This window comes from Mustela erminea, chromosome 12 (genome assembly GCF_009829155.1).
Source record: "Mustela erminea isolate mMusErm1 chromosome 12, mMusErm1.Pri, whole genome shotgun sequence".
In the NCBI taxonomy this organism is placed as follows: Eukaryota; Metazoa; Chordata; class Mammalia; order Carnivora; family Mustelidae; genus Mustela; species Mustela erminea.
The window spans coordinates 7,105,163-7,173,173 of record NC_045625.1 but is presented as its reverse complement, the minus strand read 5'-3'; the positions used below and the strand labels follow the sequence as shown (position 1 = coordinate 7,173,173).

Here is a 68,011-nt window from a genome sequence, read left to right as displayed (position 1 = left end):
CTCTCACAGACAGTTGTCCAGAACTAGCCACGGGGCCCAAACCCACCCAGGGAGACCGGGACTGGGAGAGGAGGGGAAGCGCCTGGATATGGGGTGGGGACTGGCTGCCGTCTGAGCCCCACCTGCCTAGCTGCCAGTGCCCGGTCCGAGCTCCTCAGCGGCTGACCTGACCCGTGTCCGTGCCCATGCCCCGGCCCCCTCCAAGTGGCACACATTCACACACTCGTTCCGGATGCACGCCCTCCTTGCTGACCACGAGAGCCAGAGCGCTTTCCCATTTGGGGCCATTTCTTGCCATTTCCTATACCTTCACGTCATTGTGTCCACAGGTTTTCACAACCACCTGACACCAGACAGCTCCCATCATCCTCCTCACTTTGTAGAAGAGGAAACTGAGGCTCGGTGAGTGGAAGCAACTTGTCAATGTCACACAGTGCCCAAGCGGGAACAAGAGCCCAGGTCTGTCTGGCTCCAGACTCCGGCCTTCTAACCTGAGCCCCACACTGTGAGGCCTTCATGGGCTCTCCTCCCAGCCTGGGGGCCCTCTGAGGACAAGACTGTCGGATTCATCTCGATGACACCTTCCGTGCCTGCTCCTCACACGTACTTAGTATTTGCCTACCGAATGTGACCCTGATCCCAACCTCTAGATCCTGAGGGAGAGCTAGTGATCTAACTGGAGATGGGTACGGGACGGGGTCAGGTTTTCGGAGTCTCTCACATGTCTGAAGTCCTACGCAGCTATCCCCTCACTTTTCCCTTGCAGCTGCCTGGGCCACATCACCTTCCAGTGTAGGAGGAGCAAGAGAGTTAGCAGCCAGGCTCAGGGTGAGGGAGGGAGCCCCAGGAGGAGAGGCCCCCACTGCAGGATCCCCCCCCACCTCACCCCATTTCCTCCACACAGACAGCTGGCTTGTCATGTCTCTGTCCACACTGTGTCTCTCCATGCCAGGAGCTGGGAGCCACAGCCTCTGGGTCTCTGCCATGCAGTGTTCACCTGCCAGCAGAAGTCAGGGGTCTAAGAAATGACGCCAGTGCAGTTCGATCAAAGGCTGTTGTGGGTCACAGGAACACGCGAACAGCACCTAACCAGTTTGGGACACTGGGGAAATGTCACAGGGTCACAGGGTAGAGACACCCATGCATGTACTGGGAATCAGCCAGACAAGTACATGGGTGAGGATTCCAGGAGGAGAAATGACATTGACAGAGGCCCTTAGGCAGAGATCTCGGTGGACCCAGGACGGGTACTGGGCACTCAGTCTCCTTGGACAGGGATTAGAGACAATTTGCTGACTATTTACTTGGATTCTTTGTGCAGATGGGACCCTCCCCCAGACACAGTGTTAACCCAGCTCTGCATTTGGGGCTGATCCTTTTTTGCAGGGAGATGGGTACAGTTTTTGTTTTCTGTAACTCACATTTCATGATCTAACTCCTACAGTTTGAAAAAAATCCAATGAGACATTAGCTCCAATGAAGACGTTAAAAGAAGACACATAGGGGGTGCCTGATGGGCTCGCTCGGAAAAGGGTGCAACTCTTGATCTCGGGGTTCATGTGTTTGAGCCCCATGTGGAGCATGGAGATTACTTAAATAAAATGTTAAAAAAACAAAAATAAGGGACACCTCAGGAGCACCTGGGTGGCTCAGTGGGTTAAAGCCTCTGCCTTCAGCTTAGGTCATGATCCCGGGGTCCTGGGATCGAGCCCCACATCCGGCTCTCTGTTCAGTGGGGAGCCTGCTTCCCCCCCATGGCTGCCTCTCTGCCTACTTGTGATCTCTGCCTGTCAAATAAATAAATAAATCTTAAAAAAAAAAAAAAAGGGACACCTCACTGGCTCAGTCGGTTAAGGGTCTGACTCTTCGTCTCAGGTCATGATCTCAGGGTCTTTAGATGGAGTCCTGTGTCAGGCTCTGTGCAGGGCATGAAGCCTGCTTAAGATTTCTCTCTCTCTCAAAAAAATTAAAAATAAAAGAAGACACATAATTAAAAACAACAGGGAATGCCCCCAAATAATAATAACCCTGGGGCGCCTGGGTGGCTCAGTAGGCTAAAGCCTCTGCCTTTGGCTCGGGTCATGATCCCAGGGTCCTGGGATCGAGCCCCGCATTGGGCTCTCTGCTCAGCAGGGAGTCTGCTTCCTCCTCTCTCTCTCTGCCTGCCTCTCTGCCTGCTTGTGATCTCTGTCAAATAAATAAAATCTTTTAAAAATAATAATAATAACCCTTATTCAAGATGGGAGGATTCTGGGTGTTTTCTCTTTTCTCATGTTTTTCTCTAGAGCAGGCTGCTATCACAAGGGGTGGTTCCGGTGCCAGAACCCCTACACCTCCCACCCACTGACTCTCCATTCCCAGTCCAGCCAGTTAACCCTGACCTTTCTGGAATTAATCCTTTCTTTGCTTTGCTTTATTCCTTCCCTTTTTTCTTAACTCCGTACTAGTGATTTTGCTTGATTCTAAACTTATCCTCAACCCTAGTTCCTAATATTACTAGAGGTCATTTTTCCCTGGACCCTCACCTCTTTGCAAAATACAGAAAGCCCTGAGTCCCAAGACCTCTTGTGGCTATGTCCTTGTATTCTGGCGGTTATCCTGAGTTGCGTTTCTTCTGGAAGGCCTCGCATGGCACTGGGGCCGATCCCAGGTTCTCAAGCTGAGAATGAATGAATGAATACACCGCCCAGAACTCCTGAGACCAAGAAGGATGCTGGAAAGGAAAGCATCACCTGGATCCTTTCCTCTTTTGTGAGGTCAGGTCCGCCCGGTGTCATGGCAGGCGGAGGCCTCTAGGGGGCAGTATCTGCCCAGAGATGCGCCGAAGGCGGGGGACGCAAGCCCTAGGAAGGCCTTGCTGGGAAGGTCCCAGCCTGCGGAGCCACTGGCCGAGGACAACCAGATCGTCAACGCGCCCCACACAGAAGTGGGGTTCTCTCCGGCAGCAGCCCTCTCAGGAGTCTGGAGTGACCCCAACCCCTGCCACAGGCTGTAAGGAGCCCACTGGCTGTGAGATGCGGAGAGTAACAAGTGCTATTTCTCAGGGGGCGCCTCTGTGGCGGCAGCAGAGGGTACTTCTGTCACAGACCTCAATGGTTTGATCGCATCTAGTGTCATCCTGACTCAAAAGCATTTACGATCCAGCCCCTATGGCACGAACACAACACAACCTGCATTGTCGTCATCCCTGGGGACGGAAAGGGGTCATTTCTGGACAGCCCACCCTCAGGGAGGCAGTGTCACCAAACAGCACCCCACTTGAGCTCTGCTCAGAAGGGGACGCATCGGGGAAGGAGTGTGGGCAGGAAGGCCAGGAGCCCAGGGCCCCACTGTGGTGGAAGAAGGGTGCCTGCAGCCACCCCGACACCCGCCCCGGATGTCCTGGAGGCACTGTGATGAAAGTTCTGGGTCAGGTGGATGGGGACTGACAATAAGGTGAAAGGTGACAGCCACACAAACCAGTCACAAGCCGGAGGGCTCCCCAGAGAAGGGGTTGATGGTGGTAACAGCTACCCTTTACGAAACGCCGTTGGCCAGCCCGAGCGACAAGCGTGTCACCAGGTACAACCCATCCGCACCTCCCAACCACTGAGTGCATTAGGGTGGAGTCTCCCCATTTCCAAACAGCAGCTCAGGGGCGGAGTGACTCGCTCCAGGTCGCAGGGCAGATTAATAGCTGCACTGTCCGACCCCAGGGCCTGGCTCCACGGGGGGGACATCCTGCCTCCCCAGCAGAGGCCCAGCCTCCCAGGAGTCTCTCGCCCACCAAAACGAGTTGACAAAAGGAGTTAGAACCTGAACCCAGAACTCTCTGAGCCCTTAAGCTCAAGGTCTTAACCACAAATCTCCTGTGCTTCTTAGAATTTGTATCTGCCCAAGCCCTGACCTAGCAGCCAGGCCAGTGGCCAACAGTGAACAACCTTGGCCTTGACCCCTCTTTCCCAATTCGTCTGAGCAGGAGGCTTTGCTCCTTTCCCCGGAACCCTCTTATTCCTAACATCGGCACAGGACCGGACCCTCTCCCAACCTTTAGCTTCCTCAGCCTCTTGTGTTCATCCCGGAATCCCAAAGGATCTCAGCCAGAATGACCACCACAGCAGGTAACACCAGGAGAGCATTGCCAGACCCCAGGGCTAGAGTTCAGCGCGATAGCGCCTGTGTTTGCACGGATTCCTAAGAGGTACAAGCCTATTTCCGTTTCCCAGAAGAGGCAAATGAAACTCAGAGAGGGTAAGCCACTTTCCCAAGGTCACACATCTAAGAGCAGACTTAGAGGTTAAAGTTTCCAAAGATGTGCTCTTTAAAGTCCAGGTAATAATTTCCAAACCTCTTAATATCATAATTATCTGAAAGGGCTTTTTTAAAAATAAAGATTTGGGTGCCTGACTCCGCCCGAGGGATTCTGATTTTGTAGGCCTGGGGCAGGCCTGTATTTTTTTAACGAGCTCCCCAGGTGTTCTTGATATATGACCTCTCTGGTGAGTGAGCCTTGGCGGTTGGTGAAATGGCTTCTAACCGCCGGTAATAATGTCGGATCAAACGCTGCCTCCAAACCAGCTATATTCCAACCCATCTAGAGTCCTGGCCCAGAAGATCCAGCTCTAGCTCAGACTCCGGCGGGATCTGATCTGCCTTCTCCCCAGAGCCCTCTCACAGGTCCCCGTGTTTGTTGGCTCGGCCACTTGGCCAGAGGGACCTGCCGCCCCACCCTCCCCCTGGCTCCAGCGGACCTGCCTGGCTGGTTTGCCGGGACCAGCTCCGCCCATCTTGCCATCTTAGGGCTCCTCTTGCTTCTGACTTATCAGGGGCTCAGGAAGTACTTGCAGCGGTGGGCGGCGGGGACCGCGTGGAAGAGGGCTGGACCGGGAGTCCCTCTGACCGCAGGCTGCATTGCAGACCACAAGGGGCCTGGCAGGCACCCCCAGACAGCCCCCATCCCCCACCCCTGCTACCTACCGCCGCAGGTACCAGTCCCTCCCTGGCCACCCACCTGATGCTTGTCTCTCTCGGCCAACCTCCACCACCCCCACACAGGCACTTCTGTAGGGTGACTAATGTGGGCCCCTCCTGCTCGCCAGCCCGGCTCCATCGCCCCATCCTTCCTGCTAAGGTACTAGAAGGAGGGGGTGAGTTAGGGACTGACAAGATTCGCGGCAGAGATCCAGATGTGGATGATACGGAGTTGGAAAGAGTTCTTTGGTTTTGAAACCGTGGCCAAACAGAGGAAGTTCAGCAGGCCGTGCCGCGGACAGACAGTTGTGGGAGGATGGGTTAGCGAACTTGGCCGGGCCTATACTGGAGGTAAAATAAAACGTGTTGTGGCCACTTCCTGAGGGATCAGAGCTGTGAAGGCGGGTTTAATGATTCTAAAGATCCAGGCCATTGTGTCCGCTCATTATTATGATAATGCCTATGCGCGTCCTAGGCGAGGAGTGCTAGGTCCTTCTAAGGTGCAGTGGGACAGTTCCGGAGCCCGGCTTCTGGGGTGGTAAAGTGGTCAAGTCTGGGGAGGGCTGGGAAGGTAGGAATAAGAGACGGGGCACCTAGGAGAGGGAGTAAGGGGAGTGCACTGGGTGGGCCTATAAAGAGAAAATCCTTACCTTGAAAGCTGTGGTTATCTGGGCATTAATATCCAATACGCATATTCTCAGGCACCGCTCTAAACTCTGGGGATGCAATAGTAGGAAAACAAATATTCCAGGGCTTCTGAACCGACACGCTAAGGCTGGGAAAAGACAATAAAGCAAATAAAAGATAAATCATCCTTTGGATGGTGCCAAGTGCCAGCAAGAAGAATAAACAGGGAAAAGAGTTGGAACCTGAAGCCTATAAAATTTGGGTCTCCTTCCCCAAAGACATATTGAATGAATTCTAGTTTAGGTCCTGGGCCCAAAAGGGGGCCTATTCTGGAGCAGAATACTTTTTCTAAGTATTTTTTTTTTTAAGATTTTATTTGACAGAGAGACAGAGAGCCACCCAGGTGCCCCTAAGTATTTTTTAAAGATGTATGTTTCTTTTTTTTTTTTTTTTAAGATTTTATTTATTTATTTGTCAGAGAGATAGCAAGCGAGAGAGCGAGCACAGGCAGACAGAGTGGAAGGCAGAGTCAGAGGAAGAAGCAGGCTCCCTGCGGAGCAAGGAGCCCGATGTGGGACTTGATCCCAGGACTCTGGGATCATGACCTGAGCCGAAGGCAGCTGCTTAACCAACTGAGCCTCCCAGGCGTCCCATATTTCTTTATTTTTTAAGATTGATTTATTTCAGAGAGAGAGAGGGAGCGGGAGGGGGGCGGCGCAGAGGGAGAGGGAGAGAGAATCCTTGAGCAGACACCCTGCCCCTGCTGAACGCAGAGCCCAGCCTGGGACTCAATCCCAGGACACTGAGATCATGACCGGAGCTGATATCAAGAGTTGGCCACTTAACCAACTGAGCCACCCAGGCACCCCTAAAGATGTTTATTTTTAAGTCATCCCTACACCCAATATGGGACTCAAACTCACAACCCTGAGCTCAGGAGTCCTGTGTGTTTCACCGACTGAGCCAGCCAGCCGGGCTTCTGGGGCAGTCTCATAGAGGTTTTTGTGTTTGTTTTTGTTTTATTTACATGTTAGAGAAAGAGCACACAGGCAGGGGGAGCAGCAGAGGCAGAGGGAAAAGCAGGCTCCTGACTGAGCACGGAGCCCCATGCAGGGCTGTGCCAAAGGCAGACACTTAACCCAACTGAGCGTCCCCTCTTTTTTTTAAGAGCTGTTTCCCCCGCTCCCCGGGGTGGTTTTAAGTAAGGTGGGAAGGTGACAGTGGAGTGGAGACCCACAGGAGGGGACAGAGAGCGCGGAACAAGTGCAGACGGTCTTGAGATAGGAGCGTTTGAGGAACAGTGTAGAAACCCATGTGGGCTCCCTAGGGCAAATGATGGAAAGGGAAGGGTGGGGCTGGGGCGGGTCGCAGATAGTGAGGGCCTTTGAAGGATCTTGGATTCTATTCTAGGGGAGCAAGGAAAAGCTTTGCACAGAAAAGTAACAAGTCTGACTTGCATTTTTACAAAATCCCTCTGTCCACCAAGTGGATGGGTTATGAGGGTGGACCCGGGTGAAGGTTGGTCAATGGTCGGATTCTGAAAACAACAGCATTTTGAAGGCACAGCCGGCAGCATTTGCTAATGGATGAAGAATGGGGCGTGTGGGAAAGGGGGCCTGCTGGGATCTGGGCCAGAGCGACTGGAAGGGTGGAGTTGTGCTCCCTAGAACGAGGAAGTGGGGGGAAGATAAGGAGCTGGGTTTGGGTTCCGTGACGTTTGAGCCACCAAGAAGCGAGAATGCTGAGCGATAGGGATTTGGGGATGGAGCTCCCAGGGAAGATCAGGCCAGACATAGAGCTGGGGACATCCACCTTGTAACAACCCCTGGTTTCCAGAGCCATGTGATTTCCCCTGACATCACCTAGGACTGTGTGGGCGGAGAAAAGAGCTGGAAGGAGGCTGGGAGCACCAGTGAGGAGAACTCTGGGGATAAGGGATCCCGCAAAGAAGACCAAAGAGGAAGGAGGAGGCCCAGGGGCCAGGGGAAGGCCCTTGAAGACATCCCGGGGCGGGGGGGGCGGGGGGCGGGGGGCGGGGGAGGGCCCTTACTGGGATCTTGGCAGAGCGGTTTCTGGAGTGCAGCGGAGACTGGAGGTCTGGTTGGAGGGGGTTCAGGCGGCATGAGACAAGAACAGGGGACAGTCGCCAGAGACTGGTTTTGTTCTTAAAGGTGGTACAGAAACTAAGTAACTGGAGAGAGACCTGAGGTCAAGAAAGAGTTCATGTTTGTTTTTCTGTATGGGAATTGGTGGGGGTGGTAAAATATACTTAAGTTTGACCATTTTAAACCTTTTTAAGTGTAGTCCAGGGGCATTTCCTGTCCCCTCCCCAGCCCCTGGCACCCAACCTTCTACTGTCTGTCTATATGACCTTGATGACCCTAGGGACCTCCTAAGTAGTGGAATCATATGGCATTCTCTTCTATTTATTTCTTTTTCTTTTTTTTAAAGTCCTTTTTTTTTTTTTTTTTTTTTTTTGACAGAGAGATCACAAGTAGGCAGAGAGGCAGGCAGAGAGAGAGGGGGAAGCAGCCTCTCTGCTGAGCAGAGAGCCTAACGTGGGGCTCGATCCCAGGACCCTGAGACCATGACCTGAGCCAAAGGCAGAGACTCAACCCACTGAGCCACCCAGGCACCCCAGTATTTGTCTTCTCATAACTGGCTTGTTTCAGTTAACATCATCCTCAAGGCTCATTCATGCTGTGGCAGGTGCCAGGACTGCCTTCCTTTCTCATCCTTGAATAATATTTCATTGTATGGATGGACCACATTTGATCTTGAACTTCCTTCCCATGGACATGGGCGTCATTTCCCTCTTGGCTACCGTGAATGCTGCGACGCACGTGAGTGTGCAAATATCCGTCCGAGTCTTTGCCTTCAATTCTTTGGGGTGTACGTCCAGAAGTGGAACTGCCGAATCGTACGGTAATTCTATGTTTAATTTTTTGAGGAACTGCCATGCTGTTTTCTACTTGCGTGTTTTTAAATTTTTTTAATTTTTATTTATTTGAGAGAGAACAAGCAGGGGCAGTGGCAGGCAAGGGGGAGGAAGAAACAGGCCCCCTGCTGAGCAGGCAGCCCTGATGTGGGACTCAATCCCAGGACCCCAGGATCATGACCTGAGCCAAAGGCAGACGTTTAACCAACTGAGCCACCGAGGGGCCCCCCATTGTGTGTTTTTAAGATCTGAGATATAGAGGCACATGTGTATGCTGATGGGAATGATCAAGTAAAAAAGAGGCAATCCTGAAGCCCAAGAGACAGGGAATTGCCAGGGTGATGACCTTAGCTCAGGAGAAACGGTAGGGTCAGGTGCACAAGCCCAGGCATACCTTGTTGTAGCACACTTTGCTTTATTGTGTTTTGCAGATACTTGTTGTTTACAAATTGAAGGTTTGTGGCACTCCGGCATTGAGTCCTACTGGCGCCATTTTTCCAACAGCACTTGCTCATTTTGTGTCCCTCCGTCACGGTTTGGTCATCCTCTCAACATTCCAAACTTTTTCATTATTATTATATTTGTTGTGGTGATCTGTGATCAGTGATCTGGGATGTTACCGTTTTAATTGTTTTGGGGGCATCGTGAACTTTGCTCATAGAAGACAGTGAACATGGGGCGCCGGGTTAAAACCTCTATGTTGAAACCTCTATGTCATGATCCCAGGGTCCTCAGATCGAGCCCCGCATCAGGCTCTCTGCTCAGCAGGGAGCCTGCTCACCCCCCCAACCACTGCGTGCCTCTCTGCCTACTTGTGATCTCTCTGTCAAATAAATAAATAAAATCTTAAAAAAAAAAAAAAAGACAGCGAACTTAACTGATCAGTTTGTGTTCTCATTGCTCCGCTGACCAGCCATTTCCCGCTCTGTCTCTTTCTTTCCTCTGGCCTTCCAATTCTCTGAAATGCAACAGTATTGAAATTAGATCAATTAATAACCCTATAGTAGCTTCTAAGTGCTCAGTGGTTTAGATAGAAGACCAGACAGACCATAACACATGCCGTTAAGCCAATGGCTAATCAGGACAAGGCTTGATTCTCTTCAATTCTGTAAAGGCTGAATGAAAGACATGAAAAGCTGCAGAAGAAAGTCTAGTTTACAACCTGAAGTAGAGGTTGGTTCATGAGGTGCAGAGAGAGACCAGTCTCCATAACATAAAAATGTAAGGTAAAACAGCAAGTGTTGAGGGACTCCTGGGTGGCTCAGTGGGTTAAAGCCTCTGCCTTCGGCTCAGTTCATGATCCCAGGGTCCTGGGATCGAGCCCCACATCGGGCTTTCTGCTCTGCGGGAGCCTGCTTCCTCCTCTCTCTCTCTCTCTCTCTCTCTGCCTGCCTCTCTGCCTACTTGTGATCTCTGTCTGTCAAATAAATAAATAAAATCTTTAAAAATATATATATATATATATGTGTGGGGCGCCTAGGTGGCTCAGTCAGTCAAGCATTTTTTGCAACACCATTTGTTGAAGAGACTTCCTTTTTTCCATTAGATTTTCTTTGCTGCTTTGTCGAAGATTAGTTGACCATAGAGTTAAAGGTCCATTTCTGGGGTCTCTATTCTGTTCCACTGATCTGTGCACGTGTTTTTGTGTCAATACCATACTGTCTGGAAGATTACAGCTTCGTAGTAGAGCTTGAAGTCCAGAATTGTGATGTGTCCAGCTTTGGTTTTCTTTTTCAAGATTTCTCTGGCCATTCAGGGTCTTTGGTGGTTCCATACAAATTTCGGTTTGCGCGAGGTCTATGAAAAATGCTGGTGGTGTTTTGATAGGAATAACATTAAATGTGTTAGGTTGCTTTGGGATTAGTATAGACATTTTAACATGTCTGTTCTTCCAGTTCCTGAGCACGGACGGCTTTTTCATTCCTGTGTGTCCTCTTCAATCTCTTTCATATGTCTTCTGTAGTTTTCAGAGTACAGATCTTTTACCTCTTTAGTTAGGTTTATTCCTAGGTATCTTATTATTTTGTAATGGGGTTGACTCCTCAATTTCTTTTTCTGCTGCTTCGTTATTGATGTATAGAGATACAACAGATTTCTGCACATTGATTTTATATCCTGTGGCTTTGCTGAATTTGTGTGCGAGTTCTAACAATTTTTTGGATGGAGTCTTTCGGGTTATCTATAGGGACTATCGTGTCATCTGCAAATAGTGAAGGTTTGACTTCCCTTGCCAATTAGGATGCCTTTTATTTCTTTTATTTATTTTATTTCTAGGCTAAGACATCCAGTAATTTGTTCAATAGTAATGGTGAGGGCGCCTGGTTGGCTCAGTGGGTTAAGCCTCTGCCTTCAGCTCAGGTCATGGTCTCAGGGTCCTGGGATTGAGGCCCGCATCAGGCTCTCTGCTCAGCAGGGAGTCTGCTTCCCCTTCTCCCTCTGCCTACCTCTCTGCCTACTTGTGATCTTTCTCTCTGTCAAATAAATAAATAAAATCTTAAAAAAAAAAAAAAAAAGTAATGGTGAGAGTAGACATTCTTGTCTTGTTCCTGACCATTGGGGAAAGGCTCTCAGTTTTTCCCCCTACTGAAGTCGATGTTAGCTGTGGGTCTTTTATATATGGCTTTTATGATGTTGAGGTATCTTCCATTCATCCCTACTTGGTTGAAGGTTTTTATCAGGGCTCCCTCTTTGAGAAGACCACTACTGTGGACAGGATGCTATCACACAGCATCACAAGCTACAGAGAGATCATTCTTGAGAGGAAGAATCAGCTGATGCAGCAAACTTCATTGGCTTATTTTGGGAAATTCCATGGCCCCCCCACCTTCAGCTATCACTACCCTGACCAGTCGGCAGCATCGACATCCAGGCAAGACCCTCCACCAGCAAAAAGATGATGATTTGCTGAAAGCTCAGATAACAGTTATCATTTTGTTTTTTTAGCAATAAAGTATTTTTAAAAATGGGGGAGGACAGGGCAGAGGGAGAGGGAGAGAGAGAATCTTAAGCAGGCTCCATGCCCAGAGTGGAGCCTGACATGGGCCTCGATCTCACAACCCTGAGATCTGACCCAAGCCGAAATCAAGAGTTGGACGATTAACTTAATGAGCCACCCAGGTGCCCCTGCATTGTTTTTTTTAGACATAATTCTATGGCATACTTAATAGACTGCAGTAGGGTGTAAACATAACTTTTATATACAGTGGGAAACATAAAATTTCATTTAACTCACTTTTCATGATTCACTTTATTGCCATGCTCTGAACTGAACTGTGCGGTGAACTGAACCCACAACATCTCCGTGGTATGCCCGTCAAGGGTTGGCCTAGGGTAGCAGCCCCGGGAGTCCATCCTTAGTTACCGGAGGAAAGATAGATTTTATAGACCTGGATGCAGGTTTCCTTCCAAACACTGATTTCTCCCATTATTTTCCCACCCACTCCTCTCGGGACACACACTCCAGGAGACTAAGGGTGTTCTCTGTCCTTGGACACCAGTGCCAGAGCAGTGGATGGCCCACAGAAGTGGGTGGGGGAAGACTGAATTAATCCACATTTTTTCCATGGGTAGACTGGGTTGATGTTCACACCCTGGCCCATCTGCCACCAAAGGCCCACCCCAACGCACAGGGACAGGGCTGCACACCCACGGGCAACCGGCAGATACAGAGGCCTGTGGGTTTGCTAATGACGTTGCTGGAGTTACTAAGAACACGCCTTGTGCACAGTAGGTGCATATGCCACTGCCTGTGTTTTGGCTTTAAAAACAGTCTCTTCGGGGCACCTGGGTGGCTCAGTGGGTTAAGCCTCTGCCTTCGGCTCAGGTCATGATCTCAGGGTCCTGGGATCGAGTCCCACATCAGGCTCTCTGCTCAGCAGGGAGCCTGCTTCTTCCTCTCTCTCTGCCTGCCGCTCTGCTTACTTGTGATCTCTCTCTGTCAAATAAATAAATAAAATCTTTAAAAAATAAATAAATAAATAAATAAAAACAGTCTCTTCAGGGCGCCTGGGTGACTCAGTAGGTTAAAGCCTCTGCCTTCGGCTCAGGTCATGATCCCAGGCTCCTGGGATCGAGCCCCGCATCAGGCTCTCTGCTCAGCGGGGAGCCTGCCTCCTCCTCTCTCTCTCTGCCTGCCTCTCTGCCTACTTGTGATCTCTGTCTGTCAAATAAATAAATTTAAATAAACAAAAACAAAAACAGTCACTTTCTTGAAATGATGGGACTCAGTAGTGCACCCTGAAACTCACAAATCTCACATTGCTAAGATGTTTGGCACAATTTAATGATCGCTGTTTAAGTTCTAGCCTCTTTGGGGTTAAAGACACCTCCTAAGGAAAACATTTTACCCTCTCAGGGACTTGGAGTGGTTTTTCCCAGCCAACTGAGGCTGCCTAGTGATGTAATAGTTTGGCCATGACTCGGGGTTCTCCAGTCCCCCACAATCCTGAGACCACAACAGGCTACACTGAGTCCCCTTTATAATCTCTGTGCCAATAAGGACTCCAAAAGAGGTGTTGGGACAGCCTGAGTGCCTGGGTCCCAGTTATCTAATTTTTCTAGCTAACAAAGGTTTGCGCACAACCTCAGGTGAGGTTTCCTCACCATTAGATTGGATCCAGCAAATCTAAGCCTCACTTGACTTTATTCTGAATTTTCTACATGCAGACACATATATTTTCATATGCTTCCTATCTAACAAGGCCACAGCTCTTAGATAAGATTATGCATATCTCCTCTGGCTCCAAAGTCTCAGTAGGAAAATCTAACTGGGGACATACCCAGGGCATGGTTGGGTTGGGTCTAGTTTGGGCCAAGGTCAAGACAGGGGGGCCGGGTTCAAGAAGGGTTAAGAGTACAGAATCTGGGGTTGGGGGTGGCTCAGTGGGTTAAGCCTCTGCCTTTGGCTCAGGTCATGATCTCAGGGTCCTGGGATCGAGCCCCACTTCAGGCTCTCTACTCCACAGGGAGCCTGCTTTCCCTTCTCTCTCTGCCTCTCTCTGTCAAATAAATAGATAAAATCTTAAAAAAAAAAAAAAAGAGTACAGGTTCTGGAGCCAGACCACCCAGTTCAAATCTTGAGTCTACACCCTTGACAGGCTCTCTACCCTCTACTCGCTTGATGCCTCAATTTCCCCATCTGTAAATGGGGATCAAATTCCCTGGGAATGTTGGTGCAAGGGTGGGGCCAGGTAAGAGGGGGTGGTAGGTGGCTGCCTGGAGCAGTGAATGTGGCTCAAGTAAGCATAAGTGGATTATCTGCAGTTCCAGATGACTGAGGTCAGGGAGGTGGGAGACTTGCAGGTTAAACCGACCTCGCAGCAGCTACCTGCTTAGAAGTCAGCGGGGTAGCCGGGTCCTATCGAGACCTGGGTGCTCTCTGCTGGGCAGGGTGTTTCTCCCTGCCAGCTTCCTCACCCATAAAATGGGGATAATCATGGTGTCTTTCTCTCTTTCTTTTTAAAGATTTGATTGATTGATTTAGAGAGCAGGTGTGCAAGAGGAGGGAAGGCAGACAAGGAGACAGAGAATCTTAAGCAGACTCTGTGCTGTGAGTGGAGCCCCATGCGGGGCTCAAATCCCAACTCCCACGACTCTGAGATCATGACCCAAGCTGAACCCAAGAGTCGGACACCTAACCAACTGAGCCACCCAGGCACACCAATCATGGTATCTTCCATACCAGGGTGATCATGGGAGCATTGGAGATAGTCAATGTAAAATTCTCAGCACAGAGCCTGCTTGGCAGAAACCCGCTGTAAGTGACAGCCGCTCTTGTTAATATCGCTGTCCTTTTCATGGGGCACCTGGGTGGCTCAGTGGGTTAGGCCTTTGCCTTCAGCTCAGGTCATGATCTCAGGGTCCTGGAATTGAGCCCTACATTGGGCTTTCTGCTCAGCAGGGAGTCTGCTTCCCCACCCCACCGCCTGCCTCTCTGCCTACTTGTGATCTCTGTCAAATAAATAAAAATCTTTTTAAAAAAAATATGCATATAACATATATCATGTCCTTTTCAAAGCACTTGGCCTGCTGACCACCAGATGTGACCAGGCCCTGGGCCTGGGCGCTAGGCCCTGGGAGTAATTGATAATGATGGCACCAGCGTAGTTTTTCAGGAAGGCATCATGGGCAGCCAGTTTCTACCTTCTGGTGAAGTTGGTGCGAGCGTCAGAAGAGAGGCCCTAAAGGGCCAGAGCCTCTAAGGAACAAATCCTAGTCACCATGGCTCTGAATCCTGTGAGGTTCAAGAAAATGCACAGGTGGGGTGCCTGGGTGGCTCAGTGGGTTAAGCATCTGCCTTCGGCTCAGGTCATGATCTCAGGGTCCTGGGATCAAGCCCTGCATTGGGCTCTCTGCTCAGCAGGGCGCCTGCTTCCCCCACCCCTCTGCCTGCCTCTCTGCCTATGTCTGATCTCTCTCTCTTTCTCTCTGTCAAATAAATAAATAATCCTTTAAAAAAAGAAAACACACAGGTGACGAAACCCAGCTTCCCCACCCCGCCGCCTGCCTCTCTGCCTACTTGTGATCTCTGGAAGATGGTTCTTCCATCCGGCAGATTCTCTGTCAGATTACAAAGCTAAAGGTCCAAGGTCCCACCTTCTGACAACGCAGAACACTCACTTTGGGTGCAAAGGTCTTTAAGGTAATTCTTATTTGGAGGCAATCAAGTCAATCTGGATATTGCTTCTCCACAGAGGACCTATTGTCCCCTGATAAATCAGAGAGATACTCTTTGACCTGCACTTGCAGTTCCCTCCTCCGGATAATCTCCCTGGCTCGGTGCCAGAACTTCTTCAGCTTTTTATTCAAATGACCTCTTCTTAAGCTGCCCTGTTTAACATTCTTTCCTGGGTGTTTTGGGCTGTCTCCTTTACTAATGTATTCCTGGTGCCTACGGCAGGATCAGGAAAATACTGGGCACTCATATTTGTTGGTCGAATTCTGGGTCAAGTGGCTGGAATCCCAAGCCTTTGGGAAAGCTGTCCCATCCTACCGGCAATAGAGTAGATAGATTGTGTCTGAGAGAGAGGAACAGCCCGAGGTGGAGAAGGTTGGAGCCTTCCTGTGCCCCTGGGCCACCCACATGGGGTCTGGAGGAAGGAACCCCTGTCCCTGATGGACAAACAGGGAGAAATGGCCACGCTCTGTCACACATGAAAGAAGCAAATTGTGACACGCCGTGCATTTAATTCCACTTTGTTAAACAAGTAACCATTTGGGTTTCCGTATAGTCAGCATACAGACACTGAACTCATATACAGGTGAAAGGAAAACCCTGTTCCCTCTCTGCTCACAATACTACTGACATCGCCCATGCGTGGTTTTCCGTACGAACAATTCTCAGTGGACAAGGACTGGTGTTCCACAATTTAACTCAATTCTGAATGCTAACCGCCTGGAGTTAACGGCAGGTTAACACAGGTTCAGGGCTCAGTCCCACAAGACGGCCCCCACTTCAGACGCTAATGGTGGATCTTCGGTGGTCACCTCTCTGCGCACCAACCAGCTACAGACTGGGAGTTCCCATGACCCCCCTCATCAACCATGATCATTTGCTTGAATAGCTCGTTGAACTGCTGGTGACCAGTTTACTATAAATGATACAACTCAGGAACAGCCAAATGGAAGAGCCTCGCAGGGCTCCTTGCCAAGGTACCGCATGGTGGGGAGGAGGGGGGTGCAGAGCTTCCATGTCCTCTCAGGACACACCACCCTCTGGGCACCTAGATGTGTTCACGGAACGTGGAAGTTCTCCCAACCACATCATTTAGGGGGCTTTATGGAGCTCCCATTCAGCAGGCAGGTGTGGTTGAGGTGGGGCCTTATTATGAATGACAAAGGTATTCCTTTCACCTTTGTCACTTAGGAAATCACAAAGGTTGTAGGTGCTCTGGCCACAGAAGGTGGGGAGGAAGACCATGTATTTCTTATTATATCTCAGTATCACAACAGGGCTTCAATTCCTTAAACACAGTTACTAAGCACCTACTGTGTGCCAGGCCTGGGACTTGTTAGTAAGACACCAGTCACTCCAGCAGAAAGGCAGGATGGCCTCGTGGTTAGGAAGGCTGACTCCGGACAGCATAGATCGGATCCTGAACTCCCTTGCTGGGATGTCCTTGGGCATGTCATTTGCCTTCAGTTTCCTCTTCCGTAAACCAAGCCATAGTGCCTAAACCCTAGGCCCATTTGAGGATTAAATGAGATCAGGTATGTTCCGGCTCTTAGCCCAGGGCCTGGCACAAAGACAGCTCTCTGGAGGCATTTATTCATCGGGCTCATCTCGGTTCATCTTACCCTTCTGTGAGACAGGCACTGTTGTCATCACTTCTACCTGACAGATGGAGGAAACCAAGACTCACCCACATGGAGCTACTGGCCCAGTTCACATCCTGAGGAGAGGCAGGGCTGGGATTCAAACCCAAGTGGTCAATCCCACAGTGCGCCTCGGACCATGTCAGCCCATAGAGGGAGCATGTATTGTGTTTCTAAATGAAAAAGAGATACATCCTGTTGTGATGTGGTTTGGGGGCAGTACCCAGATACTAGGCCCAACACCAGTCTACATGTTGCTATGAAGGCATTTGAAAAAATGAAATTAACATGTACACCAGTGGCTGTATCAGGTTACCCTAAGAGGTATGGGTTGGGCCTTATCCAATCAGTTGAAGGCCTTAAAGTAAGAAGGGGAAAAAAAAAAACTGAGGTCCTCCACAGAAGAGGGCATTTTGTTTCCAGACTCTCTTGGGGCTCAAGCTATAATAGCTACTCTGTCCTGGGTCTACAGCCTGCAGCCTGCTGCCCTACCCTGCAGATTTTGGATCTGCCAAGTTCCACAGTCATGTGACCAAATTTTTAAAAAGTTTTTATTTATTTATTTACTTTTAGTGATCTCTACATGCAACATGGGGCTCTACCTCACAGCTCCACGATCAAGAGTCACATGCTCCACCAGCTGAGCCAGCCAGGTGTTCCCACGTGCTCAAATTTCCTAAAGTAAATCTCTCTCTAGATACACGCTTTCAGCTGGTCCTGTTTCTCTCAAGAGCCTTGACACACACATCCCCTATCCTAGGAGCCCACGGTGTGGCTCCAGTGCATGAAGCAGACAAAGCCCTCATCTCAACAGACTCCTGAGAGAGATATTTATTTTTTTTAAGACTCATTTATTTATTTGAGAGAGAGAGAGAGTGAGTAGCAGGGGGTAGGGGCAGAGGGAGAGAGACAGAGTCTCAAACAGACTCCACACAGAGCAGGGAACCCAGTGTGGGGCTTGATCTCGTGCCACTGAGATCACAACCCAAGCCAAAATAGACCTGGACACTTAACGGACTGTGCCACCCAAAGGCCCCATTTTTTCTGTTTCGTAACCTAAGTTCAACTACCCAAATTTTGCAAATTCTAGAATGAGATACAGATGGACTTCTCATATACAGTGCAATCAAATAAAAAGTTTAAATTCTTAATTGGACAAGGGAAGAGGAGATGCTTAATGAAAGACCTGGAGAGAGACCCCGGAGGGGACAGCTAGATTCCCTGATCCTGGGTGGCTACCCTCTAGGTCCCGGGAGCCCTGAGCTCTCTCTGCTGCCTCAGACAATCTGCAGCCAGTGGGGAGGGGAGCACAGAACCTGCCATGACCTGGTGGGAATCTTTTGGCCACATGACAACAGTGACCTGCAGAGCACTGAGCCAGCCCAGGTGAAGGTCTAGCCATGTGTTGTGGGTCGAACTCTGTCCCTACACAATTCTCATGTTGAAGTCCTAATCCCTAGAACCTAAGAATGTGAACTGTTTTTGGAAATACGATCAGTGCAGATGTAGTTAGTTAAGAGAAGGTCATAGTGACTACAGTAAGTACTGCATCTAACCACTGTCCTTATGAAAGGGGAGATTTGGACATGGGCGCGCACACAGGGAGAAGGCCACCGGAACGTGAAGGCAGAGATGTGAGTGATGCTTCTAGAAGCCAAGGAGCACCACAGGTCGCCAGCAAACCACCAGAAGCTAACACAGAAGCTTGGCACAGAGTCTTCCTCATCCCTCAGAAAGAGCCGACCCTGCCGACATTCTGCTTTTGGACCCCTCGCCTTCTATGCTTAGCCTGACAAGACAATCACTTTCCGCTGTTGAAGCCACTTGGTTCGTGGTACTCTGTTAGGGCGCCCCTGATAAACAAGCTCACCGTGCCCGTCATTCGTGGCTGTTGGCTTCTGAATTCTTAAACAGCCTCAAACAGCCATCCGTGTGTCCTGAAGACCGCAGAAGGGAATGGCCACACCTAGCTGGTTCCTTGGCTGGGGGGCTGTTTTTATAGCTCTGGTATCAGAATCCTTAGAGACTTGCCAAAATGCAGACTTGCCAGGCCTTAGTCCAGACCCACTGAATCAGAATTCAAGGTTTGGGGCCAGAATCTGAATTCTCAAAGGTCTCTCCACCTTTTTTCTTTTTTTTTTTTTTTTTGAAGATTTGTTTATTTGACAGAGTGCACATGAGCGAGGGGAGGGTTGAGGAAGGGCAGAGGAAGAGGGAGAGAGAATCTTCAAGCAGACTCCCTTTTCAGTGCAGAGTCCAACACAGGGCTCAATCTCACAATCCTGCGATCGTGACCTGATCCGAAATCAAGGATCGGACGCTTAACCGACAGAACCACTGAGGTGCCTTGGATCTTCTTTTATTTCTGGTAGACTTTTTTTTAGAACAGTTGTTCACAGAAAAATTGAGAGGATAGTACAGAGAATTCCTGTATCTTCAGCACGAACTTGCCATACTGTCGTACTATTAACATTTCACATGCATATTTGTTAGTTAATGAATGAAACTGATACGTTACTATTAACTAACACCCAGAAATTATTTATTTTCCTTTGTTTTTACCTGAAGTCCCCTTTTCTGTTCTGGGGTCCCATACTACATCTATTATTTTTAAAAGATTTTTTAGAAAGATTTTATTTATTTATTTATTTATTTGAGAGGGACAGAATGTGAGAGAGAGAAAGAGAGAAGAGAAAGCAAGAGCGAGCATAAGAGGGGGAAAGTCAGAGGGAGAAGCAGACTCCGCACCGAGCAGGGAGCCCTGTGTGGGACTTGATCCTGGACTCCACGATCATGACCTGAGCTGAAGGCAGTCGCCCAACCAACCAAGCCACTCAGGAGCCCCATTTTCAAAAGATTCTAGTTATTTATTTGTCAGAGAGGGGGGAAGGAAGTATGAGCAGGGGGAGCCGAAGGTAGAGGGAGAAGCAGGCTCCCTGCTGAGCAAGGAGCCCAATGCAGGGCTTGATCCCAGGACCCTAGGATCATGACCTGAGCCAAGGCAGATGCTTGACTGACTGAGCCACCCAGGTGTGTCCGGCCCCACCCCCACCCCACCCCACCCCACCCCACCCCACCCCACCCCCAACACACACACACACACACACACACACACACACACTACCTCTAGTGGGCACGTCTCCTTTGGCTCCTCTTGGCTATGGTGGTTTCTCAGACTTCACTGCTTTCGATTACCTTGATAGTTTTGAGAACTACTACTCAGGTATTTTATAGGATGCTGCACTGCCAGAATCTGCCCCATGTCCTTCTCATAAAACTGGGGCTCTGGGTTATTGGGAGGAAGACCACAGAGGCAAAGTGCCATTTTCATTACATCGCAGCAAGGGGACATATTATCAGCAACAGGACTTACCATTGTCACTGTTGACCTTGATCACCTGGCTTGATCACCTTGATCACTTGACAAGTTCCCAGCTGATTTTTGTGCCAGATAAACAGGAGGAGATGGGCAGAATGCCTGTGACTCGGTGACAACTCTTTTCACTGTTCAGAAGAAAGGAATCCCACTAACCCGCGTGCTCACACAGAGCACAGGTCTGCCTTGCAAGTCCCCGGGGCAAGCACCTGACTATGATTTGTCACAACCCCACCAGGTAGGCAAAATCATTATCCTCATGTTATTATTATCATTATTTTTTAAGATTTTACTTATTTATTTGACAGACAGAGATCACAAGTAGACAGAGAGGCAGGCGGGGGGTGGGGTGGGGGGCGGCAGGCTCCTTGCTGAGCAGAGAGCCGATGTGGGGCTCCATCCCAGGACCCTGAGACCATGACCTGAGCTGGGGCTCGATCCCACGACCCTGAGACCATGACCTGAGCTGAAGGCAGAGGCTTTAACCCACTGAGCCACACAGGCGCTCCCATTATCCCCACGTTATGTTTGAGGGAGCTGTGCTTCTGAGGCCCCAAGCCAGAAACCAGCCAAGCCACATTTGCTCAGCCCTGCTCTGAGCTCCACGCTGCCCCCTCTTGAAGGCGAGGGTGCCTGTGGATGAGGCCTCCTCTCCCAGGATGACAGCCGTGGGGGAGAGGAGGCTTCCCCTTAGGGCCCAGACTGGAACCCTAGCCAGAGGCCAACCTGCTCATTCTAGCCCAAATGTTCTGAGTGGGAAAATATCCACACAGAAGTTAAAAGAGAGCCAGGCCCAAACAAACAAACAACAAACAAAACAAAAAAACACCCAATCCACTTGGGATCAAGGTGTCCAAAGCCTAGGAAAATCAAATTGGCAGGAAAAAATGACTAAAAAAATTTTTTCTTAAAGATATATTTTTGTGAGAGAGAGAGGGCACATGCAGGCACGCACGAGGGGGAGGAGGGTCAGAAGGAGAGGCAGGCTTCCCAGTGAGCAGGAAGCCCCATGTGGGACTCAATCCCAGGACCCTGGGATCACGACCTGAGCCAAAGGCAGATGCTTAACCCACTGAGCCACTCAGGTGCCCAGAAAAATTGGTTTTTGATCCTTTTCCTAAGGGTATTATAATAGAGGCTTTTCAATTTTTTTTTTTTTTTTTAAGTAATCTCTATACCCAACATGGGGCTCAAACTCACAACCCCAAGTTCAAACATTGCATGCATGCTCTACAGACTAAGCCAGCAAGGCTCCCGAAGAGTAGAGCCTTTGGCCCTGAATGCCCCATATTTGTTTAGCCAGTCCCTTATTGATGGATGGTAATGTGTTTCCTATTTGTTACTATACATTGTAGCTATCACCTTCTAAGTACCTAGAACTGTCTGCAACTTATGCCAGAAGACAGATTCCTGAAATTGTAACTGCTGGGTCACAGAAGTATTTTTAATTTTGACACATAGTACTACCAAGTTACTCCTAAAAGGTTACTAAATTGTACCTTCCCCTTCCTACCAATAGCACCCACTGCCCATTTTCTCACATCATCACCAATATTAGATATCCTTTCTGTTCTTTGGAAAGGCAAGGAAAAGTCATTATCATTTTCATCTGTAGGTCTGTCATTGTTAGAGAGACTGAGTATCATTTCTGGTTTTTAGTGGCCATTTGGAATTTTTTTTTAAAGATTTTATTTATTAATTTGATAGAGATCACAAGTAGGCAGAAAGGCAGGCAGAGAAAGAGAGAGAGAGAGAGGAGGAAGCAGGCTCCCTGCCAAGCAGACAGCCCGATGCCGGTCTCAATCCCAGGACCCTGGGATCATGATCTGAGCTTGACTGAGCCACCCAGGTGCCCCTGGATATTCATTCTTCTTCTTCTTTTTGTTTAATTTATTTGACAGAGAGAGGTCACAAGTAGGCAGAGAGGCAGGCAGAGAGAGTGGAGGAAGCAGGTTCCCTGCAGAGCAGAGAACCCGGTGTGGGGCTCGATCCCAGGACCCCGGGACCACAACCCAAGCCGAAGGCAGAGGCCTCAACCCACTGAGTCACCCAGGCACCCCAATTTTTTTTTTTTAAGATTTTATTAATTTATTTCTCAGAGTGAGCACAGGCAGACAGAGTGGCAGGCAGAGGGAGAGGCAGCTTCCCGCTGAGCAAGGAGCCCAATGTGGGACCTGATCCCAGGACCCTGGGATCATGACCTGAGCCGAAGGCAGCCGTTTAATCCACTGAGCCACCCAGGCGTCCCTGGATATTCCTTCTTAAACATATTACAAGTATTTTGATCTGTCTTATCACTTATCACCTGTTCCTCCATAGGAAAAGTTTTTCCTTTTCCGTGGGGTCAAGTCTGTTGATCTTCTTTCGTATAGTTTCAGAATTTTATGTCACATGTAGAAAAGCTTCCCTTACTCTTGTATTCCACAGTAAGCTGTTCCAGCTCATGAACAATTCTTATCCATCCACTGTCCTGCCAGCCACGGGGTCTGTCAATGCCCAGCACTGCTTTCCAGCCCCAAGGCAGAGCTTGGCCCCCTAGAGTCCCAGGGCCTGCCAGGATCCTGAAGCTGCTGGGTGCCCAGCTCTGGCCCCAAGCTCCTCTCCAGCTCTGCAGCCACCCGGGGAGCTGCAGCCTGGATGGCATCCTCAATGCTATGTAAGTCCCAATGGGTCCTCAGGAGGGCATCGTCTAGGGTGAAAAAGCCATCCCGTGTGCGCCGCACTTGGGAGCAGACGGCGGTGGTCTTCAGCTCCAGGCCGATCTCATGTACCAGCCTTCTCAGCTGCTTCTGTGTCTCATGCATGCACTGCACCTCTGTCGGAGACATACAACAGATCCCAAGGCTGGGCACACAGCCTCCGGTTATCTTATCTAGATCTCTTATCTAGATCGGCACCGTGATACCTCTTGGCTATAAGATCACCTTAACCGAAGACCAAGCTCTGCAGGGCTTTGCTATTCAAAGCGCAGCCCAGGGGCCAGCCCTTAAGGTTGATTAGATGTGCAGAACCTTGGGTTCCACCCAGACCTGCGGAATCAGAGTTTGCTCCCCATCCCCCAAGACCTTCAGGGGATTTGTGTGCAGGTTAACTTCCAGAAGGCAGCTCTAGTCTAAGACTTAAGGCTCATCTGTAAAATGGGTGAGGAATTTTAAGAGATAATGTACTCAAGGTGCTTATCATTGGGAGTCCCGGTGAGCACTCCAGGAGCCCTTATGAGTAAGGAGAGAGAAGGAGAGAGGGGCTGAGCTGGGTGGGACTGGGGAGGTGCGGGCGCTGTCTGATGGCCCACGGCAACTTGAAACATTGGGACACACCGGAAATGAACCACTAAGTATAAACTTGCTCGCTAAGGTCGGGCTTCAAAGCTAACTTCGCAGCAGATAGGACAGGATTTGGTCTGTGTGCTCTGTGATGGGCCAAGTTCAGTCCAAGGCTGAGAAGGCAGCTGGCCGCTGGTGCCGTAGCCAGCAGACACCAGGGCAGGCATGCGCTGGCCTCTGCGAGGGCATTCCACAGTGCTCCCCAAACCCAGGAGCCCCGTCTCATGCTCCAACTTCCTGCGGCAACTTACGTATGAGGAATTCCGGAGGCGCAAAGTGGATGCACTGGATGGCCGTTACCAGCATTGGGGACTTGTTCATGGGCCGGATCAAGCCTCTCACAGCCATCTCATAGGCCTCCTGGGTCTGCAAGTCCAGGTTGGAGTACCTGGGGATCAGAAGAGGCTCGCATGGGATGGGGAGCCGGGCCCAGTTTACCCCTGGCCCTGCCCCGCTCATGAAGAGCTTCCCTGAAGCTTTTCCTGCACTTTCCATCTTCCCTGCCCCTCCAATCCCTAAACGCAGGCTCTGGCCTCCTCTGCAGTCTCCCTAGCTTCCAGTCAAGGGCATGCTGCCCGCTCCCGCCCACTGGCTCTAGGTCATGTGATCTGGGTTCCTGGCTTCCCTCTCCACTAAATCATAACCTCTCACTGAGGCTAGCTGGGGGCTCTCGATCCCCCCTGGTCTCCCCAGGGGCTGGCCTGGCACAAAGAAACACTTCTGGGTGCTGTGGAAGCAAGGGCTGGTCCAAAAAGAAAAGTCCTTAGAATCTGCCCCAGGGTGGGCGGAGCCTACAGGGAGCCCAGGGGGCACTTCTCACTTCTTACTCTCCCAGCACCCCCTCAAGGGTCCCTTTCAGGAGAGTGTAGATGGGGCCCCACTTACATCACCAGGGCCTTCTGATGGGAACCCTGGATCAGGGCCAGGATTCGGTCCAGCTTCTCTCTGGTCACATGATCTGGAAAGGCGAAGGGATGGTCAGCCCCCCAGGGCCTGCCGAGGACAGGCCACAACAAGCTGGCAGACTCCCTTCCCTCAAACCAGCCCCATCCTTGGAACCTGGAGGGGTCCGAGGGCATCCTTTGGTCCCAGGGCTTCCACTCAGGGACTTGAGAGTCCTTTGAAACTCTTACGAAAGCCCAGGACCCCCTTCTCAGAAAGTTATGCTTGAACTCAGCATTGTGGGGACATTTTTTGAGGGGCTCACAGACTCCAAGTTAAGAATACTTTCTTTGGGAAAGGAGGCTCAAAGCTGTACTATGGCTTATTCAACATTCTAAGCCAGGTCCCCCGAGCCTCAGTCTGTCTGGGTTTTAATATGCCAGGGACCCTGGGAGGGAGAATGCCATCTGTCTGAACGTAGACACAGATGGCAAGAGGCTCTGCCTGCTGGTCCCACTGAGTGACTAGGACAGGCAGCAGCTAGGCCTGGGGATTCTCACAGACTGCTAGGAGGCTGACCCTGGGGCCTAGCTGGGCCAGAGTTCTGAGCACAGGTGTGGTGACCAAAGGTTTGTCAGCTCATGAAGAGCCCAGACCTCTGACCTCCTCTGTCTGGCTTTCTTCATGCTGCTGTCCTACCTGAAATGGACCCACCACCACTGCCTCCCCCCTCCTTGACAGCCCAGCTCAAATGCAGCCTCCTCCAGAAAGCCCTCCTGGACCATGTCACTTCTTTACCCTGCCTCCTGCAGCTCTGCCCTTGGGTTTCTGCCCAGCATTTAATTTGCTTTGGTTTGGGAGGCCGGGTGGCTTAGTGGGTCAAGTGTCTGACTTCAGCTTAGGGCATGGTCCTAGAGTCCCAGGATGGAGACCCACATCAGGCTCCCTGCTCAGTGGGGAGCCTGCTTCTCCCTATGCCTGCAGCTCCTTCTGCTTGTCCTCTTTTTCTCTCTCTCAGATAAAAAAAAAAAAAAAAAAAAAAAAAAAACCTCTTAATTTACTTTGGTTTTAACATTATTTTTTAGTTATATAATTGACATACAAATCTTCTTTAAGAAATACGTTTTTAGGGGCGCCTCGGTGGCTCAGTCGGTTAAAGCCTCTGCCTTCAGCTCGGGTCATGATTCCAGGGTCCTGGGATCGAGCCCCGCATCGGGCTCTCTGCTCAGCAGGGAGCCTGCTTCCTCCTCTCTCTCTCTGCCTGCCTCTCTGCCTACTTGTAACCTCTGTCTGTCAAATAAATAAATAAATAAATCTTAAAAAAAAAAAAAAAAAAGAAAGAAGTATGTTTTTAGGGGCACCTGGGTGGCTCAGCGGGGTAAGACTCTGCCTTCGGCTCAGGTCATGATCTCAGGGTCCTGGGATCGAGCCCTGCATCGGGCTCTCTGGCTTCCCCCTCTCTCTCTGCCTGTCACTCTGCCTACTTGTGATCTCTCTGTCAAATAAATAAAATTTTAAAAGGAAACTAAACCAAAAAAAACGTTTTTACAAGATTTGAGAGAGCGAGCACGTGCATGCCGGAAGGAGGGGGAGAGGGAGAGCATGTTAAGTAGGCACCCCTCTTCTTTAAGATTTAGATCAGGGGGCACCCGGATGGCTCAGTGGGTTAAGTATCCAACTCTTAGGGGCGCCTAAGAGTTCTGCTGAGGATGGCTCAGTGGGTTAAGTGGTTAACCCGGATGGCTCAGTGGGTTAAGTATCCAACTCTTAGGGGCATCTAAGAGTTCTGCTGAGGTCGAGATCTCAGGGTTGTGACATCAAGCCCTGTGCTGGGCTCCGCACTCAGTGTGGAGCCTGCTTACGGTCATCTCCCTTTGCCCCTTCTCCCTGAATGCACGTTCTCTCTCTCTCTCTCTTTCTCTCTCTCTCCCTCTCAAATAAATAAATGAATAAATAAAATCTTTACAAAATAGAAAAAAGGAGAAGAAAGAAATTTAGCTCAGCATTACTAACAAGCATCTCCCCTCCTCCAAATTCCCACTGCCTCCCAACCAGAGTCAACCTGGTAACTGTCTCTGGATGTGTTTTGGATGCTGACACACCCACCCGTACGGATTACACAGTGTTACTCTGCCACGGTCTTAATCCTGTGCACAAGATGCAGAGGTGTGTGTCAGCTCTCCCTGCTAGACTGAGTTCACTGAGCCTGGGGATCCCATCTGATTCATCCTATATCCGCCCCCCAAGAGCCTGGTCCATGGCTGGTGCCCAAAAATATCTGTCAAATAAAAAAATGTAATTGGGGGTGCCTGGGTGGCTCAGTCGGTTAATCTTCTGCCTTCAGCTCAGGTCACCATCCCAGGGTCCCGAAATCGAGCCTCACATCGGGCTCCCTGCTCAGCAGGGAGTCTGCTTCTCCCTCTCCCTCTGTCTGCCGCTCTGCCTACTTGTGCTGTCAAATAAGTAAAATCTAAAACAAAACAAAACAAAAACATAATTGATCTTACAGAAAGTGTTAGAACATTGGGAGTGTAAGAAGTGAAGAATGAGGGACGCCTGGGTGGCTCAGCTGGTTCAGCGGCTGCCTTCGGCCCGGGTCTCGATCCCAGCGTCCTGGGATCGAGTCCCACGTGGGGCTCCTTGCTCAGCAGGGGGCCTGCTTCTCCCTCTGCCTCTGTCTGCCATTCTGTCTGCCTATGCCCTCTCTCCCTCTCTGACAAATTAATAAATAAAATCTTTAAAAAAAAAAAGAAATGAAGAATGAGCCATCCAACCATCCTTCCATCCACCTAACTACCCCCTTCCACGTCCCAGGCTCTGCACTGCGTAGAACCACAGGCGTGGAATGACATGGTCCCTGCTCCCACGGGGACAGTGTGGGGTGGGAAGACAGATAATAAATAATCACTAATCATGGGGCACCTGGGTGGCTCAGTCAGTTGAGCATCTGACTCTTGATTTTGGCTCAGGTCATGATCGCAGAGTCATGGGATCGAGCCCCACATGGAGCTCTGCACCCTGAGCGTGGAGTCTGCTTGAGATTCTCTCTCCCTTGCTGCTTCTGCCCTTCCTTCGGCTCTCTGTCTCTAATAAATAAACTTTAAGAAATCCTAATCATTAGTTGGTTCCAGTTCTCAGAGCCCATCTAGTTCATCTGGGGTTAGAGGAGCTTCCCTGGGGAGGTGACATTTGTGCCAGGTCGGGAGGCAGAGGGAGCGCAGGGCAACTGTACCTGCCAGACAGAACGATGTGCCCACAGGCCTCCCACAGCCAGCCTGAGCGTGCTGGAGTCAGCGGGGCCTGCGGGGCCGGCGTGGGGGTGAAGCAGCACGGGAGAGCAAGCGCGAAGGCAGCCACAGCCCTCTCCTCCCACCGCCCGGGCTCCTCCCGGCTCTCACCATATGTGGACTTCTCCACCAGCCGCCCCTCGTCACCGAAGTCATCTGTGGCTTTGCCCAGGAGGCCCCGTACTGTGTAATCCTGCAGGGCAGGGAAGGAAAGATGTGCTCAGAGTCCCTGCTCACCCTTAGCACCGAGGAGGGAGGTGCGCCCGGCAGCTCCCATTCCCGACCTGCTAGACAGGCTGCAGATGGGGGGTCCTCAGGTCTCCCCGCAGGGAGCCAGGCACTCAGCCCCCACCCAGCCACCCCACTGTCCCCCCCAGGAAGGGTGCCAGACTCCCCTTTGACAGCAAGCACCTGCCCACAAAGGGCGGTGACCATCCCGTGCCTCCACGTCTCTCCTCTCTAACGAGACCTGACAACTGCTCAGGCCGGGCCCCTCCCAGTGCACCCGGTTGGCTTCTCCCCAGCCTCCAAATACGATCCGTGTGGCTAGCGGCCTCTGCCACACAGAAGTGATGACAGCAGCAGCGATAATTTACAGAGCATTTACCATGCGCCAGTGACTGTGCTAAGTACAGTGCATGTAACTTAAACTTCAGAGTGACCCTAGAGAGGAGGTACTCTTAGCGCTCCCATTTTACAGATGAGGAAATGGAGGAACACGAGTGTTAAGTAATCCACCCAGGGACCCACGGCTGGCAGAGGGACAGAAGTCGGTTTTAAAAGGAAGCCATCTGGCTCCAGAATCTGTGCTCTTAACCATTAAAAATGGAGGCTCCCTAACACAGCACGTCTGTCCCCTCTCATGGTGCCAGACTCCACAGCCCCAGGCCAGAGACAAACTCCCTGATGCCTGGATGGTGACATCCACCTCTCAGTTTTGGAGGTGGGGAGCGGGGATAGAGTGGGGTCACGATCAGGCTCTGGCCCTTGGACAGATCCAAGTGCAAACAGCAGTTCTGTTCCTTACAGGCTACGCGACCCTGCGCAAATGACATCCCCTCTCTGTGCCTCAATGGTCTCATCGGTGAGGTGGGTTAACAGCAGATCCCACTTTGTGGGGAAGCAGGGAGGCACCCACGAGGGAATCCACGTGCAGTGCTCAGCACAGAGCGGATGGCCTGCTGTAAGGCTAGAGGTCATTACCACGCTATCCCTACAGTCTCCTCCAGCACCAGGCCATGAAACAAGGCTGGCTGATAACCTGGGTGTTACCCCATCGAGTCCTCTCAGCTTCAGATTTCCTGCCAGTGAGCCCCAGGGAAAGGAGCAGGGGCTAAATGAGTTGTCCCCAGCGTCCCCATACCTTGGTGAGGTGAGCGTTGTACATGCTGGTGAGAAGCCTGCGTCCATGTCCCACGCCGAGCACTGGAAGACACCCAGGCTGATCTCACACCAGCCTCCCCCCTTCCCCTTGCCCTGGGACCTCCAGCCCCCACAACCACCACCCGCATACTTCCATCTCCGATGCTACTAAAGCCAGCAAGAGGACAAGCACAGTTTCTTCTACAGGGAGCAAGTGAGCTCCCCGGGGAAGATATGAAATTGTAGGTTTCGGGGCCCACCCATTTGTACTGACTCTGACTCATGGAGGGGAGGGGCCTTGATCCTTAGTAAGTGCCCCAGGGAGTTCTGATCCACTCAAAAGAAACACACCAGTAGCTCAGTCACACAGACCTGCCCACAAATCCGGGGTGGCTCTAAGCATGTCCATCAACCTCCTTGGGCCTCAGGCTCCCCATCTGTAAAATGGGGATACAAGATACCGTCTGATCCCTGTGTGTGTTATGAACACTGAGGCAATGCGCAGGAAGTCGTAAGCATAAAGGAAGGGCCCAATAAAGGGGCATTGTGGCCGCTCCCTGCCTCTTCCTGCCTGTTTCTCCCTCTGGCTGAAGGAGAGAATGACCCTCCATTCACTACTGGAGCGGGAGGACAGGGAGAGGGAGCATGAGATCATGTCTGCCTGCCTGTGCCCCAGGAAGTGAGACAAGGGGGCTGTGATTACCGCACATGGAGGATGTGGCCACCGCCTGACCCTAGGGACACAGATGGCTCGTGACTCAGGGCTTTGTGTGTCCAGCCCCAGCGACATTCAGACCCTGGCCAGTGGGGCCAGAGTCACGCGCTTGGCTACCCCACACAAGTGATGACAGTTTTTGCTCCCTGGACCAGGGGCGGTCACTAGCCACGTGACCCAGACCCAGTCACCTAAGCTCCTGGACCCTTCTTTTCTTGGTGAAAATCATAAACTACCTACCTAATAAGGTTGTCATGAAAACACGTGTGTAAAGGGCTTCATACTACATGTGACACGCAGACATCACTTGATAAAGGTGGACAATTACGACATCCCCCCTTCTACTAGCTGACCAGACCTGGGGCAGGAAGCAGGGAAGGCAGGCAGTGGCAGGCAATGGCTGTCAGGCTGGAAGTGGGCGGGGTTCAGAGTAACTCGCCCCCAGCCCTCACCTCCCCTCACTCCCAGGGTCTTCGCCCAAGACTGTATCACTGCACCCCTGGGCTCACCACATCACCTACCAAGCACCCCAGATGCTTGGGCATCCAGCCGGTGTCCCACGCCAATCTTCAGGCTGGTGCATGCTGGTCCACAGACTAGAAACAAACAAACGGGGTCCCTTTGCTCCCTGGATTGCTGGATCCAGCCTCCAGGATGACTTCAGCCTGCGCCATGGCTTCATCCCTAGGATGTAGCCTCATGGAGCCCAAACGAAGAGCAGTTTGGACTCTCAGGCTTCCCCACTGCAGAATCTGGGGCCTAGAACCATTTCCTCAGTTCCCTGACTCCAGAAAAAGGGCCTGTTACTCTGCCTATCATCGTTCTCCCAGTGAGAGGCTTTGAGGGAACTAGGCAGAACACTGGGAGCAACTTTCCTACTCAGCGGCAGCAGGAGAGTCCTGGTCACCCCAGTAAGAAAATGGAGGTGGAAAGTTCCTGAAGGTGGGGTATGGGTCCCAAGTTCTAACCCTATGCCCAGAACTCACCAGGTGCTCAGGAAATAACTAATGAGGGATGCCTGGGTGGCTCAGTTGGTTAAGCATCTGCCTTCGGCTCAGATCATGATCCCAGGGTCCTAGGATCGAGCCCCACACTGGGCTTCTTGCTCAGTGGGGAGTCAGGCTTCTCCCTCTGCCTCTCCCCCTGCTCACACTCTCTAATAAATAAATCTTTAAAAAAATTAAAATAGGGGCGCCTGGGTGGCTCAGTGGGTTGGAGCCTCTGCCTTCGGCTCGGGTCATGATCCCAGAGTCCTGGGATCAAGCCCCGCATCGGGCTCTCTGCTCTGCGGGGAGCCTGCTTCCTCCTCTCTCTCTCTCTGCCTGCCTCTCTGCCTACTTGTGACCTCTGTCTGTCAAATAAATAAATAAAATCTTAAAAAAAAAAAATTAAAATTAAAAAAATAAAAAAATTAAAATAAAAGCATTGTTTAAAATCTGCATCAATTATACAATGACGCTATTAAAAAAAAAAAAGAAATTAAGAATGTATGCAGGAATGAGCCAGAAGCATATACGCTTCCACAGAACAAGAACAAGAGGTATCTGGGGGAGGGATACGGGATGGTTAAGTGCCTACTGAATCCAGGCTTTGTTATTTAATGTCAACACTGAGTCTCAGTTTCCTCATTTGTGAAATGAGAACAGGACCCACCTCACATGGTGATGAAGATTTAATGAAATGGTACTTGGTAAAAGCTTAACATGATATCTAGTACAGGAGAGATTCTCAGAACATACTTGTCACTGCTATACTGTAGAGTCACTAAATATCACTGCCAAAGGATTTTAGTAGTTTCTGGCTGAATCCCTCAGTCTTCCTTATCTTGTCTAGTGACAGGGAGCTCACTACAACTAGTTCATTCTTGGGCAGCTTTGCTGAATAAAAAAGTCACTCTTGGGGTGCCTGGGTGGCTCAGTGGGTTAAAGCCTCTGTCTTCAGCTCAGGTCATGATCCCAGGGTCCTGGGATCCAGCCTCACATCAGGCTCTCTGCTTGGTGGGGACCCTGCTTCCCCTTCTCTCTCTGCCTGCCTCTCTGCCTACTTGTGATCTCTATCAAATAAATAAAATCTTTAAAAAAATAAGTCACTCTTTCCCAAGAACCCCAAAGTCCCGCCTTAGGACTTCTACCTGAGGGTCTCAATTCCCATCTGGAATCCCAGCATAGCTAAAAGGGCCAGAAGCTACAGTCCGAGCCAAATCCTCAAGCCTGTTTTTCCAAAGGCCCATGAGTTAAAATTTTTTTTTTTTCATTTTTCAATGATCCCCCTAAAATCAAGAAAATAATATTGTGTGACATAGGAAAATTATATGAAACTCAAATGTCACTTTCCATAAATAAAGTTCTTTTGGAACACAGCCAGGGTCACTGCATTCCATATTGCCTACGGGTTCTTTGCACTACAATGGCAGAATCGGGCCTGCAAAGCCTAAAATATTTGCTATCTGGCCCTTTTGCAGGAAAATTTGCCTATTCCCCGTCAAATAAATCCTTCATCCCCGCTGTGGCCTTTCAAGGGACAAGAGTCTGATCATGGACAGGGACACTGACTCTGAGCACAGACTGCCTGGGAAATGACACCCAGGCGCCTGCCTCAATGTGCCTTACCCAGCGGATGGTTGGTGAGGGTGGGCACACTGGTGGCGGTGAGAGTAAGCGCCTTCTCTTCACCGTCCCCCACGGGGCCCAGCAGGAAACGAACACGCTGCTCAGGAGCGGGAGCCTTCCCAGCATTGACACCTGAGTACACAAAGGTCAAGACATCAGGTCAGTTCTGTCCAGACACCTGGGGCAGGTGAGACTAGGAGGTACGGAGACGTGGAAGAGAAAGTCCACGATGTAGCGAACAGCAGAGTTAAGAAACAGGCGCGGGTTCAAAATCTGACTCTATTAACCTATGACACCAGACAATACCGTTTAGCTGTCTGAACGCAGGGGAAAGTGAGGAATAACGGAGTGTACAGACTCCTTGATTAGGAAAGCGCTCCGCTCGGTCCAGAGGCCTGGGTCACAGAACCTCATTTTGCTGGGAGGATCGGAAGCGGAGATGGACTCCCGGGAGAACGGGAGCAGGATCGTGGGTCTGCTTCGAGGGGCTCACCCTTCAGAAGCTGCAGCTCCACGGTGTCCCGCACGTGCTTCCATTTCAGCCCCGGGGGCTTGTAGACTGCGAAGAGCCCGTGCAGCCGCGCCAGGCCGCGGGACCCCATCCCCGAAGCCCGCGCGGCGCCCGCTGGTGAAATAGCTGTACCCGAACGGAAGTGCCGTACGGTCCCTCTCCCAAATGTAGTCGGGACCATGGGTGCCGCCATGTTTCTTAGCCGGAAGAGGTTCACGTCTTATTGGCCTCGGGGAAAACGCACGGAAGAGAGGACAATAGGGCCCGACGCTGAACCCCGAGCGGGGATCACTCGGGGACCCTTTCTGGGAGTGAGGGGAAATGGGGAGTTTTGCTTCGGTGGGAATAGATGGTAGACAGGTCGCCTGGGTTTCCTTCTCATACTGAGTGATAGGGCCCTCTCCTGTCCGTGCTACGATTTTTCCTCCTTCAAAGGAGGAAGTCCCTCCGCGGCCGGAGAGGTTTGCAGCTTCGGCCCTGCCCGCGCCTGTTCCCGCGGCCGCCGGCGGGTGCCCGCTGCCATGGCGACGCTGCTGCGCTCGGCCCTGCGCCCTCTCCGCGCACTCGGCGGCCCCCGGGGACCGGCTGCAGGCAAGTGGCGGAGGCGGGAGGGAGGCCTGGGGTGCCGGGCTCTTCTGACCGCTGCCTTTTCCTCGCCCAGTAGATGTGCCGCTCCGAGGCGTGCGCCATGGCGCCGGCCTGCTCTACCCCGGGCACATCCCCACCTCCCCGCTGCAGAAGGCGCTGCTGGCCGCCGGCTCGGCGGGAATGGCTCTCTATAACCCGTACCGCCACGGTAAGGTCGCCTGCGTCCGGCGCTCCCGGGAGGGCAGCGGGGGCTTGGCGCGCGCCCTTGGCCTGGGGAACCTGGGCAGGTGCCTTCCCCTTCCTCTACCCGCCCCCTAGGGGTAACTGGAGAGTAGACTAGGTCTGGGTTCCCAAACCTGGCTGCATCCCATCACCACGCGCAAGGTTCACAAAAAGGCAGATGCCCAGTCCCACCCTGAACTCAGTCCGAATCAGCCCGAGCCTGGGGAGGGGAGGGAAGGGCCTGCATTTTTAAAGTTATTTTTTAAAAATAACCACCTACCGGAAGATTCTGCCAACCAGCCACATTGAGAAACCCGTGGATTAAATAGATGATTTACAAAGTTCGTTATAACATGGGGCGCCTGGGTGGCTCAGTTGGTTAAGCAACTGCCTTCGGGTCAGGTCATGGTCACGGTCCCGGAGTCCTGGGATCGAGTCCCGCATCGGGCTCCCAACTCCATGGGGAGTCTGCTTCTCTCTCTGACCTTCTCGCCTCTCATGCTCTCTCTCAAATAAATAAATAAAATCTTTAAAAAAAAAAAAGTTCGTTATAACATACATCAAATTATAACATTCCACTAAATATTCAAGTTTATAAGGTCAGACACCTCGACTGCCCTGTTGCACTGTTCTCAGAAGTATTTTAGGTTGTGCCTGGCACACAGCAGATGCTCAATAAATGTTTGCTGGATGTATGACTGGAACATCTTAGGGTTCTACAGTAGTTTTCTCATCCTCAGGATTCTAAGTCTGGAAAGTATTATTTCTTCTACGAATAGAAATGACAGTGCTAACTGCTCACTGACCCCATATGCCAACTGCTCCCTGAACTAAATGTTTTCTTTGCACGAGGTTCTTGATTTTTCACATTAACCCTGTAAGAAGGGTGTTCTCCACATTTCATAAATTAGTACCTAGCTTGGAAATGTGAAGCATTTTGCACAAATTCACTTACACAGGGATTGTACCTAAATCCAAACCTAGCACTCTGATTTCAAAGCCTGTGATCAATGGAGGCATGATATTCTGTTGTAATAATGGGTGTAAAAGTGACATAAACTCGAGCGCTGTCCCAGCCAGCGCCGTCTCAGCCTGATAGATTAATAACAGTGATAATGACGATAGGTACATACGTTGAGCCCTTACTGTGTGCCACGGGATTTGCTAAATGTTTAACATGCATCCTTGTAACTAAGAGATAAGTATTTGGTTTATCATGTAGGAGGCTCAGACCAGGTCTGATACCCAAGATCATATCTTCCATTTGTCCCCATTTCTTTCCTTTTAGACATGGTCGCAGTTCTAGGGGAGACCACAGGACACTGTGCCCTGAAGGTCCTCAGGGACCAGATGAGGAAGGATCCAGAGGGTGCTGAGATCCTGCGGTAGGTCCCAGCTGTACCTGGGGGGTTGGGGACATTCTCTGGGGATCCTGACCTCTCTGGAGCCACACTGTGTTCCTCTAGGGAGCTCTTCTTGATGTCCTGGCCATATGCACATGCTGGGCACTGCCTAGCTCCATGGGTGCCATTCATATATACACTATGATGACCTGTGGGTAGTGCAATGTGGTGGCCTCAGCCCAGATCCCACCGTAGATCCCTCTGCCTTCCCTTAGCTCCCATAACAGGCTAGCTATAACCCCTGCCCCTGCAGTGCCCTTTGTGAGTACCTGGATCACACCTGAGGCTTGCTCCTGAGATTATGCCACTGCAAGCCGGAACCATGACCTTAGCCTGTGGTAGTCTCCTCAGTCCCTGCCACTGTCCTGGCCAGAAGCAGGTGCTGCAATAGGATTTGTGGCCCCTTTGTTGCTCTCTGCCGCTTCGCCTCCCATACCCTTGCTCTCGCTGGACCTCTCACCGGCCTCTGCAGCTGCCCTCCCAGAACCTAAGTCCTGCCTTCTGCCTTGCAGGGAGCGTCCCCGGATCTCACTGTCCACCCTTGACCTAGACAAGCTCCATAGTCTGCCTGAGGGCTCCCTTGGCCAAGAGTATCTCCGTTTCCTGGATGTTAATGTGAGTTTCCAGCTTCTGTGCATTTGGCAATCCCTAGGAAAGGGAGAGAAGGGCATGGGAGTGACATCCTGAGGAAGGAGGAGTCCTGAGTGGCCACCGTGGCCAGGTGTGCTTTTTGTCTCTTGTCCCAAGGCTTTGTTGTCCAAACAATAGTACTGGCCAGTGTCTAATAGCCGCTTAGTGGGTGTCAGCTGCCAGGCTCATACCTGATCTTGCTGAAGCCTCCCAGCAAGAAGGTTCATGCGTGACCCTCCCTGTTGAGTATGTCCTATTATTATCCCTTTTAGTAGGTGAAGAAATGAGGCTCAGAGCCCTTAAGCAACTTGATGATTCCATACAGCCAGTATGAATTCGTACTCACTTACTGCCTTTTTTTTTTTTTTTAAAGATTTTATTTCTAAGTCTATCTCTGTGCCCAGTGTGGGGCTTGAACTCACAGCCCCCAGATCAAAAGTTGCATGCTCCACAGACTAAGCCAGTCAGGCGTCCCCAGATCATGCTTTTATCTGCTTGCTGTATTATTCCTCTGTTTCAGAGAATGTGCTTTCCCCAGGGTATGACAGGCTGTGGCAGTCTCTGCCCCAGGCAGGGAGGAGAGAGTCCCAAATCCTGAGGAACTCATCACGCGTTCAGATCTGCGTGTGCCACCCATTGTTCCAGGAGCTGGGGATAGAATGGTGAACTAGACAAAGTCCTGCTCTCGTGGCACTAATACTCTGGTTTGGGGAGGAAATCAAGTAATAGAAGAAAAAATTTCATATAAAAATTCAGGTCAAATATTTATTGACTGCTTGAAATCTAGAACACTGTTCTCAGTAATTGAGATACAGTGAATGTACTTGAGAGAACGAGAGAGAGCATGAGTTGGGGGGAACGAGAGGGAAAAAGAGAAGCAGATTCCCCACTGAGCTGGGAGCCCGACACGGGACTCGGTCCCAGGAACCTGAGATCCTGACCCGAGCCAAAGGCAGATGCTTAACCCAGGCGCCCCAGAAACAGATAATTCTCTGTTTGTAAGGGCTGCCCGGTACTTTCCGCGATGGTTGGCCACATCCCCGGCCTCTCTCCATGGCTGCAGGTAGCATTCCTACTAAGTCACGATGGCCATGAATCTCTGCAGACATGGCAAATATCCTCCAGGGAGAGGTTAAGAAGCTACTGCTCTAGATTTGTCCTTGAGATAATAATCTGCTCCCCATACTCTCCGACACTTGCTCCTGCCTCATTTCCTACCATCTCCTCGGATTTCATCAGGAAGCAAGTTACTTCATCCATGGGAAACCCACCAGGGTGGCCGCCTTCTTCTGAAGTCCCCAGAGCCTTTCCTCTTGTTACTGTGGAGGGGATGGGACGGCCAGGGCCTCCCTGGGCGCCCTGCCCAGTCTCAGCACTAGTTGTGATAATAGCCATAGAGATTGTGACACTTGTAGGGCACTGAAACCAGCAGCCCACAGAATGTGAAGGAACACCTTTGTCCCAGCAGAGGTTGAGATCAGAGTTCAAGGTAAGGCCACCCTCTCTGAGGCTGTCATTGGTAGGGGCTATGGTCATCTTGTGGCATCAAAATTATGGGCATGGGCTCTGGAGTTAAGAGTAGCCTGCATTAGAACCTACCTCTCTTCTCAGCTTTATGGCCCTGGGCAGATCAGTGGACTTCTTTGAGCTTCCTATTCCTTATCTGAAGGCAGGGGACCTAATGTTTATCTTCCAGGGCACTTGCGTGGCTTATAATTAATGGATGTTAAGGCTGTTGGCTTTGGAATCCAGTTGACTTTGTTTCAAATCCTGATTCAGCCACTTGCTTAGCTGTGTGATGTTGGGCAACTCACTCAACTTCTCTGAACCTCATCTTTCTTATCTTTAACTGAGGATCCTAAAGTGTCTACCCCCAGATGGTTGTGAGGATGCCTTATGATGACATATGTGAAGGACTTCATAGAGTGCTGGCACATAGTAGGTACTCTGTAAATGTCACTGCTGTCACTCTGATCACCCTCAGCTTCACACGGCATGTAGAACTCCCTGGAGAAGAAATTAGGAACTGGGACCCAGTGAGATCACAGACCACAGACGAAGGCACTGAGCCAACAACCCGAAAGCAATGAAACCACCAAATCCTTTGGGCTCTGGACAGGCTGACACCATGCTTGGGGACAGGAACACTAGGCTGCTCCCGTTCTGCATGGGTGCTGCTGAGGACTCAGAGAGTTAGTGGGCGGGTCACAGAGAGACAGTTGACATCCCTTCCTGGGGTCAGAAAAGTCCCTGGCAGTCTAGCAGTGAACAAAGCAGCCAGCAGCCGTGGGCAGCCTCAAGGCCGCTACAGCACTGCTCACAGAAAGCGACCACAAGCCGATAGGTCACTTCCAGTCTGTTGTTAGCCACTTCGGTAAAAGCAAAAAGAAACACGTTAATAGCCTATTTTTTTTTTTAATCCAGCGTACTGACCATACAGTCATTTCAACATGTTATCACTGTTTCTAAATTACTGAGATTTCATTGTTCTCTTCACACTAAGTCTTCGAAACCCGGTGTGCATTTGATGCCTACCATGGCATAGCTAAGTTGAAGCTGTCCCATTTCCAGGCTCGGTGGCCACTTGGGGTGAGTGGCTGCCATAGTGGAAAGTCCAGGTCTAGAAGAGGGCCACGTGCACTGCACATCACAAGGCATGGAACACTACATGAGACAGTAATGTGGACCTGAGCAGTCTGAGGGTCACGGACTGCCTCCCTGCAGCGGGGACACTTAAGGCGAGTCAGAAAGAACAGGTGGGAGTGCCTGGGTGGCTCAGTGGGTTAAGCCTCTGCCTTCGGCTCGGGTCATGACCTCAGGGTCCAGGGATCAAGCCCTGCATCGGGCTCTCTGCTCAGCAGGGAGCCTGCTTCCCCCCTCTCTCTGCCTACTTGTGATTTCTCTCTCTCTCTGTCAAATAAGTAAAATCTTTAAGATAAAAAAGAAAAGAAAGGATAGGTAGGCATTGTCAAGGTGAAGCTGTGGCTGGTGGGGGAGAGGACCCTAGGCTGGGAACAGCTCATGGGAAGGATCAGGGCTGGGGCATCCTGCTCGCTCAGTCAGTGGAAAATGTGACTCTTGATCTTGGGGTTATGAGTTCAAGCCCCCCCCTTGGGTGTAGAGATTACTTAAAAAAATTAGGGACACCTTGGTGGCACAGTCATTTAAGTGTCTGACCTTGGTTTTGGCTCAGGTTGTGATCTCAGGGTCCTGGGATCGAGCCCTGCGTTGGGCTCCACACTCAGCACAGAGTCTACTTGGGATTCTCCCTCTCCCTCTGTCTCTCCCTGTGTGTGCACCCGCCATCGCTTTCTCTCTCTCTCTCTCTCTCTCTCAAATATATAAATAAATTTTATTTATTTGGGTGAGGGAGCAGCAGACTCCCCACTGAGCAGGAAACCCGTGTAGGACTCGATCCCAGGACCCCAGAATTAAGACCTGAGCCCAAGGCAGATGCTCAACCAACTGAGCCACCCAGGCACTCCCCACCCCCCCATTAAATCTTTAAAAAACAAAGTATCGGGCACTTGGTTGGCTCAGTGGGTTAAGCTGCTGCCTTCAGCTCAGGTCATGATCTCGGGGTCCTGGGATTGAGTCCCGCATTGGGCTCTCTGCTCAGCAGGGAGCCTGCTTCCCTCTCTCTCTCTCTCTGCCTGCCTCTCTATCTACTTGTGATCCCTCTCTATCAAATAAATAAATAAAATCTTAAAAAAAAAAAAAAAGAAAGTATCAGGGGCCTTGGAAAGTTCTTTATTCCTTTTTCTCCCCATTTTATTTCTACTTGTGGTTAAAAAAAAGACACAACAATGGTGTAAGGTAACGGTAATATAAGAGTTGTCATCTCAGGGGGGCCTGGCTGGCCCGGTCGGACAAATGTGTGACTCTTGATCTCAGGGTTGTGAGTTCTAGCCCCATGCTGGGGGTAGAGTTTACCTTAAAAAAAAAAAGAGTTGTCATCTTAACCATCTCAAGCGGACAGTTCAGTAGTGTTAAATATATTCACATTGCTGTGAAACCAACCTCCGGAGCTTTTCCGTCTTGTAAAACTGAAACCTTATCCCCTTAAGCACCCATTGCTTCCCCCTACTGCCTGGAGCTGTTTGCCATAAATTCCAACAGGCTTGGACATTATGTGTGTCAGGGTAGGCCATGGGAGTGTCTGCCACTATGTTCCCTACCCGAGGACTCGTCCCCTCTTGGCCTGTGTGGGCAGAAACCATCCATGGTATGGGTTGGGTGGGAGTGGTTTACAGTCAAGGAGAGACTGGCTAGTTTGGGCTTGGGAACAGTTGGGAAGAGACCTAGGGGAGGTTCACGGTTGTCAGAGGGTCTCCCCAGATACCCGAGCACCCACCCGATTCGTGGACGACGAGGAGCTGGCCTATGTGATCCAGCGGTACCGGGAGATCCACGACATGCTCCACACCCTGCTGGGGATGCCCACCAACATCCTGGGTGAGTGGTGACCCCTGGCGGCCCTGGGGCCGGGGGGTGGGGGACAGGGTGCTAGCCAGCCTGTCCCCCTGGGTCTGACACCCACCAGTCAGCCGGCTCAGTGCCTCATTTTCCACTTTCTGAACGTCTTGGTAGCATCTGTGCCATGCGTCCCTCTCTGAACCACTGCCTCTGTGGTTCCTGAGCCGATGCAGCATCCAAGCATCGGGCTCCCTGCTCTCAAACCTGCCACACCTCCTACGGCCTATAGGAACCACCCTGGATTTCTCAGCCTGGCTTTTGGAGTCTTCTGCGCTCTGAGCCCAAGCTTCCTTCCCAGCCCTTATCTCCTGCTCTTCCTTGGACCCTCTCCTTCACCCAAAGCCCAGCAGGGGCCAGGCCTGGGCACAAGAGAGAGCAAAGAGGAGCAGATGCTTTGCTCTGTCCTGGCGGGAGCACCATGGCCTCTCCTCACCCCCCACCCCGTCCTCGCCCTGCCCCCAGGGGAGATCGTGGTGAAGTGGTTTGAGGCTGTCCAGACCGGCCTGCCCATGTGCATCCTGGGTGCCCTCTTTGGACCGAGCCGACTCAGTGCCCAGTAAGTGCTCAGGTGGCGAGGGGTTGAGGGAGAGCTCAGAGGAGCCGGGCTCCAGGAAATGGGACAAGCATGCAGCCTTCCCGAGCAGCCCCAGTGGTTCTCCAGGAAGCCAGGGTAGAGAGACCGGGGCAGGAGGGAACAGCTGGCCTGGCGCAGGGTCTCCAGGGCAATGAGGGAAGCCTCGATGTTTCACAGGACTCTAGGGTCTCCTGGGCCAGGCCTCCGTGTCGGGTCAGAACATGGAATGGGGGAGGGGGTGGCAAATCCAGTGTTAGTTCCCGGAGTTAGGTAGCCCTTGTTTAAATCTGGGCTTTGGCATATTCAAAATGTGTGATTTGGGGCACAAGATTTTACCTGAGTTTCTGTTTCCTCATCTGCTGCTGGGGATAATAACTACCTTCCTTTTAAGGTGTTTTTGAAGGCAGAAAATGCACATCAACTTCTGGGCGTACAGCACACCCGGCCCTGTGGACCTTATGTCTTTTTTCCTCTGCCGCCCCACAGGAGCCTGCGAGTGCTGGTGTCAGAGCTCATCCCATGGGCGGTTCAGAATGGGCGCAGAGCCCCGTGTGTCCTCAACCTGTACTATGAGCGGCGCTGGGAGCAGCCCCTGAGGGCTCTACGGGAGGAGCTGGGCATCACAGACCCCCCCAGTGTGCATGTCAGGGGCCGGGCCTAGGCCCTGAGCTGCCGCCCACACTCCCCCCTTCCCTGGGGCCAGAGGACTGCTTGGCCATTACCTTTGTTCTTTTCCTTTGAACACTGACCCTTGGACATCCTTTGTCATAATTTGTCATAACCACTGATGAGTGGCTTCGAGGACCACCCAGGAGGGAGGAGGCAGAGCAGCAGGGCTCCCAGGAGAGCCAGGAGCTGCCCAAAGAGCACCAGGTGTGAGCGAGAATCCGTCATCCAGCCTGGTGCTGGGGTGTCTCAGGTCCACTGCTCCTGTTTGGGACCCGTCCTTGCCAACTAGGGTTTTCTGGGCGCCAGGCTGGGTATCCTCCAGGAGGAAGGGCTCTACCAGTTCCAAAGACCTGAGAAGGGCAGGTCTCCACTGTCTGAATAAAGTCTGCTATCAGACCAAGTGTCTGCTTTTTCTGCCTTTGCCCCGTGCTGCCCATGGTTCTTCGAGCCCCGGGGCACACATCCCCTCCAGCCTGAGCTTCAGCAACGTGTCCTCTTTCCTTTGGTCTGAAGTCAGCCAGACTGGGATGCCGATTCCTAATTCCTCCGTCTTTTTCCAGCAGAGGGACTTAGGGCAAGTTTGTTCCCTTTCCCTCAGCCCATTTCATCATCAGTAAAAGGGGAAGAGAACCAACACCCACTTCCTAGCATTCCTGTGAGGATTTTGGAAGGGCTTCAGAGAAAGGGCCCTCCCAGGCAGAAAGCGATTATCGAAACTGTGTTCATAGGTGAGGAGGCAGCTGTGAGGCTGGTTCATTCTGGAGTGGCACCTGGGCATTTTCTCTGGGGCAGGGCCAAGGAGTGGGACAGGCAGGGTAAAAGGATCATGGCAGGAGCAGCCAGCCCTGTCTGGAGATTTGCAACCAGACACAGTCTCAGGATGGCAGAGCCTTTAGAGTTTTGGAGGGCCAGCTCCCCACTGTATGGATAGGACAACTAAGGCCTAGAGATAGGCAAGGAATTGCCTGAACTAGCTAGAACACAGGCCACAAGACTTCCTGGTTGGGCTTCCTCTGCCTCAGTTTCCCTATTCATAATAAGGGCTACGTTTTTGTTTTTGTTTTTTAAGATTTTATTTATTTATTTGACACAGAGAGATCCCAAGTAGGCAGAGAGGCAGGCAGAGAGAGAGGAGGAAGCAGAGAGCCCGATGCGGGACTCGATCCCAGGACCCTGAGATCATGACCCAAGCCGAAGGCAGCGGCTTAACCCACTGAGCCACCCAGGCACCCAGGGCTACGGTTTTATAGCTGTACTATGTGCCTAAGCAATTGAGATACATTATTGCATCGATGCCTCCAACAACCCAAAGAGATGTATTACTTGTGAGGCAATAGGAGCAGAGCTGGGACTAGAACCAGGGACTGTCTGAGACCTGCCCCACACTGGCAGCCCAGTGCCTCAGCCTACCTTGTGCCGACCACATCCCAACTGGGGCTCCCAGTGGCGGAGTAGGGAGGCTGGACGCCTACCTCGGATCCAGAGCTTTTTCAAGAGGGAAGCCTTGTCCTGAGCTCTTTGAATTTCTGTAGAAAAAGGAGGGATGAGCTTTCCAGACCTAATCCGTCTTTGCACTGTGGACCACCTTTCCAGATCTGTCATGTTTCCACAGCTTTCCAGAGTCCAGGCACCCCTACCCTCATGTCAGTAAAAGTCAACTGTGCCAGATGCAGGAGCATGCCTTCTCTGCCCAGCTGGGGACCCAGGGCCCACCCTGAGACTTTACAGCATTGGCGAGATGGACACTGGGCATCATGGTTAGCTGGGAATGGAGTCTGGTCTCCAGATCTTAAGGTGGCTTTTTTTTTTTAAGATTTTATTTATTTGACAGAGAGAGATCACAAGTAGGCAGAGAGAGAGCGAGCGAGAGAGAGGGAGGGAAGCAGGCCCCCTGCCGAGCAGAGAGCCAGATGCGGGACTCAATACCAGGACTCTGGGATCATGACCTGAGCCGAAGGCAGAGGCTTGACCCACTGAGCCACCCAGGCGCCCCTTAACGTGGTATTTTTGCCAAAGACTCATGACTGGCAAAAAGTTCTACTGGCAGTAGCTACCGCTTCCTTACATCTTATCACAGCCCATAAGTCTCTGCCAATTTCTACCTAGAAACTTCCATTCTTCATCTTCATAAACTATATTGGCCTTCTTCCTATCTTTGGGAATAGCGTTCTGTCCTCTGGTCATCACACAGCCAACGACCTCATTCACAGTTGTGCTCAAAGGTCACCTCCTGGGAGAGGCCTTCCCTGGGCAAGAAATGCCCTGCCCCTTGCTGCACACATATGTCACCTCATTTTCGCTCTGGCACTTACCACTCTGAAATGATCTTCTTTATTCATTTATTCCTGAGTTCTGTGTCAGCCCCAGGAGGGCAGGGAACCTGGTTCTTTCCGCTCACTGCTGGGAATAGTGCTTGGCCCACAGTAGGGGCTCACTGCTTCTTTAGTTGAAAGAGTGGACGCTGATCCCGGAGCAGAGAACCCCACAAGAACCTCACTTCACGGTAAAGACCATGGGTCTCAGGTTTGGGGTGTGGCCTCTCAAGTCACACAGCTGGGTTGTGGTGGAGCTTGTCTTGAGTCCTCTCCTGGTAGCTCAGAGAAAGCTCCCTTTCCCTCTGCCTGATAATAGCCTTTGGTAGCTGGCTTCAGAGCAATGTTTGGGGGCACAGGCTCTGAAGACAGACAGACCTGGCCCTGCCCCTGCCCAGCACTGCACCCTTGTGGTGGTCCTTTCCCCCTTTGAGCCCCTGGCTCCCCACCTGAAACGCAGGGAGAGTATATACCTATCCCACAGCAGGGCCATTATGTGTGTGCAGTGACTGACCACATAGTACATGTTCAGGAAGTAGAAGCTGTCATTTTCCAGGAAGTTCCTTCAAGGCCTCTGAAGTCACCATGTACTCAATGAAGCCAGAGGTGTTTGTTTTGCATATACCCAGAGTGGGAGGACTTCTGTAGTTCAGAGGTCCCAGTGCCAAGCGTGACCATGGATCTACAGGGTAAGCATCCACTGCGTGCCAGGGGCCAAACCACTTCTGTCCCCTGGGGAACTCAAGCGCCTTCAAGTGAGTCTGAATGGCGTTCTCTCATCTGGCAAGTCTGGAGGTTCGAGTGCTGGTGTTGATTCTCCAATGCAGGGCAGATGGGGGTCATGTGAGTGGAAGGGAGCCCACAGTGAGGTCAGGCTAAGCTCAGCCTGTCCCACAGACAATAGCACCCAACACCTGGCCTTCTCAGGAACCCTCAGTGGCTCTTCACTGCCTGGCATGCAAAGGCCTTTCCAGTTTCCCACCACACGGCCCTCCCCTGTCCATGTGTCCTGCTGCACAACGCCCCTAGTTTCCGGTTATTTCACAAATACCACCTGAGTGTCAGCCAAACGTGAGGGGTCCCAGGGTGATGGAGACAGCGGCATCCCCGCCCTCTTGGAGTCAAGCAGTTAAAACAGCCAACAGCCTTCAACGCGCCTGCCCTGTGCCGAGAGCCTGCCACGCGCCATCTCATTGAGTCCATACCCAGCGCGAGGAGACAGGAGCCATGATGACTGTATTCCCATTCTGTAATGAGGACACTGAGGGGGCATCTGGCTGGCTCAGTCTGTAGAGCATGGGACTCTTGGTCTTGGGGTTGTGAGTTCAAACCCCACACCGGGTGTAGAGATTGCTTAAAAATAAAATCTTTTTTTTTTTTTTTTTTACGATTTATTTATTTATTTATTTGACAGACAGAGATCACAGATAGGCAGAGAGGCAGGCAGAGAGAGAGGGAAGTAGGCGCCCGGCTGAGCAGAGAGCCCAATGCAGGGCTTGATCCCAGGACTCTGGGATCATGACCTGAGCCGAAGGCAGAGGCTTAACCCACTGAGCCACCCAGGTGCCCCTAAAAATAAAATCTTAACACACACATACAAAAAAAATGAGGACACCGAGCCTCCACGAGGAGAGGTGATTTGCCCAGTGCCTCGGGTGCACCTAGGAGTGAAACCCAGATGTACCTGACTGGGAAGGCAAAGAAGACAAGTCATAATAGTGTGCGGTGGGTGTTGACAGAAGTACAGTGGGCACTTGCTGAGGAGCGACCTATTTAGTGATCTAACCTCCACTTGCCTCTCTCTGCGTCCATCTAGATTGTAAGCAATTTGAAGACAGACTGTTCTGTTACTTCTGTGTCACATCTCCCCCTCAGGCCAAGTCCGGGGCCTGGGTGGAGTACTGCTTTGGCCTCACCATTGTGACCAGGCTGCGGGGAGGAGAGCAGCAGGGCTGCCCACGAGCACCATCTTCCATCTCTGCCCGCAGCACACGTGACCTCAGCAGACAATGTGGAAATGATCATGTTTGTTATATCCATGGATCCTGGCCTGGATCAAGTCAGAGCCTTCAAGCCTGTCGTTCATTCAACAAATATTTATCAAGCTAAGCCCTGCGGACATAATCAGAGATAATCTTCATGCCTAGATTTTGAATGTGCTTTGCGGTCAGTACGCTTGTAAACTACAATAGTAAATAAAATATGTCATACGCCAACTCGAACTCTGTAAGGTTTGAGCACTCATAGTATGTCCTAATTTTCATACGTAAGAAGCAGAGACGGAACTTTCAGCTGAGAAGCTGTTCCGTATCTGTTGGACGCCAACGCAGAAGCCCATCACCACTGCACCACACTGCCTCTTGAATGTAATAGCGATGGGGTGGGGCAGAGCTTTCATTTACCTGGGTTCCCCAAACAGATGCACTCTATACTCTGAAAAGAATAAATCGAAGTACTTCTCAGACCAAAATTCATTTTTCATTCCTATGAGGAGACCCCGAAAACTGCCCTTCCCCTCTTTACGGACTTCTTCCCGGATTAAGGAATTAGGGGATGTATTTAAGGATAAGTGGTGGAGGGGCACCCGGGTGGCTCAGTGGGTTAAGCTTCTGTCTTCGGCTCAGGTCATGATCTCAGGGTCCTGGGATCGAGCCCCGCATCCAGTTCTCTGCTCAGCAGGGAGCCTGCTATCCCTCACAACTCCCTATCCCCCCATCTGCCTCTCTGCCTACTTGTAATCTCTCTGCCAAATAAATAAATAAAATCTTAAAAAAAAAAAAAAAGGGTAAGTGGCGGGGCGCCTGGGTGGCTCAGTAAGTTGAGCTACGGACTCTTGATTTCCTCTCAGGTCATTAACTCAGGGTTGTGAGCTCAAGCCCCATATTGGGCTCCAGGGTCAGTGTGGGGTGTCGGCTTGCCCCTCTCCCTCTTCTCCTCCCCCACTCGCATACTCTCTCTTAAACAAACAAATAAAATATTTTAAAAAATAAAATAAAAGGATAAGTGGAAATTGTGCATGCCCAACATGTTTGATTATCAAGGAACCAGGTTTTCAGAGGCCCAAAGCCACACAGCACTGGGCAGCTGGCCAATGTCCCGGGGGCTTGGCAGGTGGGATGGCAAATCCAGTCGTAGGCTTGGAAGTTAGCTGATTCCCGGGCAAGGTCCAGAGCGATCAGAGGCCGGTTAGGTACAAGTCTACAGATCCGCACCCTTTGTACCACCAGGTGCACCTGCCTGCTTGCAAGATACCAAGGATGGGAAAGAATGCTGAGGTAATAGCCCTGACGTCCTGTTTATTGCTGTCGCAGATACAGAGGTCCCCGCCTCAAGTCTGCCCATCTTCTGAATCATGTGAAGGTACTGGAGTCCCTAAAATATTCACATGAAAGTGAGAGAGGAGCTATCAAAATTCGACTCTGGTGGGACTCGAACCCACAACCTTTGAATCACCACACCGGGATCGGCTAGAAGTCCAATGCGCTATCCATTGCGCCACAGAGCCAGCTACTTAAGTCTCTCTCAGCTCACCTCTCTGCCTACACCGCCCTTTTAGCGTTCTTTTGGTGTGGCATCTGCCTTGGTGGAACCCTGCCCGTCTCTGCGCGCAGACTCCGGATTCTCCGCCCACGCTGCGGGTGGGAGTGCTCCCCACAACGTGCCAACGCCAGGGGCTTGCAGGATCCGAGCCCAGACCCCGCCGCCCGTCTCCTTCCCTCCCGGGGGTCTCCGCGGCGGGGCGGGGCTGCGCGGTGCGGACTACAACTCCCAGCGTACCGCGCGGGGCGCCGCCCGGGGCCGTCGCGCGCGCAGGGCGGGCTGGGCCGGGCGGCGTCGGGCGCGTTGGGGCTGCGCGGCGCCGAGGTCTCTGCGGCTCACGGGCCGCGGGGAAGGCGCGGGAGGCGGTGCTGCGGGCCGGCGCAGCCGGTTTGGGTTGCAGGAGGCGGGCGGGGGAGGAGCGCCGCGGACGGGCGGGGCCGGGCTGCGGGCGGGGCCGGCTTGGCGGCCGGGCCATGCAGGGCGCAGAGCCGGTGAAGCTCTGCTGAGACCCGGCTCTGCGCGTCCAGGGGCGGCTCATGCCCCCCGCGCTACCCACTACGCTGCCGCAGTCAGGCCGCATCTGGACGGGGCGCCGCGCGGCGGGGCCGACTCCGGGTGAGCATAGGCCAAGTCGGTGGGTCCCGGGCGGGGAATGTGCCCGGCTGAGGCGTGGGGAGGTGGTGGGGCCGGCTGGGGTGAAGGGGCCGCCCTGCTGCTCTGTCTCCTTGCCTGGCGCTATGCTGCCCTGGCTGCTTAGGGGCAAGGGCGGTTCGCAGTGACACGGGACGGGGGCCCGAGGGATGTCGGCATCCCCTTCCCTTCTCCTCCCATCCCCCAGCCTTCCGGGACGGGTTCCTGTTCTCTGCCCTGGCCGACTTTGGGAGCCCAGAGGTCTGAAGACCTTAGAGACCTTGGCATTGTATACGGGAGCGCTGGTTTGGTCCTACTCCCGGCTTTTGCTTTTTGAGTGAAGTGGGGAGATGGTCTGTAAGGACTCCCTGGGGTCCAGACCATCTCTTCATCCTGGCTTGGAGACCGTGAGGCTACATCATAGTCATGACCTTCAGCTCCTCCCCAGGAATAGGAGAACCCGGAGAGAAAACTGAGTCCCATCTGCTGGCTCTTAAGCCAGTCCCTGAAGCGCCAGGAGTAGAGACCAAGAATCTTAATGTCAGTCCAGTCAGCCGTTCCCCTTCCTCTTTAGCCCAGTCCCCAAAGAGTCATCGGAGTGACTTGCCGAGTGTGTTTGCAGGGGGTGACTTCAGGGCCCTCCAGTGCTCCCTCAAACACCTTTCCCTTCTAGACAGTCACCTCTCAGGCACCTCCAGGCTCTAACCCATTTGCTCTGTCGCCCTCTGTGGGCCAGCAGAGGCATGACACTGTCTGAGTTTGTGAGCTGGGTGGGAGCCAGGCCCCTTCCCGGGGAGCTGCCCCTTTGGGTATTGTGGCTTGCCCTGTTCATCCAAAGACCCAAGGAGGTTCTTTGGATGAGGAATCAAGCCAGAGACACTTAAGTTAATAACCCCCTCTCTCCAAGCCATTCTGGTTAGAGATCCTGGATGTTAGGGGAGTGGACTGTCCTGTTTTGGCTGGAAGGGCTTCCGAGAGCAATTCTCACTATACGCATAACGTAGAGGGGGAGGCTAAGGCCTAACGTAGGAGAGAACTAACTTATGCAAGGTCACGGGGACAGTTGTAGAAGGAGATGGAACTAAGGAGCTACAACTCAGCCTCTGCCTCTTAGCCATGGAACTCCTCTTCTCAAGTCCCATGCCTCTAGCCTGTCTCTTCAAGACAGCCCTGGAAAGGGTCCCCACCCTCAGCTACCTACTTGTATGACTAAGCCTCACTACAGGTTGACCCTTAGGATCATAGTGGCTGCCTGGACCTGGAGGTAGGGGTAATAGACATTTGGCTCCACTAACTATTCTGTGCCCACAGGCCACAATGCTGCTCGGGGCATCTCTGGTGGGGGTGCTGCTGTTCTCCAAGCTGGTGCTGAAACTGCCTTGGACCCAAGTGGGGTTCTCCCTGCTGTTCCTCTACCTGGGGTCTGGAGGTTGGCGCTTTGTTCGAATCTTCGTCAAGACCATAAGGCGTGATATCTTGTGAGTATCTGGTCCAGTCCATCCAGCCCTGGATTCTCCTATAACACGATGGGCTCCTAATTCGCAAAGTCTCTACAGACCAGGTCTCTGTGAGCACAGGCCCCCTGGGCCCCAGAGGAGCAGCCTCTGCTTTACCCCCTTCCCCAGGCCCTGGTACTTGGTATCTCCATTGCCAAGGTGAAAGTCTTCTCCTAGGAGATCTCCCTAACTCGGTGCCGTTTAGCCTAGGGCAGACTTAGGGGCCCAGGACATACACTGAACTCCAGGTGTATCAAGACATCTGCAAAGGGTCCTAAGGCTAAGCAGTAGCTTGTGAGAAAATGAAGAGGAACCCCATGGGAAGGTCTGTGTCCATAAGTCTGAGAGGTCACAGGATTCAGAGCCGGGCCCCATATCAGATGTCTGGGGAAACCTGCTCCCCAGAGAAAGTCAGGTACTGTCCAAGGGCTCTCCTGTACCAGAAACACCTGCTGCTACCTGCTGTGTGACAGGCATTAGGCTGGCTCTGGGACTCAGGGAGGGGAAGGCCGACCTAGTCTTGGGCCCAGCTCAGACTGGTCAAGGAGATAAGGAGATCCAGTAAATCCCTAAACTAACAGTACTGTGTGGGCAGAGACTCTGGCAGCCTTGCTCGCAGTGGTGTCCTAGTGCTCGGCATAGTGACCCGCACTCAGAACAGGCAGCTCAGCACCTGTCATCTGAATTATTTGTAAAAGGAAGTACTGAGTGGCCACTGCCGGAAGGGTGCTAGCAGAGAGCTGTGGGAGTGTAGGGCAGGGAGAGATGGCTTCAGGCCAGGGCCTTGGGGAATCAGAGAAGGCTGCCTGGAGACAAAAAGCTGTGGTTGAGCGGCATCTCCAGGTGATGGGAGCTGGGGATTCCAGCCAGAGGCACAGCATCTGAATAGGCAGAGAAGTCAGGGAACTGGAAGCTTTCAAAGGTCAGAGGAGGCAGAGGCAGGGCAGGAAAGGGGGATATTGCCAAATAATTCTTTCTTTTTTTTTTTAATTACTTATTTATTTAAATTTAAATTTAAATTCAGTTAACATAATGTTTTATTTGCTTCAGCAGTATAGGTCTGTGACTTATCAATCTTATATAATACCCACTGCTCTTACAACATGTACCCTCCCCAGTGTCCCCCACCTAGTCACCCCATCCCCCCATCCCTCTCCCCTCCAGCAGCCCTCAGCTTGTTTCCTTAGATTAAGAGCCTCTTACGGCTTGTCTCCCTCTCTGGTTTCATCTTGTTTCATTTTTTCTTCTCTTCCCCCATGATCCTCTGCCTTGTTTCTCAAATTCCACATATTAGTGAGATCATATGAGAATTATCTTTCTCTGATTGACTTATTTTCCTTAGCATAGCACCGTCTAGTTCATCCATGTCATTGCCAATGGCAAGGTTTCTTCTTTTGATGGCTGTGTAATATTCCATTGTATATATATGTATCCCCCATCTTCTTTATCCTTTCATCTGTCGATGAACATCTGGACTCTTTCCGTAGTTTTTGCCCAGTGATTCTACATTTGGTGAAGGTCTAGGCCCAGTGCTGAGTGGAGCGCAGGGGACAAGGTGGTGAACAAGATGGAGCCTTAGCCTTGGTGGGTTCACAAGGAAGGAGACTGAACAAGTCTCAAACTTACCCTTTATTTACTGTGGCAGGGGTCTGCAAAGGTGCACTACAGGGCGGTCCCAAATGAGTTGGGACTTTGACTTGGACCCTGGAGTTCAGGAAGGCTCTGTCTGAGCAGCAGACTCAGAGCAAAGCTTCGAGGGTCGTAGGTGTTGAACTCTGTCTGGGGCCAGAGAAGACGTGGCTCCTGATCTCAGCCTGTGAAGCCTGGGCAAGCTGCAGACCCTCATTTCTTCTCTGCACTGGGGGCGGAGTCATTGCCCAGGTGTCTGGTGTTACTCTGCAGCATCGGTGGGCCAGCACCTGTCACAGTGCCCAGCACACCGGTGCTGGGAAAGGGGAGTGTTGCAAGTGATTGGGCTCAGGAGCCTCCAGCTTGTGGAACAGCCACCTGGGCCGGGGTATCGGGACCCCACTCGCAACCCCAGTAGTCATGGCTCCCTTGCTTGCTCCCACCTAGTGGCGGCATGGTACTCTTCAAGGTGAAGTCAAAGGTCCGGCGGTACCTGCGGGAGCAGCGGACAGTGCCCATTTTGTTTGCCTCTACGGTACAGCGCCACCCCGACAAGACAGCCTTGATCTTTGAGGGCACGGACACCCACTGGACCTTCCGCCAGCTGGATGATTACTCCAGCAGTGTAGCCAACTTCCTGCAGGCTCGGGGCCTGGCCTCGGGCGACGTGGCTGCTCTCTTCATGGAGAACCGCAACGAGTTTGTGGGCCTGTGGCTAGGCATGGCCAAGCTGGGCGTGGAGGCAGCACTGATCAACACCAACCTCCGGCGGGACGCCCTGCGCCACTGCCTGACCACTTCCCAGGCCCGCGTCCTCATCTTTGGAAGCGAGATGGCCCCAGGTGAGCCCCGGGCTGTGGGGTCAGGGGAGGAGGCCCACAGGGTCTTGCACAGACCACAGTACTGCCCCCGCCAAGGCCTAGGGGAGGCTGTATGGCCCAGAGGCAAAGGCCATGAGCCCTGATATCAGACAGCGTGGGCCCTACCACTTGTAAGCTGGAGATCCTGAGTAAGAGACTGGAAATGTCTGTGACTCAGTTTCCTCACTGTAGTACCCGCCCCATATCATTTTCAAGAAGAGCCTTCGCCTGAAGCACTAACAAAGTGGCTGCTAGGTGAGCTCACAGAGATAATGGTAACCATTCCTGGTGACTAATTAGGCCTCATTTGCCTCATCTATAAAATGAGAGCAAGAATGTATTCTCTTGTCTCTGGCAAAGCTTACATTTTCTTTGCTGCCACGTTGAGCACTGACTGAGTACTGAGCTCGGTGCTTTACAAAAGCAGCTCTCCTCTCCACAAAGCCTGGTGAGGTAGGGATGGCTCTCTTGGCTTTACAGATGAGGAGACAGACGTTCAGAGTGGCGAGAGGAGCTCACATAGGGTCACACCGAAGCAGGATTTCATCCTGGGCTTGACTGCCATGGTGGGGGATGATGGCGGGGAAGGTTACCGATGTGCTGAGACGGGGAAAGGAAGGATGCCACAGCGAGAGGGTGGAGCGTTGGACAAATCTAGAGGGAGGCAGAAGTGGAGCAGAGGGGGCCAGGACTGGTCTGTGTCCAGTGCAGGTGAATATCTAGACTACTGCCGTGCACCGGGGAGCCTGAGGGAAGTTTCCCACCTTCTGAAGAGGCTGGAGGCTGCTGACCTCTGACCCTCCACACCTCCCTTCTAACCGGTGCCTGCGGACGAGCATGGTACAGCGTGTAAGGGCGCAGACGTCAGCATGCGGTAGAGCTGGCTTGGCATCCCAGCTCCAGCACATTCTAGCTGAGAGCAGGCCCTCCCGTTCTCGGATCCTTGTCTTCTCACCTAGGAGCTGCTGTTGGCACCTACCTCCTGGGCTGTGTGAGGAGGAGCGCGCACGTAAGGAGCCCGCTGGGCAGCCAGGGAGCTCTTGCTCCTGTCGGCGTCTGCTAATGGGGACCCGGGTGCTTCACGTGTCCTCCTCACTGCACACAGCCGGTCTCCCCTGACAGTACGCCAGCCCTGACACAAGCAGAGGTTCTGGGGATGTGAGGTTCTCAGCCTGCCGGCTGATCGCCCCTGTCTCCCCTGCAGCCATCTTTGAAATCCATGGCGGCCTGGACCCCTCGCTCAGCCTCTTCTGCTCCGGCTCCTGGGAGCCAAGCACAGTGCCCGCCGGCACAGAGCACCTAGACCCCCTGCTGGAGGAAGCCCCCAAGCACCTGCCCAGTCGTCCCAACAAGGGCTTCACAGGTGGGTTCCCCACCCCACGGAGGGCTTCTCAGATGGGCCCAGGGCCAGAGGCCTGGTTTCTTCTGCAAACTTGCTGTGTGTCCTGGAGTGAGTCCTGTCACCTCCCTTTTTCCATCTGGGAAGATGAGGATAGTGACTATGGGGTCACTCTGAGGGCTAAAGAGCCTGTGTGTGTAAAGATCCCAGGCACGGTGCCACGTACTCAGGAGTTCACAAAACCTGATCCTTTGACTTGTTGAACAAGGCTTCATGGCCGCCTGTCACACGCAGCAGGATCATGTGGAGCCCAGGAGACCGCTTGGTCTGAATTTCGGCTGGGGTCGGACCAGAGGCTAGACCTCCTAAATATTCACCCAGCACCTGGTCAGCCTGGAGTCCTCTCTGCATGGGCTGCCTTGCCTCCCTACCCCCTCCTCCAGGCAGCCTTCTGACCCTGCAGCCTCTCCTGCGCTCCACCCGGCACTGTGGAGCCCCCAGTCTGCTGCACTGCCCGGGGGGTCAGAGCTGGCACTGAGTTCATCCCTCAGTCCCGCCGCTTCACTGGTGTCCTGAGCCCCTGAGTTCGCCTCTCTCTGAACCTCGGTTCCCACAGCCGTGACAGCAGGGCCAGTAACAGAATCGATTTTATGGAGCAGCTTTGGGGTTTGAAAAAGGTAGACTAGAAAGCTGGGGTGTGACAGAAAGTGCTCAGGAACTGGTCTTTGTTGGCCTCATGGTCATCTTCTCTCTGTCATGTGTGAATTTTGTCTCCCTGGTGCTTTTGTAAGCAGCTCGAGGGCAGGGTCTCTGCCAGGGTCAGCCTGGTGTCCTCAGGCCCAGGCACACATGCTATGCAGTCATCCCAGGGCGTTCCTGGCTTCCTAGAACGTCCCGCCAGTGGGGGTGGGCGGCCGGCCGGGAGGTGGCTGAGCCTCTGCGTAACTGAAAGTGACAGTCCCCGAGCTGGGCCACTGGGTGATGTAGAGACAAGATCTGCGGTGCAGAAGCTCCGTGGACACAGCTCCCGGCAGCCAGTGTCTCCCTAGCCCTGAGCGGTCTCTTCTCACAGCTCCTCATGTCTCTCTCTTTTTCAGATAAGCTCTTCTACATCTACACATCGGGCACCACGGGGCTGCCCAAAGCCGCCATCGTGGTGCACAGCAGGTAAGGGGTACGTGCTGGGGGGTGGAGCCTGGGAGCCCCTCCTCTTGCCTCCCCAGGGGCTTGCGAAGTGCCCTGTCTGTGCCCTCCCAGGTACTACCGCATGGCCGCCCTGGTTTATTACGGATTCCGGATGCGGCCCGACGACATTGTCTACGATTGCCTGCCCCTCTACCACTCCGCAGGTAACCGGGGCCGCCCTCCCAGCCTCCCGCGCTCCGGGGCCTCGGGACGCCCACCCCTCTTGGTAGGCAGCATCTTGTGGGTAGAAGCACGTGAGCTTTGGAGTCAAATCTAGGTTCAGATTCAGATGTGGCCATTGACTAGGCCTCTGAACGAAAGACCGCCACACCAGTTCCACAGTGTGTGTGGCCGCGTCCCGCAGGATGCTAGGGCTGGTCCGGCCCGGCAGTTTGTTTCCTCAGGTGCACACAGCCTTGCAGCTTGGGAAGGGCAGCACAGAGATGGAAAGGTTTATTCTTGCCCTCAAGGTGCTTAAAGTCCGGTGTGGATTTAGGGCAGGATGAAAAATGGGAACTCGGGGGCGCCTGGGTGGCTCAGTGGGTTAAGCCGCTGCCTTTGGCTCAGGTCATGATCTCAGGGTCCTGGGATCGAGTCCCGCATCGGGCTCTCTGCTCAGCAGAAGGCCTGCTTCCCTTCCTCTCTCTCTGCCTGCCTCTCCATCTACTTGTGATTTCTCTCTGTCAAATAAATAAATAAAATCTTTAAAAAAAAAAAAAAAAAGAAAAATGGGAACTCGGGGCGCCTGGGTGGCTCAGTGGGTTAAGCCTCTGCCTTCGGCTCAGGTCATGATCCCAGGGTCCTGGGATCGAGTCCCTCATCGGGCTCTTTGCTCAGCAGAGAGCCTGCGTCCCCCCCCCACTTCTCCCCCCCCCCCGTCTACTTGTGATCTCTGTCAAATGAACAAATAAAATCTTTTTTTTTTTTTTTTTTTTTTTTTTTACCCCGTTCCCTGAACAAATAAAATCTTAAAAAAAAAAAAAAAAGAAAAGAAAAATGGGAACTCACCTGACTTTAATACAAGAAATGGCGGGCGCCTGGGTGGCTCAGTGGGTTGAGCCTCTGCCTTCGGCTCAGGTCATGATCTCGGGGTCCTGGGATCGAGTCCCGCATCAGGCTCTCCTCTCAGCAGGGAGCCTGCTTCCTTCTCTTTCTCTCTTTCTCTATCTACTTGTGCTCTCTCTCTGTCAAATAAATAAATTAAATCTTTAAAAAAAAAAAAAAAAAAGAAATGGCATGGGGAGTGTGGAGACAGGCAGGGAGCAGGAGTTCAGCTCAAGAGAAGAGCCCAGTGATGGTCAGGAAGGCTTCCTGGAGGAGGTGCTCCCTAGTCAGGCAGATGTGAGCTGCAGAAGCGAGGAGAGCTAACTTGGTCCCCCTCTGGCTGAATGGCAGCCTTCTAGGTACAAGAGCAGGAGCTTGGGGCCAGCTCCGGGGCCCCCGGGACCGTCTGAGGAGCATGCCCTCGATCCCATACTGGGGAGGCACTGGGGAACCATGGGAGGTGTCTGACCAGGGGAGAGATGCGATCAGTTAGTGCTGGAGGAACAGGACAGGGGAGAGGGCCTGGGAAAGGGCTTTTGAGGAGATAGGCTGGGCCAGAGGAGACTCTGGAAGGAGGGGTCTCCTGGCTCCCTGACCTCCATGCACCCCTCCCCGCCCCGGCCTTTAGGAAACATCGTGGGCATGGGGCAGTGCCTACTGCACGGCATGACCGTGGTCATCCGGAAGAAGTTCTCAGCCTCCCGGTTCTGGGACGACTGTATCAAGTACAACTGCACGGTGAGTGAGGAGGCCAGAGGACGGGTATCCCTGTGTCCGCGTGACCTGTTGGCCTTGTTTGGGGACGTCTGCCTTGCAGCTGAGGCCATTCGTTCACCGAGGGCACCAGTCGTTCACCGAGGTCACCATTTGCAATGTTCCAGTGGGGAGACTGAGGCCCAGGGCCCATGGGGTTAGGAGAAGGGAGAGCGGTTGCGGGCCAGCCTTACACCTGCTCCGCCCACAGATCGTGCAGTACATCGGTGAGCTGTGCCGCTACCTCCTGAACCAGCCGCCCCGGGAGGCGGAGCACCAGCACCGGGTGCGCATGGCACTCGGCAACGGCCTCCGCCAGTCCATCTGGACCGACTTTTCTAGCCGTTTCCACATCCCCCAGGTGGCCGAGTTCTACGGGGCCACAGAATGTAACTGCAGTTTGGGCAACTTCGACAGCCAGGTGGGCAGTGGGACGGTGGAGGGCGGGCGGGGTGCAGCGTGGAATGTGGGCACTGGAGGGTCCCACCGTCTGGTTGGGGCAACAGGGATGCAGCGTGGAATGCGGCTGCTCTAGCCCCCTGCTGTCTGGTCAGGGCAGCATGGGTGCGGTGTGGAGTGTGGGCGCTGAGCCCCCCGCTGTCTGATTGGGGCAGGCCTCCTAATGCTGTCCAGTCTCAGACCCAAGTCTTGGCCTTTGCAGGTGGGCGCCTGTGGCTTCAACAGCCGCATCCTGTCCTTTGTGTACCCGATCCGGCTGGTACGAGTCAACGAGGACACCATGGAACTGATCCGGGGGCCCGACGGCGTCTGCCTTCCCTGCCAGCCAGGTCTGCCCCAGGGTTGGAAGGAGGGTCAGAGCAGGAGAGGTTAAGCCGGGAGGGAGATGGCACTGGGCTGGGCGAGAGGGAAGCCCTTTTCTCACCAGTGGCCATTACTCCGCTCTACTCTTAGAACGACACATCATTCATTTTTTCTCCACCTGTCCTTCCATTCCTCATCCCTTCTTCCCATCAGTCCGTTGATTCACTGTTGTGTGGAGGACCCCCAGGTGGACCCTGGCTTAGCCTCTAAGCTCTGTGCCCAAGTCCCATCATGTGCCATTGAGGCTGATGGCAGCGCCACCTCCAGGAGTTGCCCTGGGGGTCGTGTGTGCTAACGAATGTACAGCTCTTTAAGCAGAGCCAGGGGTCCAAGGAGCGCTGGCTCTGGTCAGGCTGTCCACGTAGAGCTCGGCCACCCTTTCGTGTCATTTGTCTTGCCATCTGCTCCGTGGCCAGACGTTATTGAGGGCCCCCGTGCACTGGACCCGCCAGGAGCAGCTCCCTGCCCTCGGGGCTCCCACCCCAGAGCTAGATAGGGTTTCTGTGGGAAGCGGTGTGACCAGAAGTCAGATTAAAATGCAGGGCACATTTGGGGGTGGGGAACAGGGAGTGGAAGCCACCAGGGTAGAGCTCCGCTGCCCTCTCTGCCCCCAGGGGAGCCGGGCCAGCTGGTGGGCCGGATCATCCAGCAGGATCCCCTGCGCCGCTTCGACGGCTATCTGAACCAGGGTGCCAGCAACAAGAAGATCGCCAAGGATGTGTTCCAAAAGGGGGACCAGGCCTACCTCACTGGTGGGTGGGCACCAGCCCCTTTGTGGGGGGGAGGCAGGTGGGAGAGAAATGAAGGGCCCTCCCCCACCTTCTGAGAACACGGCCCCAGTCCCAACCTGCCCCGTCAAGCAGATCCCGGGGTCCTGTGCGGCTGGCCCCCGCCCTGCCTCATACTCGGCCCCTGCAGGCGACGTGCTGGTGATGGACGAGCTGGGCTACCTGTACTTCCGAGACCGCACAGGAGACACATTCCGCTGGAAAGGGGAGAACGTGTCCACCACCGAGGTGGAGGGCACGCTCAGCCGCCTGCTGGCCATGGCTGACGTGGCCGTGTACGGTGTGCAAGTGCCAGGTACCCGCGGGCTGCTGGGAGTTGCCAGGCATGTGTGGGGAGGCACCTCCGGGGGGCACGACCGGCCCCTCACGGTGCCCGCTGCTGCCCCCAGGAACCGAGGGCCGGGCCGGAATGGCGGCTGTGGCCAGCTCTGCCAGCGACTGTGACCTGGGGCACTTCGCGCAGCTGCTGGAGAAGGAGCTGCCCCTGTACGCCCGCCCCATCTTCCTGCGCTTCCTGCCAGAGCTGCACAAAACAGGTAGGTCCCCTCCCCTGCCCCAGCTCCAGGAGAGTTCCAGGCCTGTGCCCCTAACTGGCTCCTCTTTGGGACCTGGGGGACTGTCCTTTATCCTTCAGCCATAGCGTTGCTGTGTCATTGTACACAAACCTCCCTCTGTACAAGGGAGCAGACTGAGCCCTCAGACAGAGAAGGCTCACGTACCCACGAGTGGAAGGAACATTCACTGAGTACCTACTGGGTACCTGTCAGGCTCCGTGCTAGGCCTTGGCGATTGAGGTGACTGATTCTGATGGGACCCTTGCTATCTAAGGGTAGGCAGCACAGGACAAGGAATTCCAAGGACAAAGAAGAGAATACGTACAGATCGAACTGACAGAAAAGCAAATGAAATGGGTGTGGTGCCTGGGAGGCTCCCCAGAGGAGGTGACCTTTGAGCTGAGACCTGAATGGAGTGGGAGACCTTCTGGGCTGGTCCCTGAGACCAGAGGGCACTTGGGCAGGAGAGGAAGGAAAGGAGGCCCCTGAAGCTGGAGCCAAGGAGAGCTGTGGACAGCGGCGCCAGGTTGGGCAGAGAGGCCAGAAGACTCTGGGCTGGGGAGGGCCTGGGCTATGTTGGGGCAGCAGGGAGCCTCAAGTGTTTGAGTAGAGCCGTAACCTGTGTCAGGTGCATGTTCCACACAGCCCTCTGGCTGCTGTGTGCAGCGAGGGAGAGGGCAACAGGCCCGCGGGGAGCAGGGAGACCAGCAAGGGGCTGTTACTCTCGTTGGCAGAGAGGTGAGTGGTGGGTCCACAGTTACATAGCTGGGTGGTGCCAGCCTTCTGTCTGTTGGACCACTGACAGGACCCCTGATGGGCAGAAGACAGTCCTTGCTGCCCTGTCCTGACCAGCGCCCCCTGCCCCCCGCCTCTCATCAGCTGCTCATCCTTGGGCCACCTCCCTTGTGCTCATCATGTCAATCCCTGCCTTACTGAAGTGTCTTCCCTGACCCATGTCACCCCTGCAAGGTGGAAGGCTCATAGGAGCACCGAAAGCAGTGCAGAGTGTCTAATGGGGACACTGCTGCTGGGCTCGTGCTCAAGGCTGGGAGCCCCTGAGGTTTGGGTGACATCTGACTGTGCAGGAGAGAGGCAGGGAAGAGACCTCGGGTGTCAGGCTCTGCTGCAGAACAAGCATCCCTAAACTCCCTGCAGTGCTTAAAACAGCCGTATTTTTGCTCTTGATTATGGGTCAGCAGTTTGGGATTAAGTTCTGCTGAGCGGTTCTTCTGTCAGCCCCACCTGGTGTGGAAGCGCTGTCATCGCTCGTGATTTAGCTGGGGGCTGGAAGGGGTAGGACGTCCTTACTTGCCTACCCGGCTCCCAGCAGGCTGCTCTGGCAGCGCTCGCCTGCAGAGCCGTCTGCGATGAGGATGATGTCCGGTGTGTGCACTGAGCAATGCTGCGGCCACTAGCCCCAAGCAGCCACTGAGCACTCCCCCTGAGGCCTGGCAGCCGGAGGAGCAGAATTTTACATTTGCCTTCATTTTAATTAAATGTAGAGAGTCCCATATGGCCAGTGGCTATCCTACTGGATAGGGTCAGTCCAGGGCGGGGCATCCCTGGGCTGTCTCACCTCTGCTCTCTGCAGCTTCTTTCCCTTCAGAGACTATACTGGCAACAGGCACCCCACCTGGAGTGGAAGCTGCAGGACCCCTCGAGGCCTGGGTTCTCCAAACGCTCATGTTCTGTGGGTCAAAGCAAGTCACAAGGTCACTTCGGATTCAGGTGGCGGGTGAGAGAGACCCCAGCTCTGGCTGGGAGAAGTGGCCAGGCCACCAGGCGGCAGAGTGTACGTCCAGGGAAGGAAGGAATCTGGCCATTTCTGGCCATCTGTTGCACCCGGCTTCAGATCCCAGCTCCAGCGCTTATTAGCTGTGTGGTGTCGGCCCCGGGGTGTGCCTCTCCACCCCAGTCTTCTCCTCTGTCCCATGGGCTGATGCCAGTGACTGAGACGTGTGCAATTTCCGTGAGCTACCACTGAGAAAACGGCTGCTGTTGAAACTGTTGCTCTAAACTATAGAGATGTTAAAAGCTGAAAACACGTGCAGTGTAGCAGACTCCATAAAATATGGTGGATACTGGCCCCTGGGATTTATGTGCAGCTGACGTGAGCTCACACCTGTTCCTGGGAGGTGCCCAAAGCACAGAGGGCCCGAGCTCTGGCCCTCCCTCTGCTGTCACTCAGGGTGTGTGGCCTTAGAGGGATAGTTTCCCCTTTTGGTCCTCAGTTTCCCCAGCTGCAAGCAGAAGGCAGGTAGTGTGGCCCCCACCATGGTGCCATTGCCGCTCTGAGCAACAGTACGTGATCTAATTAGCGGGAACCACCTTTGCAAAGTGTCCAGGGCTGTGCACTGCTATGCTCCATGCCCCATTCCCGCGTTTTCCCCACCCTCTTCCTCTGCTGCTCTTCAGCTTTGGTATACAGCTTCCCAGGGCTCAGGCCCCTGCCCTGCACCCTTTGACCCATCTTCCCTGCTCCCTCAGGGACCTTCAAGTTACAGAAGACAGAGCTTCGGAAGGAAGGCTTTGACCCGGCGGTTGTGAAAGACCCGCTGTTCTACCTGGATGCCCGGAAGGGCCGCTACGTCCCGCTGGACCAAGAGGCCTACACCCGCATCCAGGCAGGCGAGGAGAAGCTGTGATTTGCCCCGAGTCCCTCTAAGGGCCAGCGGGTGCTGGATCCAGAGCCCCAGCTCCCACCCCAGAGGGGTCCAGGGCAATGCCAGACCAAAGCAAGCAGGGCCCGGCACCTCCACCCCGAGGTGCTGGCCCCCTCCCCCTCAAAACTGCCAAGTGACTCACTGCCGCCTCCCCCTGCCCCCCAGAAGGCTTTCTGTGAAAGCCTCAAGTCCATGTTTTGTCTTCAAGGCCCGGTGGGGCCTCTGGCCCCAGGCTGAGACAAAACGGGCCCCTTACGATGATGTCTTGGGTAGGGCAGGGGCAGGTGGAAGGTTACCAAGCACTCTCCAGAACGCAGGGAGCTTGTAAATGGGACCAGGGCAGAAAACCCCCAGACTCAGGAAGCCAGCAGAGTGGGCGGGGGCTGCAGGAGGAGGATCAGCCCTGGAGCTGTTCCAGTGTCACTCAGCACTGCCTGAGCCTCCAGGAGGATCGGAGGAGGACCGCAGCCTGCAGCGACCTGCCGCGACCTGCCGTGGGCGGCCTGGATTGGGTGCACCCCTCTCCCCCCCCTTCCTCCTCTCCTGGGTGACAGCCTGGCTGCCCCTCAGGCGGGACCTTTCTCCTTGTAGGTCTGTCCCCATCACTTTCTCCATCGCAGTCCCCGGCTGGCTATGAGAGGAGGAGGGGTTGGGGGGGTCTTTCAGGGGCCAATAAACTGCCTTGACTCCCCCTAGCCTGTGTGCGCCACCGCCTGAGCTCACTGCTCCTGCTCAGGCCCCACCTCCCACCCATCCACCCCGTTCACTCGCTCAGACTTAGGGACTCCCCAGGTTTCCCGCCCTCCACGAGTTGGCAGTGTATTTAATAGCATGAGCTTGAAAGTCCAGACCAGCTGTGTCACTTTGGAGTTTGCGGTCTAGGGCAAGTGACTCGTCTCCGCATCTGTGAAAGGAGGATTCAGAGAGCACAGGTACCCATTTTGAGGAAAGGGCTGTGTAAGCCTTTGAGGGAGAAAACCTTAACCCGGCGTCTGATCCCATCTCCAGACCCTTGCTCGTGCATTTTCCCCAGGGGTCTGGGGGCTGTGCCAGCCAGAGCTGAGCTGCCTGACCAGCTGTGGCAGAGTCCAGGAAAGCTTCCAGGGCTGCAGCACCAGCTGTACCAGTGGAGAGGCAGCTGTCTCCGAGGCCCCATCGCTGGAGTCCCACCCAGGCTGGAAACGCAGGGCGCACTGGGAACGGGTCCGACCCAGACCCGAGCAGAGCAGCAGGCGACATGTGCCCCTGGGCCTTGCCTTCACTCTTCAAGCTTCCCTGCAGTCTGTCAGTCATTTGCTGAGGTCACACAGCTGTAGGGGGTGGGGGTAGGCGGCTGGAATGCAAACCTAACCCCCTGTGGCTTCCTGCTCCCCCACCGGCCTCCTGGTGTAAAAGGATGGGAAAGCCCAAAGAGCTTCCATTCCACCCATGCCTGCGGAGCCAACTGTGGGCCCCGCCCGAGGCCTGCAGCTGAGGGCCAGGGTGAGATCCGGGATGCCTCCTGGGGGAGTGACTCTGAAAGACAGAGGAATCTGATTCTGCCCTTGGGGGAAAATGGGGGGTAGAGCTGGAGTCCTTGCAGAGTGGTGCGGAGGGGGTTGTGGAGGGGGTTGGCAGTCACGGCTGCAGTGTCCCAGTGTGACCAGCAGAGGGCAGGCAGAGCCCGGAGAATGCCATCTTGGTCCTTAACCACTGAGCCTCCAGACATCGGAAGGAGGGGCTGTGAATCCCACCTCAGGCCCAGGCAGGTACCCAGTCCACAGCGCCAGTGTCAAGGCTTTCATGGACTAGAATCAGACTTCGAAGACCTGGCTGACAGTGTGGCTTTTTGTTTCTTTTACCCTTAGCCCTGAGTGCTTCCCAATGGGATAGCACCCCCAACTCAGGGGGCCCCATCCCTTCCTTGAGGTTGAGCACAGTCACCAAAAGGCAGTATAGAGTGGCAGTTAAAAGCCTCAGCTTGAACAGGCAGATGTTCAAGCTGCCAGGCTAAGCCTCAGTTCTTCCCCTGTAAATGGAGCTCTAGGGTAACTGTGAGCTTGCGTTGTGCCGGGAGGTCTCTTAACATGCGGTCTGGTGCTGATGTCTGCTCAGTACGTAGCAGTTACAAGATTTTAAAAAGATCTATATTCAGGTGTTAAGACCCCAGACTAGGCCCGAGTTGACCACCTCCACACCGATCCCCCGAACCCCCTTGAAGGGCCTTGGGAGCTTGCCCATCTGCCTCTGATCATCCTCACCGCAGCCGTGTGAGTCACCACGCACACGCAGCAGATCTCAGTGTGTGCTTGTGCAGTTAACGGCAGCTACTGCTTATTGGGCGTTTCCTGACGTTTATATGGTGTTTCATGGTTTACAAAGTGCCGTGTAAGTTCATCTATGGAGCAGACTGTAAAGGCGGGGTAGGGGGGGTGGGGCGGCGGGGGGGGGGTGCGGCAGAGGCGGTGCGGGGTTTGAGCAAGACAGACCAGGGAGCCGACTGGGGACGGAGAGAGGGAGCTAGCGAGTGAAGAGGCAGAGTATGTGTGGTGTTAGCTGTACCTCTATTAACCCAGCACCCCGGTGAGGCGGGCAGCCCTGTTTCCTGGTCAGGGAGGTTTTCAAGGAAGAGGTATCCAAAACTGGGGAGAGAAGAGTGTCCCAGACAAAAGGCCTGGGAGTGCGCGGCGAGCAGGGAGGCTGCAGGGGAGTGTGGGTCAGGGGTGGGGCAGAGCTGAAGGAAGATATGATATACGAGCCCTTTGTGGGCATTTGTCCTCGTGTGCGCTTCCGGAGACCAGGCCAGGCTAGGAGGTCCCTGCATCGGGTCAATTCCTTAGACTTGCTAACGGCCACCTCGAATGGAGACCCTCCTCTGTGCTAGGCGCTTTGCAACGTGCTCTGTGCCTCGGTTCTTGAAATCCATACCACAAAGCAGCTGCTGTTTTCATCCCCATTGCACAGATGAGGACTCTGAGGCTCAGGGAGGCAAGATCTCTCCCTAGACCACGGAGCCCGTGAATGGCAGCGCTGCGCTGCAAACCCCCTTCCCCGAGCCTCAATATTGCCATCTGCCACAGCGCCAGGGGGAGGCTGGAAAGCACCCGCCTCAAACATCCCCGGAGGTCCTACCGCCCTCAGGACGGACAAGTGGCCGACCAGGCCAGTGCTTGGAGTATCAGTTTCAATCCCTGGGAAGAAGGTTAAATACCTCCGAGGGGCCCATTGAGGTGGTGGCTGTAAGGGAGGGGGTGACCAAGTGACTTTCAAAGGGGCCTGAATGCTTGGCTGGCCCCTCCCCCCGAGGAGGGGGCCCTGCTTCCTCCCAGCCTAATGATATTCCGGACTCAGCCCTTGTCTTTGGCGGCAGTTTAACCCGAGCCTGGGCGGATTTCTTTCTCACTGATCTCAGCTTGACACCCAATTAGCACAAGAATGGGAGGAGGAAGCCTGCGAGAGGCGCCTCCCAGCCTCCCGGGGCGCACGAGGGGAGCAGGCGGGAAGACAAAGGGCAGCGGGCAGGGGGGCCCCGCGCCCTCAGCTCCCCCTGCAGACCCTGCCATTGTCTCCCCGGTTGCTTCTGAGGGGCTGGAGGCCAACGCCCGGGCTGGCCGGACTGCTGGAGGGGACTGGGGATGGGGCCCAAGCCCTCCCAGGGAAGGCATTTGGGTGATCCGGACCCAACGGGAGGCCCCTGGGGTCACTGATGCTGAAGGCACTACAACCTGGGACTGAGGCCTGACACTTAGGGCCCGTGAGCAAACCGCTGGTTCTGAGCCTCGATTTTCTCGTTTGGAAAATGGGGATGAGTAGTCCCCATGAGCTGTCAGGCAGTGCAGGTACCGCCCCTGGCAGGTGTGAGGCGGGCATTCAATAAACATTACTGGAATGAATATGTTAAACTAATATTGTTACTAATTAAGAGGTTGAGTGGGTAGGGGCGCCTGGGTGGCTCAGTGGGTTAATACTCTGCCTTCGGCTCAGATCATGATCCCAGGGTCCTGGGATCAAGCTCTGCATCTGGTTCGCTGCTCAGCTGGGAGCCTGCTTCCCCCCTCCCCTTCTCTGCCTGCCTGTCTGCCTACCTGTGCTCTCTGTTACATAAAAAATCTTTAAAAATTTAAAAAAAAAAGGTTGAGTGGCGTAGGCTTCAGGTCAGGAGAAGGATTTTCTGAGACCCAGACATTCACAACATGGGCTGATGATGATAATGATGATAATTTTAACTTTTATTTGAGAGAGGGAGAGGGAGAAGCAGACTCCCTGATGAGCAGAGGCCATAGGGCTTGATCCAGGGACTTCAGGATCACGACCTGAATGGAAGGCAGATGATCACCCAGACTGAGGCCCCCAGGCACCCCTAGAACAGGCTAATTTACCCAGAAGGGAACTCCCATCTCTGGGACTAAGCAAGAAGCTAGAGGAATCCCTGTCTGTTGAGATGTGGGAAGATGCCCTCTTCCTAGGTGACCTCTCCCACCTACCATTCCTTTGGATTTGGGCTTAGGTGTGATTTCCGGGGAAGCCTTCCCCTGATACCAGTGCTGCGTTAGGGCCCTCCTCCAGCTCCCCCAGGGCCCTATCCTCCCCCTTTAGAACACTGATCACACTGCATGGTCCATTTTTACATCTGTATTTTCTAGAACAGCCCCAGAAGGGCAGAGACCTGTTGGTTTTTTTCACTGTTGTGTTCCCAGCACCAGCAGTGGGCCTGGCACTTAATAGGCGCTTAGTGAATGTTTGTCAGATGGCTGGCGCCCTTCAAATGCTCCCTAGCTCTCGAGTTCCAGCCCCAGGAGGGGACAGTTCCCAGGATGAGAGGATACTCAGTGCATAGAGGGTGAGCTGAGATCAGAGGCTCAAGGGCTCTGAACACCTTCTAGGAAGGCCCTTATCTTGTTGGCAAAAAGAAGCCAGTGAATGACTTTGAGTGGGGAGTGGTATGTGTTCACTCACTCTCATCCCGCACTTAACCAAACCCGTACGATTACAAAGCTCCTTACCTCAAGCCAAGGATCAAAGAGGGATCAAGCAAGATTTCTGCCCTGCAGGAGCTGGGTCTAATGGAAGAATCTTAGAATATTTTTGCTGAAAGTACCTTAGATCATATGGGCCCCAACCTTCTTTAAAGATTGGGGAAACTCAGTTCCAAAGAGGGAAAGTGACCAGCCCGCACAGCATGGTACACGTGGGGCCTTTCCATTTACCACAGGATTCCTTTGTGCCCTTTGAGGACCAGGGCTCTGTCTCATTTGTCCTCACTTTGCCAGTGCCCTGGAACTGTGCCGAATAGATTGAAATGGCTCAGGGTTCTCCATGGAATCAAGCTGTACACTGAAGTCAAGGCCAGAATGAGGGAGGTGGGAGGCAGGCAGAGCCACAGGTACAGGTGCCGGGTGCTGGTGGTGTGGAAGACTGGGGGGGGGGGTGCGGGTTGCAAAATCAGCTTAGACAGGAGATGAATCCAAATTGGTGATTTGAATATGGGAGAGAATTAAGAACAATGTCCAAAGTTTCTTGCATGAATGTTTCAGTGGGTGGCAGTCGTATCCTTGAAATGGGGAACAGAGGGGAGGACCTATTTTAGGGAAGGAGGCATGTGCCTAGAACTCAGTTAGTCCTTGCTACAACCCTGAGTTAGGGGTTGTTGTTATCCCTATTTTACAGATGAGGAAACTGAGGCACAAACATGTAAGTTAAGGGACCTACTTAAAGAAAACAGCTAGGGGTGCCTGGGTGGCTCAGTGGGTTAAAGCCTCTGCCTTTGGCTCAGGTCATGATCCCAGGGTCCTGGGATGGAGCCCCACATCGGGCTCTCTGCAGGGAGCCTGCTTCCTCCTCTCTCTCTGCCTGCCTCTCTGCCTACTTGTGATCTCTGTCTGTCAAATAAATAAATAAAATCTTAAAAAAAAAAAAAAAAAGAAAGAAAGAAAACAGAAGTGGTGGGACCTGGGTATAAAGCTGGCAGGTGAATGCCTAGCTGCTGCTGCTGCTTTCTTTTTTTTTTTTTTTAAGATTTTATTTATTTGACAGATAGAGATCACTAGTAGGCAGAAAGAGAGGAGGAAGCAGGCTCCCTGCTGAGCAGAGAGCCTGAAGTGGGGCTGGATCCCAGGACCCTGGGATCATGACTAGAGCTGAAGGCAAAGGCTTTAACCCACTGAGTCATGCAGGCGTTCCCCCCCCCCTTTTTTTTAAAGATTTTACTTATTAGAGCTAGAGAGAATGAGTTGGGGGAGGGCCAGAGGGAGGTGAATCTCAAGCCAACTCCTTGCTGAGCACAGAGCCTGGTCCAGGATTCAGTCTCACAACTCCGAAATCACGGCCAAAGCCAAAAAATCAAAAGCCTAACTGACTGTGCCAGGCAGGCGCCCTGAACTCCTTGCCCTTAACCATTATATCATTCCACCATTGACCATCAGGCTACCCCACTGTAGGCTACCAATGCTGAGTTCAATTTGGAAGTGTGGTTTAGACACCCTGGGACATTTGTGTTACTCCAATTCTCCCCTGGGCTTTTGTAACAAGCTCTAGTGGTCTCCTATCTTCCTTGTTCTCCTTCAAACCATTTATACTGCAGCAAGTAAGGATATTTTATTTTACTTTTTAGTTTTTTTCTATTTATTTATTTTTTAATTGACAGAGACAGACACAGCAAGAGAGGGAACAGAAGCAGGGGGAGTGGGAGAGGTAGAAGAAGGCTTTCCACTGAGCAGGGATCTCAATTCGGGGCTCGATCCCAGGATCCTGGAATCACGACCTGAGCTGAAGGCAGATGCTTAATGACTGAGCCACCCAGGCGCCCCTCGTTTTTTTTGTTTTTGTTTTTAAAGATTTATTTATTTAAGAGAGACTGCACATGAGTGGGGAGAGGGGCAGAGGAACAGGGAGAGTGAGAATCTGAAGCAGACACGTGCTGAGCTCAGAGCCCCACTGGGGTTGGATCTCAGGATCCTGAGATC

General features: G+C 53.0%; 4 protein-coding genes and 1 non-coding gene across 9 annotated transcripts in view; 3 read left to right on the top strand and 2 right to left on the bottom strand.

Annotated features, from left to right (window-relative positions):
* The window catches only part of SWI5 (SWI5 homologous recombination repair protein), an 8,797-nt gene extending 7,187 nt beyond the window's left edge, over nt 1–1,610 (top strand). For both annotated transcript variants that reach the window (XM_032308986.1, XM_032308989.1), the window contains exons 5-6: nt 330–402; nt 1,445–1,610. In XM_032308986.1, the coding sequence (XP_032164877.1) occupies nt 330–402; nt 1,445–1,463 (92 nt within the window). In that variant the 3' untranslated portion in view covers nt 1,464–1,610. The remainder of the gene's footprint in view (nt 1–329; nt 403–1,444) is intronic.
* Nucleotides 1,611–22,495: 20,885 nt separating this feature from the next.
* On the bottom strand, nt 22,496–33,107 carry TRUB2 (TruB pseudouridine synthase family member 2). Of its 2 annotated transcripts, XM_032306897.1 has the most exons (8): nt 32,876–33,107; nt 32,383–32,514; nt 30,295–30,369; nt 29,060–29,121; nt 27,808–27,889; nt 24,413–24,485; nt 23,779–23,915; nt 22,496–23,019 (listed from the first exon to the last, which is right to left on the bottom strand). In XM_032306897.1, exons 1-8 carry the CDS (start codon nt 33,084–33,086, stop codon nt 22,694–22,696), a joined length of 1,098 nt encoding a protein of 365 aa, XP_032162788.1. In that variant the 5' UTR covers nt 33,087–33,107; the 3' UTR covers nt 22,496–22,693. The 2 variants fall into 2 exon arrangements, with proteins under 2 accessions (XP_032162788.1, XP_032162789.1); XM_032306898.1 differs by lacking the exons at nt 32,383–32,514; nt 32,876–33,107 and adding an exon at nt 29,431–29,495.
* A 273-nt stretch (nt 33,108–33,380) lies between these two features.
* COQ4 (coenzyme Q4) lies at nt 33,381–41,852 on the top strand. Of its 2 annotated transcripts, XM_032306899.1 has the most exons (7): nt 33,381–33,484; nt 33,558–33,689; nt 34,992–35,088; nt 35,619–35,721; nt 40,062–40,191; nt 40,675–40,768; nt 41,273–41,852. In XM_032306899.1, exons 1-7 carry the CDS (start codon nt 33,415–33,417, stop codon nt 41,445–41,447), a joined length of 801 nt encoding a protein of 266 aa, XP_032162790.1. In that variant the 5' UTR covers nt 33,381–33,414; the 3' UTR covers nt 41,448–41,852. The 2 variants fall into 2 exon arrangements, with proteins under 2 accessions (XP_032162790.1, XP_032162791.1); XM_032306900.1 differs by lacking the exon at nt 40,675–40,768.
* A 5,329-nt stretch (nt 41,853–47,181) lies between these two features.
* Nucleotides 47,182–47,272, bottom strand: TRNAR-UCU. The gene is given in 2 exon segments: nt 47,182–47,217; nt 47,236–47,272. It is a non-coding gene; the product is annotated as a tRNA-Arg (tRNA).
* Nucleotides 47,273–47,574: 302 nt separating this feature from the next.
* On the top strand, nt 47,575–61,765 carry SLC27A4 (solute carrier family 27 member 4). 2 transcript variants are annotated; one of them, XM_032306895.1, is made up of 13 exons: nt 47,575–47,922; nt 49,249–49,415; nt 51,510–51,904; nt 53,127–53,285; nt 54,359–54,428; nt 54,519–54,610; nt 56,119–56,228; nt 56,455–56,664; nt 56,905–57,031; nt 57,680–57,817; nt 57,984–58,148; nt 58,243–58,389; nt 60,895–61,765. In XM_032306895.1, the coding sequence occupies exons 2-13, from the start codon at nt 49,255–49,257 to the stop codon at nt 61,050–61,052; spliced, it is 1,932 nt and encodes a 643-aa protein (XP_032162786.1). In that variant the 5' UTR covers nt 47,575–47,922; nt 49,249–49,254; the 3' UTR covers nt 61,053–61,765. The 2 variants fall into 2 exon arrangements, with proteins under 2 accessions (XP_032162786.1, XP_032162787.1); XM_032306896.1 differs by having other exon boundaries at nt 47,575–47,941.
* The last annotated feature ends 6,246 nt before the right edge of the window (nt 61,766–68,011 follow it).

Coding starts and splice junctions, on each gene's coding strand:
- COQ4 (XM_032306899.1), top strand. CDS start 33,415: ATGGCGACGCTGCTGCGCTCGGCCCTGCGCCCTCTCCGCGCACTCGGC. Junction 33,485..33,557: donor CCCCCGGGGACCGGCTGCAG/GCAAGTGGCGGA, acceptor CTCGCCCAGTAG/ATGTGCCGCTCCGAGGCGTG. Junction 35,089..35,618: donor GAGGGTGCTGAGATCCTGCG/GTAGGTCCCAGC, acceptor TCTGCCTTGCAG/GGAGCGTCCCCGGATCTCAC.
- TRUB2 (XM_032306897.1), bottom strand. CDS start 33,086: ATGGCGGCACCCATGGTCCCGACTACATTTGGGAGAGGGACCGTACGG. Junction 29,122..30,294: donor CCAAGCATCTGGGGTGCTTG/GTAGGTGATGTG, acceptor GGTGTCTTCCAG/TGCTCGGCGTGGGACATGGA. Junction 27,890..29,059: donor ACAACGCTCACCTCACCAAG/GTATGGGGACGC, acceptor CCTGCCCTGCAG/GATTACACAGTACGGGGCCT.
- SLC27A4 (XM_032306895.1), top strand. CDS start 49,255: ATGCTGCTCGGGGCATCTCTGGTGGGGGTGCTGCTGTTCTCCAAGCTG. Junction 54,429..54,518: donor GCCATCGTGGTGCACAGCAG/GTAAGGGGTACG, acceptor GTGCCCTCCCAG/GTACTACCGCATGGCCGCCC. Junction 57,032..57,679: donor CTGCCTTCCCTGCCAGCCAG/GTCTGCCCCAGG, acceptor CTCTGCCCCCAG/GGGAGCCGGGCCAGCTGGTG.